General features: G+C 47.8%; 5 protein-coding genes across 9 annotated transcripts; 3 read left to right on the top strand and 2 right to left on the bottom strand.

Moving 5' to 3' along the window:
- Nucleotides 1-2719: 2719 nt before the first annotated feature.
- SOWAHD (sosondowah ankyrin repeat domain family member D) lies at nucleotides 2720-3784 on the bottom strand (the record flags this gene model as incomplete). Its single annotated transcript, XM_082488163.1, has 1 exon — nucleotides 2720-3784. Exon 1 carries the CDS (start codon nucleotides 3734-3736, stop codon nucleotides 2720-2722), a length of 1017 nt encoding a protein of 338 aa, XP_082344289.1. The 5' UTR covers nucleotides 3737-3784.
- A 2425-nt stretch (nucleotides 3785-6209) lies between these two features.
- On the top strand, nucleotides 6210-37892 carry SEPTIN6 (septin 6). 4 transcript variants are annotated; one of them, XM_082488489.1, is made up of 11 exons: nucleotides 6210-6250; nucleotides 12971-13085; nucleotides 20516-20711; nucleotides 21852-22038; nucleotides 22277-22438; nucleotides 28230-28326; nucleotides 28585-28753; nucleotides 29257-29389; nucleotides 30053-30243; nucleotides 32194-32237; nucleotides 34767-34834. In XM_082488489.1, exons 1-10 carry the CDS (start codon nucleotides 6224-6226, stop codon nucleotides 32195-32197), a joined length of 1281 nt encoding a protein of 426 aa, XP_082344615.1. In that variant the 5' UTR covers nucleotides 6210-6223; the 3' UTR covers nucleotides 32198-32237; nucleotides 34767-34834. The 4 variants fall into 4 exon arrangements, with proteins under 4 accessions (XP_082344615.1, XP_082344614.1, XP_082344613.1 ...); XM_082488488.1 differs by lacking the exons at nucleotides 32194-32237; nucleotides 34767-34834 and adding an exon at nucleotides 37383-37892; XM_082488487.1 differs by lacking the exons at nucleotides 32194-32237; nucleotides 34767-34834 and adding an exon at nucleotides 36498-36916.
- A 1149-nt stretch (nucleotides 37893-39041) lies between these two features.
- On the top strand, nucleotides 39042-47565 carry NKRF (NFKB repressing factor). The gene is made up of 3 exons (XM_082488345.1): nucleotides 39042-39294; nucleotides 42760-42881; nucleotides 45017-47565. The coding sequence occupies exons 1-3, from the start codon at nucleotides 39101-39103 to the stop codon at nucleotides 47005-47007; spliced, it is 2307 nt and encodes a 768-aa protein (XP_082344471.1). The 5' UTR covers nucleotides 39042-39100; the 3' UTR covers nucleotides 47008-47565.
- A 2732-nt stretch (nucleotides 47566-50297) lies between these two features.
- On the bottom strand, nucleotides 50298-59683 carry UBE2A (ubiquitin conjugating enzyme E2 A). Of its 2 annotated transcripts, none has more exons than XM_082488052.1 (6): nucleotides 59329-59683; nucleotides 58957-59037; nucleotides 58795-58820; nucleotides 53281-53370; nucleotides 52170-52258; nucleotides 50298-50917 (listed from the first exon to the last, which is right to left on the bottom strand). In XM_082488052.1, the coding sequence occupies exons 1-6, from the start codon at nucleotides 59370-59372 to the stop codon at nucleotides 50843-50845; spliced, it is 405 nt and encodes a 134-aa protein (XP_082344178.1). In that variant the 5' UTR covers nucleotides 59373-59683; the 3' UTR covers nucleotides 50298-50842. The 2 variants fall into 2 exon arrangements, with proteins under 2 accessions (XP_082344178.1, XP_082344177.1); XM_082488051.1 differs by having other exon boundaries at nucleotides 50298-51741.
- A 1653-nt stretch (nucleotides 59684-61336) lies between these two features.
- On the top strand, nucleotides 61337-65263 carry STEEP1 (STING1 ER exit protein 1). The gene is made up of 7 exons (XM_082488377.1): nucleotides 61337-61480; nucleotides 61645-61762; nucleotides 61945-61986; nucleotides 62085-62223; nucleotides 62756-62845; nucleotides 63066-63158; nucleotides 63921-65263. The coding sequence occupies exons 1-7, from the start codon at nucleotides 61357-61359 to the stop codon at nucleotides 63981-63983; spliced, it is 669 nt and encodes a 222-aa protein (XP_082344503.1). The 5' UTR covers nucleotides 61337-61356; the 3' UTR covers nucleotides 63984-65263.
- The last annotated feature ends 1178 nt before the right edge of the window (nucleotides 65264-66441 follow it).

The following is a 66441-nucleotide window of genomic DNA, read 5'->3' on the forward strand; positions in this document are numbered from 1 at the left end:
AATAAACTGCACGAGACAGACGGGTGAGTCACTGGCAGCAGCGTGATGTTTGGGGCAAACACAAAGTACAGCAGCAGAGAGGGGACTGCGATTTGAAGAAGATCCTTTTTTTGCTCTGTGGAGAGGAACCCTTGCAGGGCAGGGAGGGCAGGGGGTGGCGTTGGTGGATATGTTGTAACACCACCCAGAGAAGCAGGGCTCTGGTCTGGCTCCTTCTGAAGTGCATCCCTAATTTGCCTCAGAGCAGAATACAGCTTCAAACCCATGACCAAAAGGCGAGAGGAAAAGCTGCCTAATAGGGTGTTTTGGTTAGCTGCCAAGGGGAGGCAAGTACTAAAAATCATTCAGTTGTATTTAAATGTAGCGTTTGCCAATTAAATTTTACTTTTGAATGGAACATTGAAGTCCAGGTTTCCTGGTGGAGCATGACTAAGCTGCAGGTACAAATGCCAAGGAAACAGCTCCTTCAACGGCATTCTTACTAATTCCACTGTTTACTCTGGGCCTTACTCAGAGGAGGATGTACCAGTGGTCCCGCCCCCTTTTCCCGACAGCACACTGCTGTAAAAAAGGGTGACGGAGGACTAACAGGTCAAAAAATATTTCGTCTGACATGCACCCACCTGTCTTATCAACAGCACTTTGGTTACCAGAACTAAAGATCGCAGGAGTTTGTGCTGGTGAGAGCAGACTCACTAGATGCCAGCCTGCTGTCCTGTGGCATGGATGTGGCCAGAGAAGTTCTGGAAGGAGCTATGTTGCCATAGTCTTTAGTTTATTAGAGTTAAAGCATTACAAAACCGGTGTACGTCAGGCATTAAATCCATTCCCTGTGAGTTTTGTATGTCTCTGCTGCTGACCTCGGTGATTAAAAAGATGTCTAGACACATCTGTGTGTTCACCCAGTCACTGGATCACTATCTGCTCATCTGGAGGCTGTTCTTCCATATATCATCCACTGCAGACTGGGTTATTCCTGTGTCCAAGCAGCATTTCAGAGCACAATCTGAATATATATGGGGTTTGCTCAGGGTCTGTGAAACCCACAGGCTCAGATTCCCCTGAGGGAGTTACACGTGTATCTTTCTGCACCAAGGTGCAAATTCACCTGCGCAGCCAGGCCAGAGATCATCTCCACTCCCTCAGTCACTTCTATAGACCCCCAGAAAGGCAGCTGGAAAGAAACGGTGACTCCCCTTCGAAGCAAGGTGTCTCTGCAAGGGCTGCTGCTCTGCGATGGGGAACAGAAACTCCTCGGTTGCTGTCTGAGTCACTTCTCAAATGGAATTGCTATTTAAGGAGGTAGAAATGGTCTCATGGTGATGAAAAAGAGGAAGGGGCCGTTGTTTTTCTGAAGATATTTTGAAGCAGCCCTGGCCTTCGGGAATGTGAAAAGCAAGTTGAAATCAGCTAGGCAGAACTCCATTTGGTGAACAAAACACAATCAGGCCAGCAGAGGCTTTCCCCTTTTAATGCAGTTACCGGTACATACACACAGGATTATGCCGCTGTAGGGATGTTTCTCAAGAGTTTCATTTTTAAGCATGACCTCAGTAGCAACAAAGATAATCTCACAGCCTTCATATCTTTTGCATGGTTTTGAGCAATGAATCATCTTTCCAGCGCTGCGCCTGGACTCCAGTCCCTGCAGGAGCCACCGCATGCTACCCCACTGGGCGTCCCTCCTGCCTCCTCCGGCCCCCTTCCCCAGTGGGGCTGAGCTGAGAGGCTCTCCTGCACAGGGGTCCCTAGGGAAGGGCTGCCAGGGGGACTTGTTTTGCACTTTGAAAGACTTTTGTGGGCCCAGCCTCCTCTGGCAAACCAGGCATTCCAGCTCTTACTTTACTGAGAGACAGCTTTATCTGTCATAAACAAACAGCAACCCAGAGGAGGCGCGTGTGGCGGAGACCCGGGGATCTCACAGGGGGCTGGAAAGCGTTTGCAGCTCGGTGGCTCAGTCTGCTTGTCTGTACCCGCTCTCCCTGCCGGCAGAGAAGCGTACATAAAAAAGTGTTGGGGGAGTTGTTTCTGAAGCCATAGTTGCTTCTCCACCGTCAGCCCAGTGCCAAGCCTCTGGCATCTCAAGAATATGGTTGTGAAATATTTAATTATATTCTGCCAGTGTCTCTGTCCAGGCACCCGAGGCGCCATGACCAGTCCAACCTCACAGCATTTCTGGGAGCCAGGGCAGTGCCGACGGCCTCGTTTTACAAGTGGGAGAACCAACTCACCAAGTTGCTGCTTAACCAACTACAGTCACATGCAAAGTCTGCTGGCAGCCCAGGGCGGGCAGCCCAAATGTCCTCCCCTGGCCCCCAACATGGGACATGACCTCCTGGGGTGGGCCTGGATCTCCCCACAGGCATGAGGGGTGTTGGAGAAGCAGCTCCCCACAGCAGGGACAGCGTGTGAGCCCCCTCCATGGGGGTCTCCTAGGCTGCAGCAAGTGAGTCCCCATCAGCAGGGGCAGGGGACAAAACCCTGGAAGGGCTGTCCCCAGGCAGTACTCCTGATGGCCATAGTTGCCCACACACACTCACACCAGCACAGCCCCAAAAGACCACGCAAGACCCAGGACGGCCGCGGTGCCCCCATGCAGGGTGTTAATCCCTGCTCAGCCAGGACTTCAAGCGCTGGCCCTTGCCAAGTTCCCAGCTCTCTGCAGGCTCATCCGGCTGCTATTCAGCACGGGTTTGCAGGCGAATGGGCCAGGGGAGCTTCAGCGCTCTTGGAAGAAAGTGAATGCCTGTCTGACAAAGTCCCGCAGGGTCGACAGGCCCCAGGAGCGCTGGGCTTTCCCCTCAGCCCCGGAGTCCACGCAGTCCCGCCCTGCCCTGGCCTCTCTGGATGACTTACAGTTGTTGTTGGTGTTGTGAGAGCACAGCTGGACCAAGTCCTCCTCCAAGGCCCCCGCCAGCTCCTTCAGCTCCCTGGAGGTGTCTGCCCTCAGGTACTGCCAAGCCTTGCGCCCGTTGTGGTCCCTGCAGCTGGTGTCCGCCCCATAGGCTCCCACCAGCACTTTGATGAGCAGCTCATGTCCCTGCAGGGCAGCCAGGTGCAAGGGGGTGAGCCCACCACTGGCCGTGGTGATGTTCACATTGACGGGATAGCCCTTCTTCTGGGCGTGGGAGATGACCTGGATGAAGCGCTCATGGTGGCCGTGCTTGGCAAGCCAGTGGAGAGCAGTGAAGCCAGTCACAAAGTCTTTCCTGGTCAGCAGGCTGGGATCCAGGTCCAGCAGCCTGACGATGTTGTCTGCGTCGCCCTGGGCCACCGTCAGCAGCCACTCATGCTCCAGGGGATCCAGGGCAAGGGACAGCACCTCAGGGCTCTGCTCAGACTTCTGCTCTTGGTGCGGCCCTGCAAGGAGACTGCTGCTGTTGGATGTCTTCTGAGTGGTGGAAAAGCGCTTGGTGCTTCCAGGGCTATTGCTCTGCAGGAGGATTTCCTTCAGCTCCTTCCTCCGGGTACTGCCAGGGCCGACAGAGGGCCTGCCCGCAGTCCTACCCCAGCTCCCCACGCCACGGCTGCCCTGGCTGACGCTCCTGTTGGTGTCCATCTTCTGCAGCGGGTGGAAGCGCTCCCTGCTCCCTGTGGCGGCCGGCCAGAGATGGGACCTGCGGGCTAGGCTACCCGCCTGGGGCTGGGCGGCTTCCAGGAAGGTGAACGTCTGGGCGATGCCAGCTACCCTCTGCTCTGCTGAGCCCTGCTCCCGCTTCTGCTCCCTCCGGGCCATGGCGGTGCCTCCTGGCAGCCAGCTCCTTGTCAGGGCACAGCTCACGCTCCCCAGCTCTCACCCCACGCTTCCTGCCCTGGCGTTCGGCGAAGGAGGAACCGACTCTGCACCGTGGGAGGGCACGCCAGGCATGGCGGCGGATATGCAGCGCTGCTGCACTGCCGGGGCGGTGCAGGTGACCTTTGGTCATGTCGCGGCTGCTGCCAGCGTCAGGCACTGCCGTGGCCGTGAGCCGTCTACCCTCCCAGGTCGTGCTGGCCTGCAGCGTCACAAAGGGAGAGCGGGCAGGCATGCGGGGACATAGGGAGTGTGTCTCTGCTGGAGCAGGTGGAGGGCACGGGGGGTGCCTGGGCAGCCCAATGCTGGCGTTATAGAAGAAATTTGATTAACTGTACTCTTCCCTCTGAATAGTCTCGTTTAGCATTAACAGGTAAAGTAGCTGAAGCCTTAGGTCACAAGAGCTGACCAAGCGTAACCTTTTGATAAAACTAATGCTGCTGACAAAGAACTCGCTGAATTCCATGGCTATGAGCAGAATGAAGAAGATGAGGACCAAGGAGCCAATTCCAAGAGAATGAAGTAACTTCAGAAGGCAGCCAGCCCAGCCACAGTGAAAACCAGTAAGAAACCAAGAGACCACTGACCAGAATTGTATGGTTGGACTTGGGGATGGGGTGATGGGTGGAACGGGTGTGATTGAGAGGCGTGAATTGGGGTAGGGGTCCCCCTCCAAAGGCACCCAATGAGAGCTGTAACCAAAGAACTAATACAAGACTAATTGGAAACCTTCACTTGGACTTGGCATTATCAGTAGGATCCTGGGGTTGGACCCTGTTATGGTGGCCAGTGTGCTTAAATCCGTAACACTGGTCCTGGGGACACCACCTCTGGCCCCAGTGGCACTCCAAAGCCCTGGGTACCTTGCTGGGACACCTGCCTTACAGTCCTCTCTGCCCTGAAAGCCCCCAGTCCTGTTTCTCCCAAGGCCTTTCTTATCCATAACTCCTCAGACACCCATAGCATGGCTGAACTGTCATCAGGTGGTTTTGCAGCTGGTCGGGCAGCTAAGAGACATACCAGTCCCTTCAACCCTTTTTCTTTGCCTTCCCTAAGTTTTAGCCCTGCCCTGGGCTGGTCGTCACCCCTCAAGGGAGCTTTGCCTTTCTCCAACCACTTGGACCAGTTTTTCTGGGATGCCTGGGGAGCTGGCACCATCCTATAAAGCCCAAATGACTGGTGGTGAAAACATAATTGTCCCCTTGCTCCCTTTCAGGCACTGCCTGGTTTTGTCACTGGCTGTTGGTGGCTTCTGCAGGCTCAGGGAGGCAGAGGACTCAACCCTCAGAGCTGTGGGATCCTGAGGCAGTTTAAAACACTTGTTGGGTGGCAGCTGGGGAAAATAAGGAGGGAAACGAGGTGCTGCTTTGGGGGAATAAGGGCATCGATGGTGCAAAGCACAGCACCCTCTTGGGGCCACCCTGGTCGTGCCCGCATTAGGGACTGGTTGCACTGTTGAGCTCTGACTGGGCTAAAACCAGGGTGCCAACCTTGGGGGCTTTCCTCAGGGGTCGGGAAAGTTATTTGCTTTGGGTAAGGACCAAGTTTCCTCTCTCTCAGCCTTTGATGTTTGTGCTGGCATCAAATGAAGGGTGGCACCAGTTACACCCCCAAGGCAGCAGATGGATTTATCCAGCCCCACCAGGCCGGGGCTGAGGCTGTGTCGAAGGGCCGTGTGGAGCCAGGGAAAGGGCTGTACTGCCACTGGAAGAGGAACCGGTGCAGCCGCCATCAATCGGGTTCTGAAGCGAGCGTGAACCCTCCGACGCACCACAGGGAAAGTGTGCAGAGCGCACATTTTATTTCAAACAGCAAGTGACTGACTGAACCTGGGAGACCCTTAGACCCAAACCACAAACCCCGTCCCGTCCACAGGGCTGCACAGCTCTGCCCTCGCCCTGGCCCGGCATGCGGCCCCCGTTACCGGCGGGGCCACAGCCTGCCCCCGGCCTGCCCTGAGGAGTCACTGCCGGGGGACCTATCGCCGCGCTGGCAGCAAGCAAGGGCCGGGGAAGGCCACGGTGGCGGGCAGCCCGCGGGCCTGGCAGGGGGTCTGGGGGCCGCGGAGCCGCCGGTCGGAGACCCGCTCGCCCCGACCCCGTTCGCCGCCACCCGCGCTCCCCTCAGCCCGCCGCGCCGCGCGCCCCGCCACACTGTGGCCGCGGCCCCGCCCGCAGCCCGGGCTGCACCATGGCGGGCGGCCGCGGGGGGAGGAAGGACAGCCCCGCGCCTCCCGGAGTGGGGCGGCGGCAGCGGCAGCGGCGGGACCGAGCTGGTCGAGACGGCGGCGGGGCGGGGCGGGGCCGGCGGCAGGGCGCGGGGCAGGGCCGGGGCCAGGGGCGCCACGGGTCCCCCCTCGCGCGGCGTCGCGGTGGGCGCGCCCGGAGCCGCCCGCCTGGCCGGGGCGGGCGCTGTGGCGGGCTCGCAGCGATGGCGGCGGCCGAGGTGGCGCGGCAGGTGGGAGCGGGCGCCGGGCGGGCCGGGCATGGCCGGGGCGGCGGGCGGGATCGCCTGGCCTGGCCAGGGCGGTGGGCCGGGGTGGGTAAGGCCGATCTGGGGCGGGGGCACCGGTCTGGGGCTTCCCGCGGGCAGCGGGGCTCGGCTCGGCGCGGGGCGGCGGCGGCCTGCCGGGGGATCGGGGGCCGCTCTGAGGGGAGCCGGCGTTACCTGGGGGAAGGAAGGTTTGGGGTTCCCCCCCCGCTGGCTGCGGGACAGCAGCCCGGCCCGGCGACCTTGGGCTGCCCGCACTGGAGTGGAACAGCGGGTCCTGCCCTGCCGGTCTCTCCGTCCCTGGGCCCCGCCGCGGCCGCAGAGGGACCCGCAGCGCAGCCCGGGGCTGGCTGGACAGCCGTGCTGGGGAGGCCTCATCCTGCACCCTTACGTTGGGTCGAGGGCACCTCTCCAGGACAGGGTGTGGTAGTGGGCGAAGCGCTCCTTGGCATCCCCGTCTCTCCGGGGATGCTGTTCTCCTCCCAGAGACACGGGCATCCCGTGCTCCTTAGTGCGTGATGCGGGGAAGGTCGTCAGTCCGGCACCCTGTGCCGTGGAGGAGCCGTGGGAGCCCGTGCCCAACATCGACACCGCATGCGGAAATCGGCACCACATCCTCACTACGCTTAGTCCCTGAGGGTCCCCCGGCCGTGATGTCCCCGGCTAGGGCACAGCGATGCTTGCCTGCCTTCCTAGCGCGGCGCAAAGCTTGCTGTATGCCTGTGGAGAATTATCCAGAAGAGAAGCAGAGGGAGTTGAGCCACCTCTGCGTTTGTTAGAGAAATGCTAAGGAGGCATCTGTAATGTGTTTGCATGTGGAAGCGTTTTGTCTGTGATTTGATGGGCTTCCAACTTTCGTGTCCCTGCCTTACTACAGAAATAATACTTGAGATGAACACTTGTCATTTCATCTTCAAAGCAGTAGGTTTTAGCATGGACCCAGTCTTGTTGAACGGGTAGATGTAGCCATTCCTTGCCAGTTTGTGATGTTATTTCCTCCTGGACATACCCATTGCCTTGTATGTGACTGCCAAGGTATGTAAGGTGACTCACTTGCTCCCCTGTCTTTTAAAGAAATTGAGCGTTAGGCTTTCCTAAGATTATGTACAGGAGTTTCAGACATCTGTTAGTGGCCTGGAATGAATTATGATAGGGCACAGCCTCTCTTCAGAGGCAAAAGGGAAAGCTAGCTGTGAGACAGAAATGAAATTAGTGTGCTGCAAATTGAAAATGTCTTTGTCCAGAGAGATGACTTCTCAGCCCAGGTCTTGGGCATCCGGCCGTGGCTGTGGTTCGTGGAGCAGTCAGCCGTGACGTCCTGGTGATGCAGAGGGCTGCTCTGTGTGTGCCGATGTGCTTAAACACGTGCGAGAGTTGGGGGTGGTTATGCGGGGGAGTTGGGGTCACCATCCTCCCTCTATCCCAGTGAACCCTTAATCCCACATTTATTGTGGACGTGGTCGGTGAAACCCCTTCCTCCATGGATAGGCAAGGTGACCCTGTCACCACTGAGCTGAGGCCCCTCTCCTGTCCTCTGCGGGCAGTGAGTGTGCAGGATTTAAATGGTGAGACCCGCAGGGGATATGTCCACCCTGCTTCCCGTGGAGGATGGGTGCAGGTGATGGGCTTGCCAGGCATTGTCTGTCAATCTCTGTAGGACAGGTCAGAAGAATCATTAAGATTGCTGATATAGATGTATTTTTTAATTGCTGGAGGAGACTTTTCCTGGGAACATATCCAAACAGCGTGGTGTTTCTGCAGCCCTTTGGCAGGGGCATAAAGAAATGTAATCTTAAGAGCTGTCAGAACTTCAGATTTTGGAAGCACTTGACTGTTTGTGAATGCTGAATGGCTGAATGATGCAATGCGCCTGAAGAAGGTGGTCAATGGTCATGAGCTTTGGTGAGATATTTCTTGCTTTCTGTGGTGGCTGATTCAGAAGTATTTCTCTCCCGCTTTTCTGTTGTTTTTTCTTTTATACGCGTCCCGGCAATTTGTTATCAGCCAAGCAACGAAAAGAAATACAGAATCTTTATCTACACTTTACATTCCTGCTTTGCATTTATCTCGTGGACGATGTTTATACTGTCTGCTGGGTAATTCTGTCATTGCATAAGAGAATTACACACTTGTACAAGTGAGAAGTAATTGGTACAAGTGTTGCTCTAATTTGCAGTTTAATCAGAGCCAAATGCAGTCTGGGAAAGTGGATGCTAAAACACCGAGGTCATGAGAAGGGATCTGATATTGTTTTGGCTTAAAGATGATGTGAAAAACTGTGGTGTGGAAACCTGAATTCAGGTTCTGCCTTGCTTTGTGATCTGACGTTTGACTTCCTGGGCAAGAGTTGTTTCAGGTATAGGGGTTAACCCCCAGGGTTTCAGCCTTAGGGGGCGACAGAGGGGCAGGGAAGTGGCTGCTGTGAGCACTGGCATCGGTTGTGGAGTTTTGTGAGCATTGTTTGATTTGTTTTCATTGAGGGATAGTGCTGTTGTATTTGTTGCGGCCCTTTGGAAATCCTCCAAAGGGTCTCCAAGGTCTCGGCATTTGAAGTGATTCTCACCTGGGGAGAGCTGGGAAATTGTGTCGGAAGTTCTAAATGTCAGCTGTCAGTGCCCTAAACAGAAACAATCTTTTCAGTTAGATGCAGAAGAAGTACTCTACTGCAGTCTTTGGGAGCATTTTCTTGTTGTGCACGCCTTGTTTGGACACTGCGTCCCTTAAGTTCAGAGCTGTAGCATTTTTTATTTGCTGTGCTCTGCCTGAATATCGCCAAGTGGAGGCTTTTCCTTTGCCATGGTGTCCTTTTTCATTGTTCCTTTAGTCCAGGCCACCATAAATTTTCCTGAATATGGAGCATTGGCATTTGCAATGAGCAGCACCATTGTGTGTCTTGAAGGAAGATGCTCTGCTTTATCTCCACAAAGTGGTAATAGCCTCTTGGAGCTCTGAGGATGTTGGGATCTGACAGCGCTGTACCTACTTGTTGTGTAAAGCAGATCAAGGCAGAGATGCACATTCAGCAAGATTTTCTTCCAATCGTTTTTTCATCCCAAGGACCCTGGAGTGATTCAAACACCTGCAGTCTAAATCTTGCCCATTTTATGTAAACTAATATTTAATGTGCAGTGCTTTCAGGCTTAGGATCATTTATTATAACATCTTTGTATTTTCCATATATTCCTGATAGTTTTCTGTAAGAATTAGAGTAGATGGCAGTGGTTTCTGTGGCATGGAGAAGCCCTAATAAAAGGTGTGTAAATCCTTCAAAGGTGAGGGGGTGGAGAACCCTCTCCCAGTGGTTATTGTTTACTTTCACTGTGCAGTAGCCCTGCCTGGTAATGCAGCAAGAGACTGTGTTGCTCTTTTTGTTCTTTTCATCTTGTTTATGGCAAACACGCTTTGCTTCCTCCCAAGGAACAACAGCCAATTGTATCCCAGGGGAGGTCACTCTGCATATATGGGGGAAAAAAAAGGCATCTGGTATCTTGATGTGGTGCCAGTGTTCACACTGGCTACTCAGAGATCCCGTCTTTGTCTTTGTTCCAAGAGGATGCTAACTTTAAAATAGAGAGTATGGAAGGACTCTCAGCTATCCAGCGCTCAGTGTTGCTTGTGGAAAGAGCCTTCACACAGACAACAGTTAAACATTGCTTACCTTGTTGATACCTCTTTATACGTTTTAAATTTGACCTGAAAGATTGTTTTTGAAGAAAAATAATGGAAGATAGCTTTTGGACACCTTTTCAACAAACAGCTTATAAGCTTAATGTACTCTCCTTTGGTTTTGAACAAGGTAATCCAAATCTACATTTAATGTACAGGCAGGATGACTAATTGCTGTGTTCATATGTTGTTTATGATCATGCTGTTTATATATAGCAGTGTTCTGGATACAGAGGCACCACTTGGTGTGTGAAGACTGGTGACTTGCACTGTTTCTTGTTGGATCAGATAGAAAACGTTTCTTTTCTCTCTGCAGGTTTGGTAATTGCTGGCAACCTTCTGATGTGTGTCAAACCTAGTCTGACCTTAAAACATTATTTCTTATTTTTCTTTTTTTCACCGCATCTGATCTCTCGCTGCCTTGGCCAAGCAGGCTTTGGATTTTTAGCCAGAGTAGCACAATATAGCTTAACATGAAGGCTCAGCTGCTGTGACTGGAAATCAAATTTTGCAGTACTTGTTTCCTGGCCTGTAGCAGATGTGAAGTGTGGTTTAACTGCATTATAAAACCACAGGTGATTAGAAAAAAGAGGCTACAGGAAATAACTTGCAGGCTGAATTCTGTGCAATGGTAAATGCCTTCTCTCAGCCAAGAGTGGCTTAACTTCTACCGTTTATTTTGTTCCATCTGGATCACACTTATATTTAGGGATGAGGAGAAGATTTGTTCTTAATGAGAGCCTACACTCCTGCCCACGCTTCCTGGGGAGAGTAGTGTTCAAACAGTCTTCCAACGGTGCAGTTTTAAGGCTGAGTATTAAAAATACACTTGATATTTCCCCTTCCCCAGGAGGAGTCTGCCTGTGGTTCTCTCTCACGCCTTTGTGGACTCTATCCACCCATCTGTACTTCACCGGGGTCATCGTGCTCTTGCTGCAGATCAAACACTGCCATGAGATACCCCGGTGCAGGGTTTTTGTTTTGCTGAAAGCAGTTTAGGAGAGCTTAGGTGTGTTGTCACAAAATCTGCATGCCCAACGGTCTCCCTTTCTTCTGCTTTAGCTGCTTGTGAATTATTTGACCTCAGAGCTGCATCCTCAGAAGACAAAACCAGAATCAGCTGGAGAACTTGAGTGCCTTCCTGATGAACATGTTGTTTAGAGGCAAGGTGCTCAGAAATTAATAAAGCACCATATTTGGTGAACATCTTGGCAGGAAGAGTCAGACTAATACACAAAATATGGCTAAGGGGAAACATATTTACACATCACAGGATGGTAAATATGGTTAATGGCTGAAGTGTATTTGGAGCCTCATATTTGGCAAAAAAAAACCCACACCAGCAAAACAGTAACAAGGCAAGTACGCATACTCTGACAGGCTACTGTGGTAAATGCAGTCCTCGGGGATGTTTTCCTAGCCTAAAATACCAGTGCCATTAACAGAAGAAGGAAAACCAGTATGCCTGTCCCTGTAAACAGGCTTTCAGGATATGTGAAAACATGATTCTGAAAGAATAAGTTAAAAACTACACCCTATTGTATTATTATATTATAATAATATATTGCCTTTTGGCTGTAATATTTCTTGCAAACTGATGATATCCCTGAAAGGCCGGGGGGGAATTTTCTGTATTTGACACTAAAATACATTGTTAAGAAAGGCCTTTGTACCAGAGGGGAAAATACCTTTTTGAGGGGCTGCAGGAGGGGAACTTTCCAGTACACACAAATATGCGGGGTTAGCACCAGCTCTCCATTTTGCATGATGCCAATTCTGAGGTTGAGCCTCTGCATGCAGTTTATTAGTCTGCTGTGCAGGTTTGGAACCCAGCGTGCCTTGGCCTGCATAGGCCATTGTGCAATGGCCAGGTGAAGATTTCTGAGCCCCCTCCAGAAGCAAGCGGCCGTGCTGGGTGTGGAGCACAGCGTGAGCTGGAGCTCGGCCCTTCTGCGTCCCGGGGCAGAAAGGGGACGCCTGGCCAAGGAGACTGGGTTAGTGGTGTCAGGCACAGGAGAGAGCAGGGTGTGGGAGCAGCTTCTCATGAAGCCATTTGGGCGGCTGGGCAGGAGCGGCCCATGCCCTCCAGCAGGCAAGTTTGGGTACCTCTGCTCCAAAACCCCAGTGCAGGCTCCCTTCTGATGGGGCTGCGTGGTTATGAGCAGCTCAGTTCTAGACACTATTTCTCAGCTTTTTTTCCTGTTCAGTTCCTAGCTTTGAAAGTTAAGTTCTGAATCTTGGATAGCAATGCTCAGAGCTGGAGAAAACCTGCTACCATGCATGGTCTTGCTGCTTGCACATGCGAGCTTCTTCCTTTCAGCGTCCTTCAATGATCCCTGATTTTCTGGTGCTAACAGCCGTTTTATAGATTTGGACAGACTCCTGCTGGCAGTCTGACATTTTCACCTTCTCAACAATATGGAAGTTATTGCTGCGTTTGATAGCTTGAAGACTGTATTCTCTGCTGTTTCTGTGCTACTGCACTTCAACTTTGCAGAGGCAGTGTGTTTGGGTTGTTCAGTTACTAGATGTAGGTACAGTTTTCTTAACTGTTTCTAGCTAGTTTCAGTAATTGCAGCTGTGAATGTGAGTTACATGTGAGTTACAATTCACAGTAAGTGAATTGTAATAGGCTTATAAGAGGAGGCATCATTAATACATTCCTTTGCACAGAGGATTCTTTTTGTTTTCGGTATAAGGTGAGACTTGAGGATCTACGTAATTTCTCAAGAAACAAATGTTTTGCTGCCCCTTTATTTCAGCAGCTGTGTTTGGGTATGTGTTTTGCACAGTTAAATATTTTTCTGACAGGGCTACCTTCTAATGTGCAGCAAGTGAAACATTCTATTTGTGCCGTCTGGATTTGTTTTGGAGAAGAGGGAAGCACGCTGAAATAATTTACAGTATACGTGCAAATCTCTGCTTGGACTGTGCAGTTGATTCTACTTGGGAGGTCTTAAGGTTTTATACAGATAAGTGTATTTTGCTTGGAAATAACACAACTATTTAATTGTATTTCAGGGTGAAGGCTGTCGTACTGTCCCACTTTCCGGACACGTAGGATTTGACAGTTTGCCTGACCAGCTGGTTAATAAGTCAGTTAATCATGGGTTTTGTTTCAACATCCTGTGTGTGGGTGAGTATTTCCATTTTGGGAAGTTCTCTTGCTGAAAAGGGCTTCTCTGCAGCTGGATGTAGCTTGGAGGTGACAGCGTTAACAAGGTAGCTTTGATTTAAATTTCCCCAACTGTTCTGTCTATTTTCAGTAACAAGATTTACTGGTGCCCTGGGAAATCCCTGCTGGGGTTATGCAGTATGGCTTTCTACCAAGCAGTGAACCATAGAAATGAAATGCCTAAAATCCCAGGGGTTTATTAAGATCTTTATTTTCCTAGTATGTTTGAATTTCATGTGTTTCATGTTTTTAAAAGAAAATAGGTACTCATGCCAGAGAACTTTGTCTTGTTTGGTTAGGTATTGAAGTATTATTATAATTATTTTAACAAAATACTGGTCGTGCTCCTCTTAAATCACTAAAAGCTATTTTTTCTCCTCCCTTCTGTGCATACTTGAATTAAAATAGTGTCTGGCCAAGCCTTAGCTAGTCAGACGATTACCCAAGCTGCCATGTGGTGTGGATCTCAGCTGGGGCCTGGCGCTGTAGTAGAACTTGCTGTCTGTCCCTGCAGCGTCTGCTCGTCTCACAGTTCTTCCCCAGGGTTAGGATTCTATATGGTCCCTCCTAGGTAACAGAAGTAAAATCTTGTATGGCTTTGGTACAGTAGTTTGGTAAGGTGGATAAGGAGAGTAATAATAGGGGATTAATAATTGTCTGATAGGACAGTTAGTTTGGTTTACTGATACTGGTGCCCTGCCTCTGGGAGCAGGAGGTTATTGTGTGGCTGTGGCTGCTTGGAGTAAGCGCTGTCTGCAGATGCTCCCAGCAGTGCCTGGCATAACAGAGGGGAGAGCTGCAGCTGTGGATGCCACCGGAGGACTCAGCTGGTAGTCAGCTCTGCATGCGCACAAAGGTTGTCTGTCCACTCCTATGAGAGATCCAGCTCATGGTATGGACCGGGTGTTTTCCCAGGACAGGGTTAAGTCTGAGACAAGAGGAGTAGAGCGAGGAGAGGGGAGCTGAGCCCTATTAAATGGAGCTGAGAAGAAAACTTTCCCTGACAGTGGCATTCCTGCGAGATGATAAACTTTGCTGACAAGTGGAGGTCGCTGTCAGGCTGAGTCGCTAGGTGATTTCCACAGTGAGTGAATGCGATATGACCTAGTGAAACTCTTGTCCCAAAGACCGAAGTCTTAAAGTATTTCCTTTTGCACTTATTGAGCTGCTGTGTTGTGTTTTTTTTTTTCTACTAGTTGTAGGTGTAGCAGTGGATGCCTCCTGTGGTTATATGTTCACTTTGATGTGTGGAGAAGAGGTGAATGCCTCTGCTTTCCTCTTTGCAGGACAGAAATGGAATGCATTAATCGCTTGTTGATCTGAAGGAACAAGGACTTGCCAAGATCAATGTGCATTAGTTATTAATGTCAGTCTTTTATGAATAGTAATAACACAGACATGGCCAATCTTGAAATAAAGAAAGTTTATAGAAAAATTTAATAAGCTTCATGAGAAGAAGATGTGCAAATCTTGAGTTGAGGAGGTCAGGCTTTAAAATGTTTTTTAAGAATTGTCTGGTGCCTCTGTTGACTTGTGGTAACAAAGTTAAACTCTTAAACATCTTAGAGAAAGAAAACAAAAAGTCCCAGAATCCATCTGTCATTTATTCTGTTGGCTCGTACTTGTACAGCGGGAGTTTGGGGTGAAAAATAGAAATAACAGGGAGTAAATGAGGATTTGAGACAACAAAACAACAAATAGAGGAACTAATCCCATAGTCAGGCCACTAAGTATGATAGAAAGGCACTTCATTGCTCCCCATTTTTCATCTGTGTGTGGCATCTGTTGGAGGAAAAATCCAATGAAAATTTTACCCTGCGCCATACTGGATCTGAGCCACCGATTCCTCCAGCTCACGGTGGAGGAGCCAAGGAAAGCTTCAGAAATGACTCTCAGCAGCACGTCCAGAGTGGAGCAATTTTTAGCTCTTCTCATGCTGAAAGCTGTCTCCCCTCTGAGACTAGAGCCAAAGATAGAATAAATGAGCAAACCTCTCATAAGAAGTTAGGGGTTGCGGATGGTTTCTCTGATATTTTATTCCTCAGCACAACCATTTTCTTCCTAAAGCTTTAGTGGTAAAATGTTAGTTGCCTCTCAGTTCAGTGTGAAGACTGAGGAAGTATTTAATGCTTGAGACCTGTGCTGACTATTTCTCAGTGAGATGGGGAAAGAAAGAGGAAGAATAGGTTGACATTTTTTAATGTAAACTTTCTCAGTTTTGGCCAGGTTAGATTATAGTTGCGTTAGACTAGTATCCTATTGTAAGCAAGAGTTTCCCCCTTCCCGTTGCCTGGGATTTGCAGGGGATTTGTTCTGAACAGCCAATTCAGCGCAATGAGGAATGGCAATTTTGTGACAGAAATATCTTCTCTTTTCTCAGGGGCTGTACCATAACTGCTTGAGGTCTCTTGCTCCAAATGAGTGAGCCCCTTGGTGTGCTGGAGCTCTCACTGGCTGGGGAAGGGAGGGATGTACGCAGGTTTCCTCATACAGAGCTGCTGTCTGCTCTCCAGCAGGCAGCTTTCTGTGGGGTGATGAGCTGTACAGCCTGGAAGTTGCCCAGTGGTTGTTTTTGTGGTCACTGATGCAACCAGCTGAGGAGAGATCAGGGTTTCTCCAACCAAAAAGCCATCGATCTCCTGCCCCCTCTCTGCTGGTCTCCTGGAGCAGATGGGACCCTGGTAGTCCTCTGAGGTGCTTCAGCATCTTTTGTGAGCCTGTGTTGCTCCTCTTGCCCCCGCTGCCCAGCCTTTGCCTTGCAATGGGTAAATCATGCGGTGTCTTCATACACCTGTCAGATGAAAAGAACTATTTTTTCCTCTCTCCGTGAAAGATGGCCTTATCAGGCTGAGCTGCCTCAGGGCTTGTCTCTACAAACCTGCTACATTGGATTAACTCCCATTTCTTTACATGAAAAGGATGTACACGTATATACATTTTCTTCAAGATTGAATTATTTGGTATGTGGAGCCACAGTTGTTAATCTTGTGAAGGACAAGTGTTGCTCTTTTGGGAAGGGGCGCTCCCATGAAAGCTACTCCATGCCTTTGAACAGGGGAGTACTCCAAGGACTCCTCTGTCCTTCCACAGAGTCGATTGAGGATGATATGACTGGGGCCTCTTAAATCCTGAGTGATGTGGAAAAGGGGGCTAGCAAGTAGTTGTTTGTTGTTTCGCTTAACATGTATTAGGGAAAAGCAAAGAAAATTGACAGGCACAAAAAAGGAAGTGCAGTTTTTATGGTGTATAATTGAGCTTACTGCTGTGGGGTGCCTAGGATGTCAAAGTTTCTGTGGAAGGAAGAAGCCATAAAGGTGCATTCAGCACAAACATACCCATTTTGGTTTGGGAAGCTGGGAGCTTCCCAAAGGAAGGAACATTTGCTGTGGACGCAGCTTGTTCTGTTCCTCCACCTTAGCTGCTGGCCAGTGTCAGAGACAGGTGTGGTAGCACTTCACCTCCACCTCTCACCTCACCTCATCTCCATCTTACTGTTCTAGCTGGTGTTGGGTAGCCCTCGTGTTGCTTGCCTGCCCAACGTAACTTGTTGCTTTGCCATATCGATGGCAGCAGGATCACTCACGCCTTGCAGCACTGGTGCTTGCTGTCTTTTGGCACAGGCTCTGCCTGGTCATCAGCTGGAGAGCCCCAGAGAGTGTGAGCGACATCCCACCCAGGCAACAGAGGGAGGGCAGTCTGGTCTCAGAGCAGAGGACCTCTCTGTGGAAGAGCTGAAGAGAGGAGAGTGGTGCTTGACCCAGCTGTGTTTTTGCAAGTGGTGCCACTGCTCTGTCAATGAAGGGTTTGATGAACTGTTGCCATTGAGCGCTGAAGACGCTACGTGCATGTGCAGTTGGAGCAGGGAACGTGTCTCAGGATGAGGAAGACTGGCATGGTGTCTCGAGCCTGGTAGGCTGTCAGGTGTTAAGAGTGGATGGTGCCTTCCAGGCACTGGTGTAGGGTTGCTGCACGTCCAGAGCCTGACTGGTGTGGTGTCTCTTACCATTTTTTTTTTTCACGTCTCTGAAAATCATCGGACTTAACAGCAAAAATCCATCCCATGATGAAAGGCACAATGCTACAGCTTTTCAGTAGCTGCCAGAGCTTCCCGGTGCACAACTCTTTAACAGTAAAGGTCACCCTCCCTGCCCTGTCTTCCCTGCAGCGCTTTGTCAGCCCTGTTTCAGGAGAGCAGACCACTGCCGAGTTGCATAATCCTTAAGTACGGTTTTGGAGATCAAATCACATGTATGCCTATAAGCCTGACATCAGGAAATAATCTCCCTGCCAAGGACGCCTCTCACTCAGTTTGCATCCACTGTTGCTTTTTCCACAGTAATTCTGTCTCCCTTAATCCCCATTCATCGTTTCTGCTTTTTGGAGAAGATTCCAGCGCTGTTGGCTGGAATGAGCACAGACTACTTGTCCTTTTCATCAGACCATCTGTTCCATCTGGACTCCTGTCCTTACAAGAAGCAGTTGGCACCACTTACATCTTCCAGCCAGCAGAAAGTTGCCTCTGTGTCAGGCAGAAACTCCCAGGAGATTCAGAAATCCTCCCTTCTGTCATTTCACCCTTCAGGGTAGCACTGCTCCCTAGCTCTTTAGTGCTGTGCCATGTCAGTGGGGTTACACAGTGTGGGAACGGGTGTATCTGTTGGCCGAATGTCATTTCTGGTGTGCCAACTTCATGTTTGAGATGCCGTGTTAGTGGCTGGGTGTTTTGTGTGTTAAACACGAAGTTGTAGCTGTGTGGATGGGCAAGTCCCACCTATGGAAAAATGTCTTACCCTTCCAAAAAGAAGGGTAAGACCTTCCCCTTCCAAAAGGAAAACCTCAGTGTGTGAATTCAAAGTTGCCTTTGCTGGCCCTGTGTAGCTGGCATGAGACGGAGTATAAAAGCATGTTCTGTCTTAAAAATTTGCCTGCGCCTCTGATGCCCTTCTCCTGGCCCCTCTGATAGTTCAAGTCACTCCTGTTAGAGACAACACATAAGATTGATTTAAAGTAGGCAATGATTAGCAGGTTCAGGATGCGTTTAAACAATAGTCTTGGCCTTGCGTGAACACCTTATTATCCAAAGAAGGAGGGAAGCAGAAATGAGAGGTAGCTCACAGGGCGTTTTGTCTGCCCGGAAGCCTGCGTGCTTTACACATGACCTTGTGTATCCGCTGCAGAGTGCAGCTCCCTGCCCTGGTCACCCCTGCTGCTCTGCTGTCACCCTGTCCTGCAGCCCTGGAGGCTTGGGGCATGGATTTTTGGATCCAAACCTGCTCTGGGGCCTGCCCAGACTGTGGAATGGAGAGTGCAGGACGGTGGCACAGGACGGGGTTTGCAGGCTGGTGTGTGGACGGTGCTCCCACATCCCAGGGCTGATGAGCTCCCCTGTCCTGAGATGCCCTGGCATTCGCAGGCACGCAGCCCACTCCTTGCTCTGTCCCACCCATCCCTTGGCAGGGGCTCTGGAAATGCTGCAGCCTTCTCAGGCTGTTTAGATTTTTGTCTTTTTTTATGTTGCTGTTTTCCTGGAATCCCTGAGAAAGGCCTGGCAGGTCATGCAGGCTGTCTGCTGTTAACTCAAATTCCCCATCCAGCCTGTGGCTATGCTCTGGTTTGCTGTGCCTTGTGCACCTGCTCCCCATTTGGGGTAAATGGGACCCCCAAAGCCCAGACTATGAGATTCTAAGTCAGTGAAAGTCTTGCTGTGATCAGCCATGAGTCTTCTGGATGGTCCAACTTGTTCCTCCAGCAACAGAAATAACCTTGTGCTTTGCTGGGTCGCCCTCCCTTCCTACTGCCAGTGCACTCTGGTCAGCGGTGTTGTAGATACATCTGATGCATTAATGTAGCACAAGGGATTGCAGCAACAGCAGCTCCTAGTGCTGACTCCCTCTTCTCCCCTTTGGATTGCAAACAAGATTGGTGAGAAGAGCAACTGGATTTGTGGTTGTTCTGGCCGTAGCTGGCATCAATTGGTGATGAAGCACAAACTCTTAGCTGGCTCCTGAGGCAGTTCTGCAGCTGAAGGTGAACATTGACTTTCAAATGTTAATGAATCTTGCTGCCTTCTGAAAAGGTACTTGATATATGATCCTGGCAATCAAAGACCGCTCAGTTCCCAGAGCAGTGGATGTTTGCCCTGCCCTGCCTTGAGTGAGAGAAGTCGCTTCTGGGGCCAAGGGAGAGGGATTTGCCAGCTCACAGGGGTGAGGTTTGGAGATTTGGATGGGGGAGGACGGGGAGGAGTTTCCCCTTGTTGAATTGGGCATTTCATGCAAGTTTGGATCTGTTGCAGAGCTCTAAGCCTACAAAAATAAGAAGCTCTTTTCTTCTGAGCAAAGTTGGAAAATGATGAAGTTGTCTTGGTTGAGAGATGAGGGCTGGGGGAGGGAGGGGAAGGCTGCTTCAGCCAGACACATTCACCCTGTGGTCCCACAGTGGGCTGAAGGAGCAACCTTCACAGCAGGTGGGGTTCCTCCAGCTCCTGAAGTTTCAGCAAAAGCCATCTTGGCAGCTCAGAAATCGCTGTTTCCCCAAAACATGACAGCCATCACAGGGCAGCAAACCAGACTGCTTACGGGTTTAGCACGAAGTCAGATTCTTTGAGCTTGGAAAGCTGGCTCCGTTGTCATAGCATGGTAAGGGAGGCTGCCCTGTGGAATGAGTGCATGGAGGGATTTGTTTTGTTCTTCCTGGGATGTATCTAAAACAAATTTAAGACCTGTCTCTGGGATATGTCTCTTCCTTTTGGATGAGGAAATAGTTCCCCTTTGATAGATGGAATCCAAATAGCAGTTTGATGCTGCAGAACTTTTGGAAGCACATTTTGGAGTATTGTATAGCTTGTGTAGTCCCTAAGGTATGAAAAAAAGATACCCTCCCAGTCTAGAAGGCTGATCCCCCAACTCAATCTGTTGTGAGTACAGGAAACCAACTGCACGACTTGCTGTAGGACTGGAAACAACTCTCGGTGTTTCTGCACGGAAAGAGGCTATTTCACTGGCTGCTTATTAGAGGCACATTGATCTGGGGCATCTTTTTTTGGAAATGGCAATGAGCCCCATTTCTCTTCCCACCTTTTAATGAAAATAACATTTTATGTAGTGTAGTTTTGGGTTTATGCAGGACCTGAACCATGCTTTCCCCTTTGTCTTTTCACCTCTTTCTTTTCATCTCTATTTTCTAACCATATTAATGGCCAGTAGACTGTGAAATGTAATTTGCCCAGAATACAGAGCTCCCATTGTACATGGCTTTCTGCTTGCCAGATGGTCCCTTTGGAGCATGAGACCTGCTTTCATGTGCTACAATTTCACCCCTGTTAATGTTTGGAAACTGAAAGGCCAAGCCATATTAATATTCAACATCTCAACTTTTTTTTTCCCCAATAGGGGAAACTGGCCTTGGTAAGTCTACCCTCATGGATACACTTTTCAACACCAAATTTGAAGGTGACCCAGCATCTCACTCACAGCCCGGGGTCCAGCTGAAGTCTAATACCTACGACCTGCAGGAGAGCAACGTCAACCTCAAACTGACTATTGTGAGCACAGTGGGCTTTGGGGATCAGATCAACAAAGAGGACAGGTGAGTGAAGGGGGAGAGAGGCTGTATCGTGACCTGGTTTTCTCATACAGAATCTCTCCATGTGCACTAGTTGGGCCAGACTGCACTGTAAAGTCTTCCTCCTTCCTTCTTATGGGTCGTCCTTGTCATCTCTTTGGGATGGGACAGGTTGAAGAGAGGACAGAGGCTGTGGTTTGTCAGCACTGCTCCAGCTATCAAAGCAGCTTTTCTTATGTTGTCAGAGCAATATCTGCCCTGCTGGCAGCCTTCTGCCCAAATTAATCTAGTGGGGAGAGTGGAGAGCTCGAGGGCATCTGTGCTTGTTTCCTTGTGCCATGCTGACCACAAGCTGCTGACCAAACCACTAGCGTGGTCTAGTGACCGCGTGGCTTAACAGCCACTTCTGGCAGGGCTCTTCCGTGTTGCCAAAGGAAGCACAATAAATGTGCAGTGAGATACCCTGGGGAAGTATCTCTGGCAGCTTATGTCCCAGCGTGGCTGGAGCATGGTGGTTAAGGGATGTGTAGTTTCACCAGACCATCTCCAAGGTCTTCACAGAGGCATAGCAGATGGGATTTGCTTTGTTGTGGGTCTGTTAGATTTTCTTTTTGGTTTTATTTAAGATGCATTGATGTCTTTTACATTGTGAGTCTGACAGGCTCTGTATTTCAAGTGGCCTTGCAAGGGAATTGCAGGAATTTCCTGCCCCAGAGCACCGGCCAAAGGCAGTACTGAATGGAGATGTGTCTTCCACCTGCAGGACTCAGGGCTGTGAGAGCAGCGAGCTATTTGCTCCTTGTGTGCGAGCACGGGTTACACACTGCTGTGAATGAGTCTACATTATCTTGCATTTTAACAGTGTCTCACCTTCACATTTCAAAATATCAGAGTCCACTCTCTGGAGAGGATGGTGTGTCTCCTGTCCTCTGTTGAATCTCCAGTACTGTGTTTTGTCAAACAGGCTGCTAGAGCCTGATGTAGCACCACATCTCCTTGTCAGTAGTGCAACTTTTAAATTTCTTATGGGTGCGGAGGAAGGGAGATAGAGAGAATTGATCTTGGGAAGTGAAATCAGCTTGTTTCTTAAAAGCAAGCAAAGGAGCACTGTCTGTTTACCTCTCTGACTGCGAGATGTATATCTTCTTTTTCTATTTACCAAAGCTATAAGCCCATCGTTGAGTTCATTGATGCTCAGTTTGAAGCCTACTTGCAAGAAGAACTGAAGATAAAAAGGGTCTTGCACAACTACCATGACACTCGGATCCACGCTTGCTTGTACTTCATTGCTCCGACAGGCCACTCACTGAAGTCCCTGGACTTGGTAACAATGAAGAAGCTTGACAGCAAGGTAGGTTTGTTTAACTTTTACTGGGCCAGTTTGCCATGCATGTGGTGGAAAAGCTGCTGCTTTTCCAGGGCACATCTCCCCACCTTGAATAGCCATTATGCTAGTGGAGATGTCTGGGTTGGCAGATAAATCCCATAGATTTATTGGATACTATTAAGTTTTTGTAAGTTGTATTGCAGACTTGGAAAAACTCCCTGGAGCAAAACCGAGGATTTCTTACCACTCTGTTCCTTTCTAGGTGAACATCATTCCCATCATTGCCAAATCTGATGCCATTTCCAAGAGTGAGCTGACCAAATTTAAAATTAAAATCACAAGTGAACTGGTCAGTAACGGGGTTCAGATCTACCAGTTCCCAACAGACGATGAATCAGTGGCAGAGATAAATGGAACAATGAATGTAAGTGACTCGGTGCTTCCTCCTCTACCAGAACAGCACTGTGACTTTAAGGGTTGGTGACCCATATTGAGGTGCTTCTTAAATCTATTTTCCCTTTTATTTTGTGTCTTAAAACTGGAGGGTTTCACAGGGATCCCATCCTTGTAGTGTCATCCTAGGCTAGCAGAGCCTTGTGGTAGGCTACTGCCTGTCTGGTGGGCTTTTCTAGTCAGAAAACAGACTGCCTTTTAACCCCTTCCTTGTCCTAATGCTTATCTGTTCAGGGACATGTAGGAAATTCGACAGTTGGTGAGGCCTGGCTGTGCAGGGCAAGGACTCCCAGGTTATGAATTGATCAGACGGGTATTACCTGTCTGGTGTGAGGGGCAGGCTGTACACAGACATGCACCTCTGTTCCTCCCCCTGTGTTTTTTGCATCAAACAGTTTTGCTCACCTTGGCTGGTGTTTCTTGCAAAGCCCTGCCTCAATGGGTGTCTCCTCTTGCCTGTGGCTGTCCTTGCAGCAGAGCCCCTTCACCTGGCCTGCTCTGGGACTCCAGTCGGCACCAAGTTGCTGTTTTATTTTTGATCGAGTTACTTAGCTAGGTCCTTGGTCTGATTTGGCCTTTTGGCTCTGGTGCCATTGGACAGAACAGACGGACAGGGGGATGCAACAAGGCTCCTTAGAGCAGCGGCTTTCCTTGAGCAACATCCAAGTGCTGATGTGAGAAATAAAACACAAGGGTGGGAGCAGAGGCCCATCCAGCCCAGTGGCCTTTGTCTTCCCTAAACATCTGCTTTTGGTCGCTTTTGGAGTATGTAAGAAGAGAGGGAATGTGTACGATGCTTTACTTCTCCCAAATACTTCCCCAGCATCTAACCCCATTCAGCTAAAGGATTTATCTAGATTTCTGTCGTATGCATCACCTGATGCCCCCCCTTCCCCAGTGAACTTCCAGGATACTGTGGCAAGGAGTTATACAGCTTAATCAGCAACATGTGAAAAACAGTACACAACTCAGGCCAAATGTGTCTCAAGGTGCCTGCAGGTGCTCGTTCTGGCTCTGGCATTCCCAGCATCATGGGTGCCTCTCTGTGGCTCCCTGAAGACAGAGCAAGCTGTCCCTTGGCTCCTCTGGCAGCGCATCCTTACCATGCTCCCATTTTCCAGAAGGCTTTTTACAGGAAAGAAAGTAGGGGAAGTTGCTTAACTGCTGTTGATGAAGTAGAGGTCTAGCCAACATGCTTTTGTGTCATCTCTTGATCTAATATTAATAGTTGTAGACTGCTGTGGAGAGGCCTGAAAGAAACATGAAAATTTGTCCTAACGTAAGAGCTGTCAGTGGTGGTTTCCGGGTCAGAGTAGTTTTGTGATGGCACCTTTCTCAGTGCCTAGTGCTCTCACTGTGTAGTAATACACTTACTCCTGGAAACAAAGGTGCAACATCACTCCATCATCAAGGAACTGGAGATGTGATGACAAAGGGAGAAGTCCTCTCCCCTTGGCCCTTCTGAGGGTGGAGGTAAACCTCTGCTTGTCTTTCCTTTCAGCTGTTTACATGTTTCCTGGGAGGGAATTGCTGTCTTGGGTTGTAGACGTTCTGGGTTGTGTCAGCTGCTGCACAGAGAGATCAACTCTTTAAATCCTCTGTTAAACTGGTATAATTACCAGGTTTATGGGGACTAAGCAGGCCAGAATCTGAATCTGATCAAGGCAGTTTTGCAGACCTGGAAAACTTTTATCCAAATACTGATTTTATTAGCAACATAAGACAAATCTGTTTATGGTTTAGGTCAGGAGATGAGTTTGTAGAGGGAGTAAAAGAGCCAAGATGGGTTCATTTACGTTTGTGACTTAAATTGCCAATTTTAGTCATGTTTAAAATTGAGGAATGGGAAACTTTGATTTAAATCAGTTGCCTTAACCTTTGTGTTTGTACTTCTCTACAGAAAGCTTCATTGTCTTTGCCTCTTACAGATCAACATCTTTGAAAGGTTATAAATGCAGTCTTCGTGCTTACTTAGTACTTCTTGCTGACCAACAACTTCTCTGGATCTGTTACTTTTTTTTTCTTTTTTTTAATCACAGAAAATCAAGACTGGTCTTTTGATTACTTAATGTTTTGCTTATAACTTGCATTAGTTGTCTTTTGTATGAAAAGTAAAATTAGGCTTTAAAATATGCAAACTCACTCTTTCATATGCATTTTACGTTATTATATCCACTTGTGCTGGATGCATTAGGAATTTTTTTCCAGAGTATTTTGCATTCTAAATTGGCTTACTAAACAGAGAAAATATTGCCTGGTCTGGCAGAAACTGATTAACTGAAGGATTTAAAATATGTGCCATCATGAGCAGAAACAGAAGTATTTAACTATGAACAAAGTTGTCAAGTGAAGTATTTAGAAAATAATCAGATTAAACAAATCTTCAGAACAAGATGCCTGATTTTCCTTGAAACTGTTTTGGCCTTTTTGAGAATCCCACCAAGGATATATTTACAAGTTCAGAGAAAACACTGTCCAAAATTCTTTAGGTCTCTTCCCACCTGGATTTTATTCTTAAATAAGAAAAACAAGCTCTCCTATTCTTTCAGCTCCCTATTGGCTTTTCCATTTTGAATGAATTAGTCTAATTACTGAAGAAAATATTCTCTCTGCACCTGCCAGTTAAATGAAACCACATGCAGCTACATGAGCTGTCCTGCGTGGTGGGAGCTGGAACTTCCTTGCTGATGGAAGAAGGAAATCACCAGCACTTTCTCACTGGCAAAGACAGCAGACGAACAGTTGGTACCAGTGGAGGAAGCGACTCTGCTGTTGAGGGTAACGGGGCCCATGGATGGCCGAGGTTCAGGCTGTGCCTGTGTGGCCATAGCATGGTGTTTCTGCCACTGTCTCGGGTTGCTCCTCTTGCTCCCACCACTCTCTTGGAAGTACCCTTACTTCACTCTCCCGGAGACCTGGATATGAAGCAAACAAAAAGCATTACCAGCTGTGGGAGAAGCTGACCATGGGGTGCTCCTCATGGACAGTCTGAAGACAGGGAGGTCTGGAAGCTGTCACCCAGAAGTGGCAGGATGGGAAGAAGAGTGGGCAGCTCTGGTGGGCTGTGGAGGAGCTGGTCATCAGTGGGGAGCACATTGCCACTAGCAAACATTTGCCTGATCCTGTGTCCTGGAGGGGGAGCAGCTGGCTTGAAACCTCAGGCGCCACAGAACCACAATGTCTTTTCCTCTGGAAATAGCACTGTGTAGACCTGCAGAGGAGGCTGTAGCCTTTGTGGGGTTTAGTACCTGGAGCATTTCAGAGTTTCCAGCAGTTGGACACAGGTACAGACCAGTTCCAGTGCATCCTGTAGTGAGGAGCCCGACGTGCAGTAGGTGAAGAGCACACCCAGTGCCTGGCAGTAGCCACCGTATCCCCACGGTGTGATGTCTCTGGTTCCTCCAAGAGCAGCTGAAGGTGGGATGTGGCCCTTGCTCAGCCCTGGGGTCTCTACCCTGTCAGGCTGCCTGACAGCGGCTGCACAGCGGGACACTGTGGGACATGCAAGGCCTGTTTGCAGCCAGTGGAGAGGCAGTGACCTGCTCCACAGGGATTGCTGACTATTCTTGACCCCATGTGCAGAAGTGCTTGTGGATAGTGCTGCCACTTTTGTGTGGCCTGTCTTGAAGGCAGGAAAAACTCCAGCTTGCAGCAATGAGGCAGCAAATTATTCTTTTGGAAGCTGGCTAGGGGAGTTTCCCTCATGTTGTGTTATGGGGGCTGTTCAGTTGAGACAGCTTTGTTTCCTTCCCCTCCAGTATTTTGTATTCCCTGCCCTTTGTGATTAGACAGCTTTCTGCTGAAAGTCATATTCCTTCAACCTGGAAGGCGACTTTGCTTTTTCTGCTGCTTGGCCCCTCCTGCAGGGAACTTACCCTGCGCAAACCAGGCACAGTTCCATACTGGCCTGCATCCCTCCAGGCGCTGGTGCATCAGCGTGATTGCGATGGTAACTCAGCATGGAGAGTGACCCGGGAGGCCCTGCTACACTGAGCCTCTGCGTAGCTCGGCATGGCCTCATCAGACTGACCGCCAGCCCCGCTTACTCTGCATGTGTCCCATGCAAGAGCTGGGAGGCCAAGGAATAAAAGCTGAGAAGCCCATCTTTGTGAGTGCTTGCAGGCAGTTTTCTTGTATTTGCAGTTTGACTGTATGAGCAACACCCTGGAAGCAGAAAATGTAATCTCTGAAATCTTTCACATGTACCAGCTGTCATGAACTTGTCCAAGTTGTTAGATAACCTGTGGAATTATGGAATTAAAACTTCACTACCTGCTCTTGAGACCAGTCCAGGGTCACTGATCTTAATTGGCTTCCTGGGGCCCTTTTAATTGCCCAGAACTCGGCGCACTTTAAAAGCTCTAGCTAACAAATGTCACTGCACAAAATTCAGCAGAAGGGGTGGGTGCAGGGACCTGGCAACTTTAAGTGCTGAAACCTTGCACTTGACTTCTTTGCAGCTTGGCAGAATGCAATATACTTCCCACGAGCAAGCGGGAGGTGGGGGGAAACTCACTTATTGCACAACAGATAAATGCAGCAAAGTACAATAGCAGTGTCTGGGGGATTTGCTTGGCTGCCTGAGTTTGGGGAATGAGGGGAGTGTAAGATGAGGTCTCGTGAGCCTAGAGAGGTGTCGGGAGTGTTTCTGTTCCAACTCTGCTGAGCTTGCACTGGGCGATACTCTTAGTCTCTCTGCAGAGGCAAAAAGTATCTTTACTAAGAAGTGACTATTTTTTATTTCTGAGGTTTTGAAAAGCAAATCCCTCTTGTTCTTAGTCAGCCTTCAGGTACTTGTAACAACTGTGTTCTGTGGAGTGCGTCTCGCCTTGAAGAGTGTAACAAGGCACAGTTAAGCTAGTGGTACAGCTCTGCTCTGCTGTCCCCCAGATCCCTCCTCATGGATGTGATCCCTGGATTTGGCCTCCTTTGTCCTCTAGTTATGCAGCCATCTAGCAGTGGCTGTGCATAGCATCAACATCGTGAAGATTTTACAAAGCCATCGGCATTCCTATGGGTTTCTCAGACCAGTTTTGATAAAGGATTTGGGAGAGGAGGTGCTAAGGGTGAGCCCCAACACAGCCACAGGAAGCATGAAGTGCTATGGAGTGTTAGCACAGGGCAGGCTCAGCACAGCCCCGGGGAACACAGAGTCCCCAGCTCAGCCTGAGGCAGACCACAGGGCACACGTGGATGCAGAGGCTGAGCCAGAGCAGGGACGTGTTCAACCCTTCCTCACTAGGGCTGAAGCAAGTGGGGAGGAAAGCTGTTGCTCTGGGGAGGAAGGAGCAACTTTGATCTCATGATCTGATAGAGCGAGTTGTCTTGTGCTCCAGTGTGATCTGAGGGAGTGGTGGGGGGATAAAATCAAGAAGACTCCAAGACCTCTTATTGCTTCTGTGCTTGTGCAGATGTTCTCCTCAGCCATGGCAAGCCCCCGGGACAGCACCACAGTCAGAGCCACGCAGCGCATTGTTCAAGCTGTCATTCTGATGCTAGTCTTGCACTGGCTCTTCTCACCTGAGACCCTGTGGCTGGGAGGATCAGCCAGGTAGAGGATATAGAGTGGTAGCACTAACAAGGTTTCCAAAAAGGACCCTCCCTTCTCCCCGTTGTCTTGGGCTAGTGGCCAGTGACTAGACTCCCTGAGATTAGCGTGTGTATAATGACTGTCTTGCTCAGTGGCTGTGCTAATCTCTGTGTGCTGGCAAGTCAGCCAGAGTTGAGAGGGACTAACGTGGGTATCATTAAATGTGTTCCAGGCCCACTTGCCGTTTGCAGTGATCGGGAGCACGGAGGAGCTGAAAATAGGAAACAAAATGATGAAAGCTCGTCAGTACCCCTGGGGCACAGTGCAGGGTGAGTTGAGCCCTGGAATTTTCATGGCACGAATGGTGACATTTCTGCCAGGAGGCAGTGGGCTCTCATAAGAGGAGCGAGGGCCTTTAATATCTCACTGGGAATTATCCTTTGTTAAATCCTTGTGTCAGGCCTATAGAGACAGTTTTCTGTGCTCAGAAGGGCTGTTAAACCTGTTAAAGGAGTAGTCAGGTGGGGAATGTGGGAAGAGACCTTTGTTTCTGCCCCCATCTTATTCCTTATCATGTCTTCTTACAGTGGAGAATGAAGCTCACTGCGACTTTGTGAAGCTGCGGGAGATGCTGATCCGCGTGAACATGGAGGACCTTCGCGAACAGACCCACACACGCCACTATGAGCTGTACCGGCGATGCAAACTGGAAGAGATGGGTTTCAAGGACACCGATCCAGACAGCAAACCCTTCAGGTGGGAACCCTGGAGGAGACAGGAGAGCTTGAGAGAGGCATTGTTGGATGTGCTGCATGCGTGTGTGTATGTGTGTGTCCTTGAGAGAACGTATAAAGAATCAATGCAGCAAGAAAACCTGCCAGGTCAGATAAATCCAGACTTCAGCAAAGGTGCTGGCTCGGTGGGAGAAGGTGAAAACACAGACAGCGTGTGCAGAATTGACTGTGGAACTGCAAGTATAGGACTAGAAATATCTGTGCTGCAGAGATACAGCAGTGTCCCTCTGAGCTGGTGTTTGTTGCCAGCTGGTCTGTTTGAGTTGTCCAGCATTCAACATACAGAAAAGTGCAATAGTATACAGAGCCAAGAAGTAGTTGGGTAAATACATCCTTGGGCACACATGGGTGGGTGAGTGGCGAATGTGGTGTGGGCAGCAATATTCATGGTGAAGGCCTGATTTCAGAGACCCAGGGGAAGCAGTTTTTCCCAGCTCACATCACTGGACTTTCCTTTCTTTTTAGCTTACAAGAAACTTATGAAGCCAAAAGAAATGAGTTTCTGGGGGAACTGCAGAAAAAGGAAGAGGCAATGAGGCAAATGTTTGTCCAGAGGGTGAAGGAGAAAGAAGCGGAGCTCAAGGAGGCAGAAAAAGAGGTGAAGACTGCAGTACTTGTCTCTTCATGGTTGTGAGTGATAGATCCACTCCCAAATATGTAGCTGCTGCCAAAGCACTTTGGTTTAGGACTTTCTTATCAAGAAGTCTAAAGTTTAACCTGGGGTCATGGAGACATTAAGGTGTTCATCCTGTAGTACAAAACTAGATCGCTGTGCTTGTAGCATACAACTTAACTGTGCCATGAAAGTGCCATAGTCTTGATTCTGATGGAGAGTTGCAGTGTGGCAAAATTCAAGGAGAGAAACAGCCCCTGATATAAGCTTGTTACATAAAAAATATACCCATAGAACTTCCTTAGCCTTGTGAAAAATTGATTAATTTACTGACCTTTAAAGAAGCGTAAGGTGGAGACCCCTGGAAATGGATTAAAATTTTTTCACAGTTATACTCTTCCAATCCTCTGTTCTTAGTTTGTGCCATGGTGCATCACTAGAACACTGCCTGGTTTGTAAGCTGTTGTGGAAGGAGACTGTTCCCTGCCCTTTGCCTACACAATGTCAGCTCAGGGGGCTAGAAGTGATGTAGAGACCAACAAAGACTTGCAGGCTCAGATCTCATGTGATCCTTCCATCTTCCTCTTTTCCTGTGAACAGAATATCTGGTAGTGCTGGCTCCTGCTCACCTCTTTCCTTCCCCTCTAGCTGCACGAAAAGTTTGATCGCTTGAAGAAGTTACATCAGGATGAAAAAAAGAAGCTAGAGGATAAGAAGAAGTCTCTAGATGATGAAGTAAATGCATTTAAACAAAGGAAGACAGCAGCTGAGTTGCTCCAATCTCAGGCTCAGCAGGCTGGAGGATCGCAAACTCTTAAAAGAGATAAGGAAAGGAAAAAGTAAGTTGCTAACCCAGTGGTATTTGCTTTTTGGTAATGGTTCTCCTTTACTATTTTTCTGGGTATTCATATTTCTCTCCCAACCTAGCCAGTCCTTATCAGGGGAAGGTTTGCAGACAGATTTAATCCCTAGTAAGGCTGAGCAGTAGCTGGAAGCATTTTACCTTTAGCTGTCATCCTGAAGAGCAGGGAGCAGTGCGAACCTACCTCATTGCTTGCTGATGGCATGGGAGAGGATGATCTTGGTTTTATTCCCTGAGATTCCCTGCTCATCCCTTGGTCCATCAGTGCTTGTAATGAAGTGGAACAATATTGGCTGCCAAGGCTAAGGTGTGGGTAGCAGGGATGTCCCGCTACCCCCAGAGAGGAGTGTGTCCTGTCTCAGGGTCTTAGTTGTTTAGGTTGGGAAAAAGCTTATACTGTGGAAATTATTCAGGGAGACTAGTAGTCTTGGAGCCTGGAATCTGCAAAATGCAAGGCTGCAAAATGAGAGGACAGGTCATAGCTCCTTGTTAGTGCTAGTACTCTTCTCCATCCCTAAATCAGCTTTTTGCCCTCCACAAAGACAGTGAGATATCCCACATGGCTTTAGCAGGAGCTCCCCATGCCAGGGACTGGTGTGACAGGATACAGCTCCTCGTCAGGGTCCTGTGATCTGGGCTGTCTGCAGTGCCCATGCTAGGCTCCTAATGCTCTGCAGTTGCTCAAGAGCAACCAGCTGTACAGCTGAAACAGTCCTCCTGATTCACCTAGCAATGAGCAGTTCCTTTTCTTCTCACTGTGGAACATTTCCTGAAACGGAGTGCTGTGCCACCTTAGCATGTGTACAAAGAGCGGTGCACAGATAAACAAGGGTCTGGTTTCTATGCCACCACCATAATCCCCTCTCTGCACATCCCTGGGGCAAAACCAGAGCAAATCTTGCCTGCGCTATGCAGTCTTAAGTACATGGAGAAGTGCTGTTAATACGAACAATATGGCACGTGCCCAGAGAGCTGACAGGACTGTTTGTCAGGGAAAATAGCCGTTGACTGTTAAGCTTGGCATCAAATGAGACAGGAGAGGAAAAAACCAATAACCAGAATGAGACCCTGGTTTAGTCTTTTTAGTTTTGAGCTGGAGCTGCTTCAATGTCAACATTCTTTTGCGATGAGCAATTAGTGCTCCTGCCCTTTTCTCACTTGTCCGTTCCTTTTTCCACTGCGTATTTTGATTTGCTCCTTTGAATTAACTTCAGGGGTTTTTAATTTCTTTTCATGCTGAGGAACCTGAGACTGACTGGGGACAGATTCCTCTCCCCAGCCTGGCCTCAGTGAGGAATACGCAGCTGAGATCTTTCATGTTTAGAGACCTCAGACATCTGCACACTGATTTTACTGTAGACAACAGATCAGTCAGGGCCAGGATTGCAGAAAAGGGAGATGATATGCCCTATAGTATGAGTAATTAGTCACTGTGGCCCAAGTCACGCTCTTGTTCCTAGAAGCAGCTCTGATTTCAGAAGAGCTCCTTGCCACCAAGCATGTTCATATGGAAAACCATTGATGCTGTCCTTGTCAGTTAAGGGCACAGAAAACTTTGTGGAAGAGAGAGGTCAGTGTTTGAGTAAGGCTTGGGAAGATAGTAGGAGGCCTCTCTCTCCTCCAGGAAAATAGCTGTGTTAGAAATGGTACTGCTTTCTTTGCTCTGTAACTTCTACAGTTTTCCTTAATAATTCATTTCACTATTTAGATTATAAATACCTCTAACAATCCATGAATTTCACAAGCTGTAGCTTAATTGTATCTTGTTTGCTAGTGGCTGGCAGTACACTAGCCTTTTTCTTTCACAGGTGACTTTTAAACCCAAGCTCTGTAATTTGCACTAATCATGACTTGATTTCTTTTTTTTTTTTTTTTTTGTTACATCATTATCATCATTATTAGCTCTTAAATGTATGCTGTTTTACAGTTAGCTGCTGTTTTGCTGCATGGTGCATGAGGCACATTGTCCTGGTAAGCGTCATTAACTAATATAGACCTCACAGTGGGATCAGTTACAGTTCCTAAAAAAACAGACCCCGTGCAAGTCCAGAAACCTATGAGTATTATCTTTGTCTTCCTCTGCTTTCATCCTTACTATACATGCTCTACCAGGCTCTATATATGCAGTTGTAGAAAAAGGATTGCAATGAAGTTTGTCTTTAAAGATTCTGCAAAGTAAAATGCAGAGAGAGTCGGTATGAGGACATGAAACGTAGGAAAATAAGGATTAGGTCCTCTTCCTTTTAAACCTTCCCAGCACTTTGTTGGCTCTGTGTACTTTATTCCATCTCCCTTAGAAATAAATTATATTCTTTAATCGCATAGGCCATGTTGATACTATGGCAACAATTGCTATGGAGATGTGCTGATGATCAAGCCCAGCTAGCCATGAAAATGTCTTTTCCTTTTCTCCTCCTTCCCTCCCGCCCCTCCAAGTTGTAGTGTTAACTCGTGGTTACAGTGCAAGTGAAGGTGGATGCAAGACTAGTTTTTATCCCCCCCCCTTTCACATACTAACAGATAGCAAAACCTGCCAAACCTAGAGCTTTCCTTTGTCCCACACCACCAGAGAATCACCAAACTGTGTGTGTGTATGCATGTGTGTGTGTGTGTGTATGTATGTATGTATGAAGGGTGTTAAAGAAGCTACTGCCGAGTAACCAAACCAATATTCACCTGCTGACCTATTATAGTTGATTGTCCAAAACCACAAGAGATGACGAATGGAGCGTTTAGCAGATAATGAAGGCTCTGAAGATAGACTGAAAAACTGTGACATTTTCAACAGTCAAATGGGTCGTCTGTGGATAGGATATTCAGTTGTAGCAGACAGACGCAGACCCACGCTCCTGGGAGCCATGCCAGGTGTGCTCACGGTTAGGGTAATGCTAGTGGTAGAAGAGGGCTGTATTCCAGATGTGTCCAGAAAGCCTGCCAGGGCACTTCGCCCCTGAATAAGGCCAGCATCTGAGTTTCTGATGAGTTTTGCCAAGGCGTGGAGTTCCTACTGGAGCAGAGCCCCGTTAGTGGCGTTAGGCTGTGAGTCTGTCCAGAGTGTCTCTGTCTTCATGTGAGCAGGGATGTAAGGTGGCCATGTAGTCATGGGCAGGCTTGTGGAACGGATAAGGTTGCCTGAAAGGGTTAACAAACCTCACCATAAGCAAGTGTCTGCAGTGCTAAATGCCAGCATCTATTGTAAAATGAAGACGCGTTTAAACAAAGATGCAGATGCGTAAGAAATGCACCTGCCTGGCAGGAGAGCAGCATCCTCATTAGGGTTATTAGTTAAACTGCTAATGACACTGGTCTACTTATAGTTAGGTTGAGTGTGTTTAATTGAGCCTTTTTAATTTGCTGTTGATTCTCTGGTGAGAGGAAAAAGAAAGCTCTCACAGGAATGTCTCGCTTCTTGACAGGGCAGCAATACTTACTATCCAAAGCAAAGGTGACAGCACCCCAGGCTGAGGCGTGCAGGTCTCTCGGAGAAGGGAACTGTTGGAACAGCAGCACTTAACTATAAAACACCCTAAAAACTCAGCCTCAAGGCCATCCTTCCCTGCAGACAAAGCTAGGATTTACATTCTGTCCAGGATACAAGCCAAACTAATTTACAGCCTGCCCTTATATAGGGAAAAGCTGATTCCAGGATTCCTTCCCTCTTAGCTCCGTCAAGGGACATGGAAAAGCAAGTAAACATTACACTGTCAGTGAGAGGCATTTGAATTTAATTTCAATGGGACATTCCACTTAACAGAAGAGCTTCAGAAGGGTCTTGCACTGACTCGAACTGGAGTTTGCAGTTGTCTTGAGCAGTCCGGTTGAATGAATGTCTCTGCTGCCAGCGGTAACATTAAAACAATGAAAAGAACAATTCTCTGCTTATCCGGCTCCGAATGTGGAAAAATAAGCTCAAAGAATAACAGTGTTCATTCTGGTGCTGAGTACGAAGGCACGGCTAAAGTGCAGTTAGAGCGAACATTACTGATTTTTGTTGGTTTTGGATTGCTTTTGGCAGTCCTCATAACTGTACGCTGTTGTGTGCCGGGCTTTGAATCAAATGAAGTTCTTTGTTCCCACTATACAAATGCAGACAGTTCCTTTTTCAATGGGCATTTGTCCTTGCTAAATTAAATATGTATATATGTTACTCTTCCAGAATTCAGAAAAATACTCTCCATATTGATCCATAAAATATTGCAGGGCTCCACTGTTTTGCAAGGATACAAACAAGTCACAGTTCACGAGTCGTGTAGCTTGCAAAACTGTGAAAGGTTTGTTTTAGAAAATAAATTTGGTTCATCCCACTGCTGAGTGTGTGTGGGTGTATGCATGTGTGTGTCTAAATAAAGCATGTTTTGTAATAAAATTAAACCTTATTAACACTTAGCAACATTTCTTTGTGTGTGTGTGTGTGTTAGGAAACATTTATATTCTTGTTTTGGTTTTTTTTTTGTCATTAATCCATAAAACCATTAATCTGCCTTTTTCTTTCATTTTCAGTTCGGGTTTCCTGTAGAACCTTTCCCTTCGCACCAGAAGCGAATGCCCCCACATTCGGTTAACATGCAGCTATGCCATTGTGCCTGTTTGCTCACCTTTACTCATTGCTCCCTTCCTGCACTCACCATTTTGTTTTAAGCAAGAGTCCGCACCTTTGGCTGTTCTGGGTTATGGTTGTTCTTGTGAAGAACTCAGCAATAGCCTACATGGAACTGGCAAGAGATGCTCATTGCTGATACCTCTTCCCCTTCGGGCAGTAGCAGGCTGCCAAGCGCTCATAGGGCTAGTGTCCCCGCTTCTCAGTTGTTTGGCTTTTTGTCTCTCCCTCCATTTTGCGCCAAGGCTGCACGGTAAGAGAGCGCGGCTGCTTGGTGGTGTGCATTTAGCCCCTATCGTTGGGACCGCTGTGAATGCAACCCGATGCTGCCGTGGGGTGGGACGTGCTGTCTCGAGAGACTGGCTGCCCTCTCCCCTTTTTAATTTGCTGTATCTAACCCCTCATTACCCCCCTGTGCTGCCATGTGTGACTCAAATAATTTTAAAGGACTTTTTGCAAAACTTGACATCCTCACAGGCGTGGGCCTGAGTCCAAACCTCTAGTCCCCAGGCTTGGGGGAGTCTCAAACTTGGATCCACGGTTTGCAACTAAGTGTTCTCTGAATGCTGCAGGGGTCACGAAGGATCTCTTGCCTTGTCTCCCTCTCAGTGTGCTGGCCTGGATGCACATCCTGGATCCAATCTCAGGGAAAGCTGGTCACCTTGCTGTACATATCAGTGTTTATGAAGAAAGACGATGATGTTTCTTTGACTTTCTTCTCAGTGATTCCAACAATTTCTGGTTTTAATGCAAAAAGTATTACCTTTTTTTATTATTTGGCATCTGTTTAGAACCGTACAGATGCTGGCAGGTTGCTTCTCCTATTTTCTATTCAACAAAAGCCTTGTTTTACTGCAAGATTTGCACTAAAAAGGAGGGTGTTTTGCTCACTGGGGCCAGGAGTTCACTCTGGCTAAGTGCAACTGTGGTTTTGCCTGCAAGTGTCTTCTCTGTGTATTTCTGGATGAGTTTTGTTTTTAAATAAAGACTTCATCAGACAGTGAATTCTGGTTAACATTTACTACTTTTGTTTTTTTGTTTTCTTTGCCCTTCTTTTACAGTAACCCATGGCTCTGTACTGAGTAATTACCCCTGAATACAATGGGCTGGAATGGACCTTCATTTACTTGTTAAATCGGAGGGTCTAATAAAACGTGACAGCATTTCAGCTGTGACCTTTCCATGGTGTTACCCTTGCTCTCTCCTATATCCTCATTGTGATTCTGTCTTTACTATGTACTGGTGGTTATGGCTTTTGTTAAACAATGTAAAATTAATTCTAACAAGGTTTTGGATGCTGCCACTTTAAATGCTACATTTTTTTTTCTCTGCAATTAATGGATTTCCCTTCCTCCTGATCCCTCTCCACCCAGATAAATAAGGGATGTGGAAACAAGTTCTGTGAGTTATTTTTGCTGGCGAAATAACAACGCAGTTTAAATGTATTTATTGGTGATGTTAAAATGTCAACACAACCTTAGTTTAATTATCGCATAGCTGAGAGATAAAAAAACTTTTCTCTTTATACTTGGTGTCATTTTCATGACATCATCTTTTTTTATTTGCTTTTATTTTTTCTTTTGCTTAATTCATGCTACCTGAAGACTAGCATGTAGTCCTCATTTCTCTTTCAGACTTGCTTGTTATGACTCTGATCCTTCAGTCGCACTGTGTGCAGGCTAAGTTCTCTGCGTGTGGGTGAATCCACACATCCCAGCCCCGCTGAAAGATCAGGATGCATGCTGCCAAAGAGTATCAACAAAAATCCTTCAAATCCTGGGGTTTTGGACGATAAGCATGCCTCAGACCTAGCCATGATAGGTGATGCTGTTTTTAGTGCAAGCCGCTGCTGAGAATTGTACTAGAAAGGTAGAGGCTGGATGATGCTAAAGCCTCACGGACAGTTTCTGCACACAGCGCGTTGGTCTGGCCAGCCGCGCACGGCAGCGCCCAACCGCATGCAGTAACCCAGATCAAACAACGGTCTGGCCTCCGGTTCCAGCAATCGAGGCAGTTAAAACACTTGGCTGCAATGTATTTTCTCAGGTATTCTGTTTCACCATAAATACAATTTTTATTTCCCATAAAAGTCTTTGACTGTTTTGTGGGTTGTTTTTTTTTTAAGCAAGTTAAAATAATTTGAATATTTACTTCTTCCTCTACTGTCAAATGTCGGCCTGCTCCCAAAACCAGTCAATGTCAGTCTGTCAGTGATTTCTAGATTAGCTGCTAAAAGAACCATTAATGTGGCTTACTGCAGGTTACTGGCAGTTCTTCCTGACCATTTGCCCTACTAGAATGTTACTTAAAGTTATGTAAAGTCTTTTTAAAGACTTTAAAGTAAAAATGTTTTTACTTGTGTGATTTCCTTGAAGTACTTGAGGTGCTCCAAGAAGGTTCCATCTCTCTTCTGTCAGCTGTTTTCATGTTGCATCTCTTTTTCCTGCTTTTTGAATGTCTTTCTCTTTTTTGCTAATCTTCTGTTTTTTTCTCTTTTTTTCCCTTTTCTCTCTCTGTAGCTTTTTTTAATCTGTCTTCGCCAGCTGCACGGGGTCTGAGGGAGAAGACTGCCACTTCTAGAAGAGTTTAAGGGTCTTATGTCTGGGGCGGGGGGGAACAAATCTTCAGTGTTAGTGTCTCAGAAAGAAGCTCTTTTACTGACTTGCATGGTATCTAAAATTGAAGTGTCTTGTAATTTGTGTGACAAGACAGGGTAATACGGGAGAACCGATTGTTTACCTGGAACTTTGAAGAGCAACAGAAATGTGATGTTTGGACTAATGACGTAGCGAATACATTTTCCAACATTGTTATGGGCATATTTTTTTTCTAATTTTCTCTTTAATAATATAAATGTCACGGGCTTCCACGAGGTGTGAAGCTGAAGGAATATTTTCAATATGCTGTTGTTTGATTGGTTTGGGAAACTGTGCATTCAGAGTCAAAGCAACTATAAACATGGTGCAATTTGCTCTGTTGGCAGCCACCAAATATTTAATTTTAACAAAGAAATAAAGTAAGAAGAACTATGTGTTTTCATTGGTGTCCTCCTGTGTCTCACCACCTTATTAAACAAGCTCCATCGGCTGGTGCATGTGGGTCAAGTAGTACCTTTTTTTTTTTCCCTAACTAAACCTCCTCTTGTTCTTTAAATTTAGAAGAAAGTTGGCAGTCTGAGGAGGGAGAGGTGATGCTGACAACTGGTATAATAATAATAGTTGTCTGTCCCATTCCCCGGTGAGTAGGGTGCAGAGTGCCCCGGTGCGGCAGCCAGCCCTGCGTGCTCTTCCCAGCTGCCGTCCTCTCCCCGCTCCGGGTTTCCGTTCCTCTTTACAATTGGGATTGCACCACAGCTGCACTGTTATGTATTTACACGACAAACACCGCAGAACCAGCACTGTTTAGCCCGACACCTTTCTAACCCTAATGTAGACTTTAAATAAAAACCATGAAGGCCTGCGTGCGTGCTGTCCTGTTTACTGCTGGCGCTGGAGGAGCTCGGAGCTCTCGGGCCGAGGCCCGGGCCCGGGGAGCCGCAGAGCTTCGGGTGGTCACTGAATGGGGAAAGCCCGGCGCCTTCGGGCCCGGGGTGCGGTTCTGGCGGCGCTTTCCCTCCCCCCTCGGGTGGATACATCCCCGCGGCCCCATCCCCCCTCCTCCTCCGGTAGCGGCGGCTCTGCCCCGAGCCCGTCCTCACCAAGCGTCCGGGGAAGGCCTCGGACCCCTCCAGCCCGCTGCCCGGCGGGGAGGAGCTGCTGGGGCACCACCCCGACCGTCCGCGCCGGCGCGCTGCCCGCGGGCCCGCCTTCCCCCCCCCCCCCTTACCGGAGGCCTCGGCTGCGGCTCGGCCCCGCCCCGCTGCGCTGCGCCCGCCGCCGCCGCCGCCGGGGGGCGCCGTAGCGGCCGGCCGGCGGTGGCGCCGGTTTCTCGCGGCCTCTCGCGCGCGGGTGACGCGCGGCCACGTGACGCGGCGCCGGCCGGGCGGCTCCGCGCGAGCGAGGGGAGAGATCGGCGTGGGGGGGGAGGGGAGGCGCGAGCTCCCGCCGCACCGGCACCGGCACCGGCACCTGCGGGGCCGCGGCCGAGGCCCGGGGCCGGCGGGGCCCAGGCCGGGCCGGGCCGGCGCTCCCCGGCGGCCCGCAGCGAGCCGCGGCCTGGTCCGCACGTGGGGCCTGGCGGCCACCGGCGGGGACGGCCCCTCGGCGAGGCAGGATCGCCCGCCGGGCCGCTGCCCGCCATGCCGCCGCCGGAGCCAGAGGCGGTGCCCGAGTCGGTGCTGGAGCAGTGGCGGCAATACAACGAGACCGAGCGGCAGTGGGGGCTGCGCCGTCGCTTCATCCTCCGCCACCTCCACGGCTACCCCGGCGCCGCCATCGACCAGCTCCTCTCGCTCTCCGTCCTCTGGACCAACCACGTCTTCATGGGCTGCAGGTGAGGCCCGGCGGGACAGCCCGGTGGCGGGGGGGAGACCCTGAGAGGGTCCCGGCTGTGAGAGGGGACCCTGAGGCGGGCCCGGGGGTGCAGGGAGGCCCTGAGGCGGGCCCGGGCCGCCACGGCCCCTCTGCCTGCCGGGGCCTGGCGCTCGCTGTCAGACCTGGGTGCCCCGGCGCGTCGGTCGGGCTCGGGAGCGTTCCCCCCTCCCGTGGAGGCGGCGCGGCCCTGGCCGTCCCGCTGGCAGGAGTCGAGGCAGAAGTTGGAAGCCGCCCCCGGAGCGGGGCCGGGCTGCCCCCGCCGTTCCTGGGCGGTTTTCGTTGATCGAATGTTCATGGGTTTGTGCGCGGAGAGGAGCAAGCTGCTGAAAAAGTCTGTGTGTGTTTTGAAAGTAGTTCTTGATGTCCCACCCCCGAGGACTCGTTAAGCATGTGGTATTGTGCTTTGTAATTGAAGTGTGAAGAAAGTATCCCCCTAAGCATAAGTAAGCTTACACCATCCCCTTAAAGTTCAGTTTTCCAGAGAGGAGTCGGCCCGGCGAGCAGAAGAGGTTTCCCTTCATCGGGTTTCCTCTTAACGTGCAGAAGCCACCGTACCGTAACTAGCAGGGTTGTGGAGATCTGTAGAAACATCATCCACGTCCCGACTGACACTTCTGATGTTGTGATTATTTTTAACTGGACATAAGGCTTTAAAGACAGAAGCAACTGCTTAACGACTAACTTCAGCAAACTGTGCAGTGACAGAAGAGCTTGTAAACACTGAAGGGCATATAGTTTGGCTTTTATTCTGTTACTATCCCACAGCCTTCTGTGGGAGTATTTTTTGTCATTTGTACAGAGCCAAGTCAACATCTTTAAATGTAAATCTACATGTTTTCTTTCTTTCTGGTCCACATACTAAACTGTTCTGCTCTGCAAGCATTAGAATTGAAGGTAGCTTTAAAACACCTTCAAATTCTAAAGCTTGAGCAGTATGTTACAATTGAGCGTGTCTTCTTAAGATGTAGTCTCTTTGGTCCATTAACTCATCTTAATGTGTTTATGTGCTGAGTGGAGAGCCTTTGTGATAGCGCTTTTGGGAATCAATGCAATAATATGGTTATAGGGTGCTGATAACAGAAATGAAGAGCTATACGGCAATATCTCAAATCCTAAAAAGTGATGCAATTTAAGCCTGTAAGTGCATGTATCTCTCCTGATGAACCTGCAACTCTCAGGGGAGACGTGAGCAATAGATTTAGGCATGATGCGTCGCAGAGGCATTGTTGGTGAGGATGTTTCCCCAAAGCTTGTGTGGTGCGTGAACGTGAACTTGCTGCACGGGCACGGTGAACACACTGCGCTCTGAAAGAGCAATTGGCAGCTTTACTTAGAGTTGTCTGGGGAAGGGAGGGGACCCACAGCTTTCTCTGGAACTGCCTTTTGCTGCTTGGGAAGAGCTCTTGTTGCTGTATCAAGTGAGCAACTTTAAAGTTTGGGGGATTTTTGTTGTGTTGTTAAGTTTATTAGTTGTTTTGGGGTGGTTTGATTTTTTGTTTTTGTTTTTTTTTTTAACTTTGATCACTTGCTAGCTGAAGATAACCAGTTTGTCAGAGCGAATACAAATCAGAGTCTTTGCTGATGAAATCTGAGGGAGTGTTCTGCTGGGGAATGATCTGGAGAATGGCCAGAAGGCTTAGAAAACATGGTCTGTGAGGAAGGAGTTAAGTAACAGGACTCATTTAGTTTAGGGGTGGATGAGAGAAGGTGCATGTGTTCTCAGGTGTGTTAAAGGTGGCTGCAGAATGGGGGGGCTTGGGAAAGGCATTGTGCTCCAGAGCTACAAGTGTCAGGATAAGAGGTAATGTATTTCAGTCACACCAGGGAGATTTTAGTTAGGCATTGGAGGCATGGGATTCCTCTGGCCCCATGTGCAGTCTCCACAACTTGAGATTTCTAAGGCCGGGGTAGACAAACTTGGGACTGCCTGATCTTCCCCAGGGCAGAAATCTGAGCCCCAAACATCTCCATCCTTTGTGAAGGGGAGTGACACAGTCATGTCAAATCTAATACTGTTCTTGCGCCCTGATGGAAAAGGGCATCATCCTTCATGTTCCCATCACAGATCATGTACTCTTCTCCCTGTGAACCAGAGAGAGAAATAGAGATTCCCACCCCTCTCCCTTCTGGCTGCGGGAGGATGAGGGTATCACCACTGTCTGCCTCCCCTCCGTCTCTCATGGCATTTTCTTCCCATGCACAGTTCCGCTGCCTCTCTGCTGCAGGCTGAGCTGCACTGGGTACCTGCAGGTGAAATGGGGACCGCAGCAGTGTGTGGTCGGAGTTCTTGCCCTTTTAAATGGATCTAACTTCTGCCTGGCCCTCTAAATCAGGAACAGGAAGGGCATTTCTTGAGTGGAGAGTGAGTAGACTTCCAAAGCCTTTGGAACAGTAGTATTTAAAAACTGGTACAAGTTATTGCAGCACTGCCTGTTGGGGCAGTCACGGACTCCCATCCATGGGCAGTGACTTGATGCTTTTTGCCTTTTGAAGGTGAGCACACCATAGAACAGGTGCAAGGTTGCTTTTTCTCCCTTCTGAACCACAGTGTGAAACCATCAGAGAGTAGTCTCAGGCCATGTTTGTAGGTTCTCCTTAGCTAGAAAGGTTCGTGTTGGTTTTTTGTTCAGCTTCAGCATGCAGATAGCTTGAAAACATGGGACAGATCCCTGGAGGAATGGAAAATTTAGATGGTCGGGGATATAAGGCCAAGAGGGATGGGGTTGTACAATGCACATCCTGCCTGTGTGGAACTGCGGGCGTGCTGCAGCAGGGCCAGGGTTTGCTCAGAGCTGGTTACAGCCACCTCACCTCTCTGGTGTCTCAGGGATTTAAAATGTTTCAGTTACAGACACCAAGCGAGATATTAGTACGGCTTTTTAAAAAGTGGTCGATAAAAGCTGAGCAGTGCCTTTGTCATCTGACATCTGCGATTTCAGTATTGGTGACGTGCCGTCTGTGGCTGCTGACCCAGACAGGGCTTCAGTGCCAGTCCATCGCTTCTGTGCTTCGTTCACTGAAGCTGCGATGCCCATCGAGACTCCTTCTCCACACCCCTGTGGTCCTTAGTGCTCCTAGTTGCTCTGCAAATGTTACATTTTGACAGATAATGTATTTAAACGCATCAGTTTGGTGGCTGCACGGTTTTTTACTCACAAATGAGTCTACCCTTAGAGCCAGGTGGCTTGTTAGCTGGTGTGCAGGCTGTCTGCCGGCACTGAACTAGCTACGGCATGAAGCCGGTGGTCAGGTCCTGTGTTCATACTCCAGCAAAATCAGGGGGAGACATGGACTCCCTTGCACCAGGTACTATGTCTCAGGCAGCTTGAGTTCTTGTTTTGCATAATAAAAGCCTGTGTGTGCATGTGTGAGTGTTGCCTCCATGGGACTAGTTCTAAAGTGGTTTGCTGTTGAATCCACACAGATACGGCTTGCAGGTCATGGAGAAAGTTCTCAAGATGGCTGAAGGCATCGATATTGGAGAAATGAGGACGTACGAGTTGGTCCCTAGCAGGAAGATAAAAAGATGTCGCTCTCCATCTGACAGTGAGTATATCTGCCTGTGTGTCAAAGGAGACACCCTCCCCTGTCGCTGTTTGGTGGGCATTACTGGGAGCATGGGGAGAGCAGCATGCCACAGGGCCACCTCCGAGAGTGTTATGGCAAACTGAAGAGAAGTGACCACCATGTACTCTGCTAGACTGCAGCCGTTTCCCCTCCTCTGCCATGTTGTGGGGTGCATCATTCATGCAGAGTTCTCTTTTTGCTTAAGAAAATACAATTTTTCATTGAAATTACCAGGTAATTGATTTTCCCTAAGTGATAGATTGAATTTCCTAACACTATGTAATGAAATACCTGTCTGCCCTTCGCTGTGCTGAGGGGTGACGTTCCAACCTGAGAAGGGATTGTACATGTGCATGGAGATGTGCAGTTCAGCTTATTGATGTTGAAGTTAGGACCTGCCTGGAGCACTCCGGGGTGGTGGTGTGTTTAATTTTTTTATTTTTTTTGTCCCCCTCCCTGTTGGGCCTGGAAGAGTCCTGCGTATGTCAGCCCAGTCCCGTGGTCTCGGGGATTGATGTTCCAGCTGTAGCTTTTCCAGTGGAGGAAATGCAGCAGGCAGAGAGGGCTGGCAGTTCAACAGCTCCATCCGCTGGCTCCTCTCCAGCACCTTCAGAGCTTTGTGCCCTCTCTCCAGAGGGAGCTGCAGGGAAATTGTTCATGCGTGCAGGTGCAGGTTGTGGATGTGAGCAGGCAGGCGCTTGCTTTGTGAGGCAGCCTCAGTCAGTAGCTTGGCTGTTGAAAGCACAAGTGGTCAGACAGCACAGGACTCCTCCAGGCTTGGATATAATCCCTAGCTCTGCCAAAGTTTCTTCCCTTCCTTTGACACTCAGCAATATTTCTGTGCTTCCATGAGCTGGCTGCAAAACTGCCAAAAATACTGCTTTTTGTCCCATGTTTTGCCTGTCTCTCTGGCAGCAGCTCTGAGGGGAAGAGTTCTCTATTGCGTGTTACACAGACAGCATAAAGAGCTGTTGTGCTGGTGAGAGCCTTTAGATGCTGCTGCAGTGCAATCATCAAAATACCAAACTGAGCAAGAAATGCAGACCTTGCCATAATTCATCAAAACTGAGAAATTAAGTATTTAACACGTGTAAGAGCTTTGTCACCTAATTTAAATAGGAAGGCCTGTTTATGCTGTATGCGAAGTGGTTTTTTTCATCTGCAGTGAACTAGGCTATGATAAATACGCTATGGTAGTGTGATGTCTAGACAGATGTGTTGCCTGACCTCTATTACGGTTGCACACATTGGCGTAGGATTAGGCAGCGCATTCCAAGGCACTGAGGTGGCCTTTTGCTCCCCTGATGAAATTACACACATGTACCGCTTCAGCGTGCGGGGGCTAAATCTTTCACAGGAGGAGTCTTGTGTAACCATCTTTTAGATGTAACATATTTGCTTATCAGTTATTTGATTCTCATTTTCTGCAGTAGCTGCGCATATCAGGATATTCTGCCTCATTTGCATTTCTTCTGGTTAAAAAACAAGAGGTCTCCCAGTAATGTGTGATGGGCCCCCCCAGCCACTGCAGCAGTCGCCTGGGGCTCGGGCAGATTTCTCCATGTTTGGTATCCTTTAGCCAAGGGTAGTTATATTTACAGAAAATATGCTTCTATTAACACTGTCATTAACAGCCCTGTGTGTTTTGGAAGGGAGGGGTCAGTATCACTGTATTCTTCCACCAAATGAGAAGACCTGAAGATAAAGTAGTTTATCTGGGATCATCCCACAGCCTTGCGGCAGAGTCAGAGCTGAGGCTGTAGTCCCGCTCTTGTGTTACTTGTTTTAGTAGCTTTGAATGGATTAACTTCAGAAGCGACTGGATGGGTTCAGTGGGCAATGTTGGGCAGAGCAAGTGACTCAGACCTAAAATTCATTGTAACTAAGCATGTAGAGATTTTTGTATGGTAGTTGTGGAGCTGGAGATATCACTGTAGTGACCTGTGCAAGAATCAATGGTCTTACTTGATTGTGAATGTCTTTGGAAGGAAGCCTCTTGGTTTGTCGCTAAAATGTAGGAATCCTGTGTTCAGAGCCTGGAAATCACTCTGTGAAAACATTGTCCCCCTGTCATAGCACGTATTGGTAATCTTGTCTTTTTTTTCCACCCCTAGGTCCAGAGCCGGAAGAGATTCCTGAGCCGCCCAAAAAGATGGTCCCCAGGTTCCGGGTGCGACCACGTTTTGAACCCATACACTTTGTCACCAGTGCCGAGAAGGATGATAAGAAGGAAGATTCTCTGGATAACCAAATGCAGGAGGTGAACCAGGAGGCACACGCAAACAGCATAGTGCAGCCAGCTGAAAACTGTACGAATTCTTTTGTGAGTGCCCAGGAGGCGGATCCCCAGCTCTCCAACTCAGCTGGGTTTGGCTTTGCCAGCCAGGCGGCAGCAGCAGCCAAGAAGGCTGTGAATAGTATGGACTCCACCACAAGCAGCATGTTGCAGGTTTCCGTTTCTCCTTCAACTATCCAGTCTTCATCAGAGACTTTCCCTCCATCAGCTATAATGCTGAAGCAGAGTTTTGTCGAGAAACTGTCAGCAGCTGTCTGGAAAAATCTTACTAACCCAGAAGCAAACACTGGGACTGATAAAATTAACTTTACGTATCTTTTGACACGTTCAATTCAGGCATGCAAGACAAATCCTGAATATATTTATGTTCCTTTGAAAGAAATCGCCCCTGCTGACCTCCCCAAGAGCAAGAAGCTACTAACAGATGGCTTCGCTTGTGAAGTGCGATGTCAGAATGTCTACCTGGCCACCGGTTACGCCGGCAGCAAAAACGGATCCAGAGATCGTGCGGCTGAGCTGGCAGTCAAGCTGCTGAAGAAGTCTGTGGAAGTTAGAGTTGTTCAGCGGAAGTTCAAGCACACCTATCATGAAGATTTGGTGGTGTGCGAGGCAGGCGTGAGTCGCCCAGATTTCCCTCCTGCTCTCAAACCTCATGAGGAGTTTGTAGTTGCCAACAGGGACTGTGTCCCGATGCAGGCTGGTACTGAATCCGTGAAAGGTTCCACTAACACCAACAAACACTGGACTAGTTTTGTTCTGACAGAGAATGCCAGCGACGCAATAGGAATACTTAACAATTCTGCCTCGTATAACAAAATGTCTGTTGAATACAAATATGAATTAATGCCCAACCGCTCATGGCGTTGTCAGGTGTATCTACAAGACCACTGCCTAGCCGAGGGATTTGGCACAAAAAAGACCAGCAAGCATGCAGCAGCTGAGGAGGCACTGAAAATTCTGCAGAAGATGCAGTCAAATATAGCAGCCATCAAGGTGACACAGGTTCAGAAAGTGGGCTGCTCATCGCGAGGCTCCGGAAGGAAGAAGGACCTGAAGGACCTCGTGGTTTATGAGAACTCCAGTAATCCAGTGTGTACACTGAATGACACCGCCCAGTTCAACAAGATGACGGTGGAATATGTCTTTGAAAGGATGACTGGCATGCGATGGAAATGCAAGGTGCTGCTTGAAGACGAATTCATCGCAGAAGCAGTTGGAGTGAAGAAATCTGTCAAGCATGAGGCAGCAGAGGAAGCTGTGAAAATCCTCAAAAAGACTCAGCCAACTGTTGTTAATAACCTGAAGAAAGGCACCGTCGAAGACGTCATCTCCAGAAATGAGATTCGGGGTCGATCAGCGGAAGAGGCTTTCAAACAGAAGATCAAAGAAGACAACATTGGGAATCAAATTTTGAGAAAGATGGGCTGGACAGGCGGTGGCCTAGGGAAAGATGGTGAAGGAATTAGAGAGCCGATTTCAGTGAAGGAGCAATTTAAAAGGGAAGGACTTGGGCTCGATGTAGAAAGGGTGAACAAAATCGCTAAAAGAGATATTGAAGAGATAATTCGGAACTATGCACGCTCAGACAGTCACATTGACTTGACTTTCTCTAGAGAACTGACCATGGACGAGCGGAAGCAGATACATCAGATCGCCCAAAAATATGGTCTTAAAAGTAAATCTCACGGGCAGGGCCACAACAGATACTTGGTGGTAAGCCGGAAGCGGCGCAAGGAAGATCTGTTAGACCAGCTGAAGCAAGAAGGCCAGGTTGGGCATTACGAGCTTATTATGCCTCAAGCAAACTGAGGTTAGGTATCCCATTTTACCGGAGACTGAGCTTCCTAGATACTGGATTGAAGAAAGAGATGCTGCATTTTTCTTTTTGTGGGTTATATTAACGCTAAAGTCTTTTACTTCGTTAATATAATTTCTAAAATGTTGTTAGACATTTAGAACTTGACCAAGTTCTGTCCAAGTATATTAGCACACCCAAAAGCAGTAGTGCTGTTACTGTATGTGTCTTTGATATTACTTGTTCCTTCACATTTTAATAGTTTTATAATAGGAAAAAAACACATGTCCAATGAGAATGAATTTGACATAATTTAAAATTATAGTTCCCTTATTCTTCTTGACCAAGGAAGGAAAAAAAATGCCTTTTTTTTTTTTAAAAAAAAGTAAAATAATAAAAAGCAAAGAAAATGCAGTCTGGGGGAGTAAACCTGTATGTAAAGTTGGTATTAATGACAATAAAAATAAAGATTTATTTCTCGAAAAAAACAGGATTTGTCACACTTTGTATAAAAAAAAAAAAAAGGTGTGAAAACTGTGTTTATTCTTGAGAAATATATATAGCACTCTTGTCTCTGCCATGTATGTACATAGATGTCCTTAACCAGTTTCACAGTACGCTTTTATTCATAGGTTTCTACCTTGAGTCTCCCATACTGAGAATTCCTGAATGCACCTTAATCCTCAGTGTATCGGACTAAGATAATTCCAGTACATTTTTTGCCTTGACATGTGCAAATACCACAGTGAAGTGTGAAATATAAAAACTGGAGGTAAAGGCCGGGCCCACGCAGCAAAGATGCTCCTGGAGCTTGTGGGGACTGTTATATAACTTATTTTTTTACTTCAAATATAAGCTCTTTAATCCCGAGCAAAATCAAATATGTGCCTAATTATTTCTCTGCTCCGTCTCTGTACCTGTGCTTGTGTATGTCAAGGGCAATTCACAAGTAAATGTTCTGGTGTTGCTCTGCCACGTGGTGTGAGTGTGGCCTCTCCGGGAGGCCGGAGCACTTGCTCCTTGCCCAGGAAGCAGCCTCACCTCGCCTGTGCCGATCTGCTGGCAGTGTTTTGTGAGCCTTGGAGGAGCACTGGCTTCACACTTGGAAAACCTGGAGGCTGGGAATTCACCTTGGAAGAGGCAAGAGTGAGACGTGCCGAGAGATGCTGAGTTAGTCACCAGCAGGGCCCGCTGATGATTCCTTAGTGCAAAGCCAGTCCTAATTATTTTTTGTCTATTCTCCTGTTGTGTCTCAGCAACTGCTTTTGTTTTTCTGCTGCTTGTATTTGCCTCTCCATCTTTTTACATCCTCCTCTACCTTTTTTCCCCACCTCCTGTTGTTTTCCTTTTAAATACTTTCAGGGCTGAGGAGGGGGTGACTGACCTCGACTGATGAAGCAGAATATCCCGGTGAGATGCAGTTAACGGCATTTTCATCCCCACAGCGTGAAAAGGAAGAGGCTGCCCAGGCAGGTAAGACTCGCTCAGGAAGAAGAGCGCAAGCATGCCCTCCTCCCTGCCTGGATGGCTGCAGCACAGCTTCTACTGGCTTGGACTTCTGGAGTACAGACACGCTGCTGCTGTCTATGTAGGAAAAATAATCTGGCAGTTAATTCTGCAAGTGTTTTCGTTGGTTTTATTGTTTGGGTTTTTTTTTTTTGTGTGCATTATTCCCTCTCTCTCCTGAATTCTGCTCTCCAGAATGCTGGGCTGTAGCAGATGGTGACGTAGGAGTGGAAACAGCCTGGTATTTTCTAGGCAGATATTCCTGCACTCCAGCGTGCAGCTCCCCCTCCCTAACTTGGCCATGCAGCAGGTCTTCAACGCACTGTGGTGCTGAGAGCACCACTGCAGTGTTTGGGATGAAAAATGCCTCTTTCAGGGTCGGGGGGGGGACAGCACAGGCTAAATGTGAGGGTACCTCAGCAGGGGTAGCTGTCCCGTGTGAATCTCTGCAGGGCGGTGCTTTCCCTGTCCTGGGTAGCAGCCATGACTTTTGGCCCCCATCTTTGCCAAGTGCAGTGCTGCTGTGAAGGACCTGCCTGTTGCGGTCCTGCCTAGTCAGTGGCTGTAGGCGTGGGTGACTGGGTGGTACTTGTTTGAGCTAAGGCATTGCCAGCCTCACCATCGCCAGGGTGTTTATGCAGCCGTAAGCTCGCTGGAGAGGCAGTACCTGGTTTAAAATGAAGTTATGGATGAAGACCCAAGTGAAGAGCGGTGTAAAGCTGAGATTCTCCCCCAGCTCTGTGCTGCTCTTGTTTCTTGCTGCCTTAGCTTTTTTAAATTTTAAATTTTAATTTTTTTTAGTGACTAGCAAGACAACTAGAAAAATAGAGGGACTGATGCAAGGGCTTCTGTGACATTAGAATGACTGGGACCATTCAGAAAGGGTCCTGCTTGCAACAGCTTGCAGAAATCGCTACAGCTGGTGCAGGGGCAGCGGTTAAAGTACTCCTGGCTGGCTTCGGTCCTCCCTGTCAGTGCAGGTGGTGGGGTTGGGTGATTTGTTGGGGGTTTTTTGCACTTCTAACAGTGGGTGCAACTACGGTGCTCATTGCTTGACTGGCTCTGACTTGAGACGCTTTTGCAGAGGGAATGCTTAAGAAACAAACAGGATTACTGGCAGCAGACTCACCCTGTCCTGCCTGCTACATGCACACCAAAGGGACTGCCACAGGTAGCCATGAAGATGGCCCAGTTAAGACACTGTCCTTTGAGAAAACAAGCAATTGTAACTTAGGTAGGACTTCACTGGTAAAAAAGGCTGTTCCACGTAAGACAAAAGACCTGTTCAGGGTATTGAGTTGTTGCCACAGCAGGTATAAATCCTGATGTAGTTTTTTGAAAGAGCCTGGCAGCTTCTATCTTAATTGTAGAACTAAGCAGCAGTACCGGCTTTTGTTATGTGTCAGTCACTTTAAATCCTGTTCTCTCCCTCAGAAGACAGGAGGAAAATAAATACAATTCCTGTATCGATTCATTACTGAGGCCATTAAGTTGCTGTAACTAACTCATTAGCATAGGCTCCTTTTTTGTCAACAGTTCACTCGTAGGCATGACACAGTACTGAGCTTCCTGAAAGCATCTGCTTCTCCATTTCTCAGTCTGTGTTTCCTCCTTTGCCCCTCACACCTCCTCCTGCCTGCAGGGCTGTGTACTGTTTTTGCACTACAGCGGGCACAGCCTTGGCCCAGCCACGGGGGTCAGGAAGCGCTTCTCAGTCCTGCCACGAGAGTCTACCTGGAGCTTGATCCCACAACAGATTCCTACCATCCCAGTTAAAAGAACCACAGTTATACACCTCTTGCCTATTTATACAATAAGCACTAAGGTTACACTTTATTTACAACTTTTGAAAAATGTACAGTTTCTTACATGGGTTACTTGTGCAAAGTTAAACTTCTCAACAGACCAATGTGCACACAAAAGACACTGGAACAGTGGACAACACAATTGTAGGTTTCATCCCACACTGCTGCTTAAGGTACTGTATCCAAATGTAGAAACTTAGCCTTACAAAAAAAGTGAGTCTGGACTTACAAATGTTTTTTCAAAGTTGAAAAAATACTTTCATAAAACTGAAGGGAAACTAACTCAAGCATGCAGCAGTAGCTCACACAAACCACACAGTAATCTACGAAGAGCAGAAACTGCAGAGACTCAAGTGCCTACCCCATACTTTATTCACACTTTCCACAAGGTGAAGTTGGATCCCAAAGAACTTATCTTTCTCAGCTAAAGATAAGGGGGTGGGAGAAAGACACCAAATGAGAATAATTCCACCGCTGGAACACTTCAGGTTTTACCTCTTTCTGATGTGGAAGGTCTTTCGCTCAGAGTACCACAGCTCTACCTGGTTTTGTCCAGTAATGCCTCAGTGACAGGACTATAGAAACTTATTGAAGCAGTCTCTGTAGGCATGTCCTTTAAAATAAAATAAAAAAAAAGGGGGTTGTTTCTCACCCTAAGCAAAGATCAAAGTACCACAACTGTAGTGATTTATGTATATCTGTACATAAATCTTGCATGTGAAGTGCAGAAGTAACTAGCATTCCACAGTCTTACTAAATATTTGAAATGGAATCAATTTAAGAGTTGGGTTTTTATCCATGAATGAGGAGTTGATAAACCAATACAAAAGGGAAACAAGAGGTTATTTCTTCACTTAGTACTTACAAATGCAGTGGGGTCTAAACCAATAGTAGAGGTAAATGACCAGCCTGGACAGATCAGCACTTTAGTTAATATCAGTTAAAAAATGTGTATGTATATAAACATCCCTTTTATCAAGCTACACATAAGCATCACTGTGTATAACACAATTACAATTAAAAGCTTAGTGTACACTACAGAAATGCACAATACTGCCCTAAGACTGGAGAGGGACCACAGAAAATGAATTCAGCATCAGTAACTCTTTTGCAAGTAACCCAAGTACAGAACATTTGACTTCAAAGTGGGTGCTTTCTGATGTCCAAGGAGAAGAAGCTTCAGCAAGGGAGGGTGGCAACAGCACAACAGCTATTCTGCTTTCAAAGTAAATGCTAGGAGGAAAAAGATGACTCAGACACTTTGTTTATTTTCCTCATCAACAGAGTGTTCATTTGCATCATCCTGGGTCAACAGTCACGCCAGCTCTGTTCTACTATTGCAGAAACCCGTTTTTCATATTCCCGCTTATTCTCTTGGTATAGCTGAGCTGCCTGGCTGTTTGCTGGACTGTTAGGATTTGGCTCATCCAATAGAGACTGTGCAGAGAGAAAAACATTCTTAGGCACTTGAAAGTATGCATAGTTTTCCAACATAATTCCTTAAACTATCCATACTAATAAGCGTGCAGAAGTTCATCTAGATACAGGTAAGGTACATCATTGCATTATTCCAGTTGCAAGTTACTGGAAGCTTTCGCTATCATCTTACTCTGAGCAGTGCAGGTGTTTAACTGGCAACCAAGCAGCAATACCCACAGAGCGCAATGGCTGGATGGGTCTCTTTAGTGACCACCTGCTGTCACTGTATAATCAATTTACATCAGGGAAGTATTCATACTTTAGCAAATATCAAGGTATAGGTGCTATACTGGCTATCGGGGGGGGGGGGGGGGAGGTGTTTCCTGAGCTGTTTTTGTCAAAGCATGCTAATTTCATTTTGCCTTTTCATGCAAAGTTCTTTTTACCTGTATGGATGTTAAGATGGAGGAGACATCATAAGTAGGACTCCAACGATTCTGAAGAATATCCAGACATATACTACCGTCTGCATAGACTAGAAAAGGTTCAAGAAGAATGGCTTAGACCAGAAGTTGTACAACTACTCAGTTTTTTTCCTAGTATTGCCTGATCCTGAAAACCTACGTACTGACAAACACTACAACAGTCAGTAGCATCCGGCAGACTTAAATCCAGCAAGCAAGCCTGTAGGTAGGCAGAGGTGAAGTTTGGCACCAACAGCTGCCTCAGCTATTTAAACCCAACCCATGCTTATTCTTCCACATCAAGCTTCTTTGTGACATTACAACTTCCACTATGGAAAACCAGCAATAGATTTTAAGGAAAAAAAAAAAAAAAAAAAAGCTACCCACAAGTGAACCAAATAAAGAACAAAGTAAAAAGCTGTTTACACATAAGGTTTCCCCAGAAAGTATCTACAACAGTCAGTGTCTAGTCACCTTTCTCATGGCAGCTTTAGAAGAACCTTCCCTCAGTGCACTTAACCCACGCATGCCTACTTGCTGCATTGGAAAGCTTCTGGAATTTCCTCACAAAGCTAGGATTTGTTTGGAGGCAAGGAATACATCTGAAAGGGATTAACTAAACAATCTTACTATCACTAGCTATAGTTGGAAACTAGTGCTACATTTCAAGGCATATCATCCTTATAGGCATTTTGGGGAAGAAAAGTAATAAAAGACAACTGCATTCAGCAGTGTCATTATGCTATATATGAATTATGCTATGTATGCAATACACATAGCCAAAAGTCCAAGGCACTGCTATTTAAGTACAAAATATTCTTCTGTAAGGTTTAACAACAGGCAGTTGAGAGAGAAGAATATCTCATCAATAATCTGCTGTAACAAATGAAAGGTAAGAGGCTTCTTTTATTGCCCCTTTCATTTCAAGCCTGAGCACTGCTCATGTATTCATCCTTACCAGAACTACAAGAACCACTCTGGAATTTTGCTAGCTTAATAGACAGTGGAAACTTATAATAAATACACCTTTTCCTACAGTGCTATAACTGAAAAAAAAAAAAAAAAATCAAAGCAGCATTGTGTAAGTACTTACCATTTGGATGAAACATTTTAGACACAAATCTAACAGTAGGTGGCTTATTCGGATATTCTTCTGTGAATTCTATTGTAAGTTTGAAAGTTCCTGGAGTTGAAAGAGAAATAAGTAACCTTTATTCAGAATGAATTTACATAAGGGATGAATAAGTAGCATCCCTCCACAAGCACTGATACATTGTGCTCATAAGTGCGTGTTGGATATGTAATACAGATTGCTCAGTCCTACAATGATTCTTCTACTCTCCTTGGAGTTAATCATTAACTCTGAAGTCCTACACAGTACTGGTACAACAGTATCTCCTGTGACTTACTTTTATTGCCAAAACCACCACCCCAGTCAAAAGGTTTGTATAAGGAAATACATCTGCCCTTCCGCAAAGCCTAATCCCAGTGCACTGTAAAAACAACACAAGTGGGTGTATAACCATCTGTGTAACAGGCCATGATTTAGTAAGTCCTAGAGACTGGAATGTGCTATCATGACAAGGACCTTCTTACTTATTTCCTGTTGAAATTTCAAGAAAATACATTTTTAGTAACAACTGTAAGGTAATCAGATCTTATTGTAGAAAAGTAGTCTTGAAAGCAGCATCCAAATCAGACACTTCAAAATAAAAATCGGACAATTTACTTCACAGTAACTAGTCTTCCTTTGAGAAAGACTGATTAAGCAGAAACAGAAAACTCTCGAGTTCAGTCCCAGTCCCATCGGTTTAACAGCCTGCACCAACAGAAGTTATTTTAGCCCTTCCCCTCAAGCTATGACAATCTGAGAATAAGAAGTCTGTCAACTAAGCTGCATAAATATGGGTCCAAGGGACTAAGCACTGTGAGCGGTTCAGATCAGTAACTAAGGAACTCTACAGACTCCAAAACATGCAAGCTTCTCTTTACCATGCTATCACCTCAGACCAACCAATCCAGGAGGCCACTTGTGAAGTTCCTGGGTATGCCAAGAGAGAAATATCTGAAGCACCTTCATATAAATATATAGCTCTCCTGTAAAACGAATGCACCTTACAGTAATAGCCATAACAAGCTGCCGGGGCAGCCATATTACCTTTTTTGAAACGCCATTCTTACATATCAGTGTCAGGTTTTTGTTCCCCCTAACACTCAGCGCCGAAACTCTGGGGCTCATATAAAGCTCATCCTTGCTTCCTACTGCGAGGGAGTTTTCCAGTGCTAATATACGTAAGGTATTGCTTCGTTTGGCTGGCAAACCCGTACCAGCAACTGGCACCCAGAGAACAGATTTTTCAACCCCTTTTCCTTTTTTTTTTTTTTTCAGATCAACAAGGACCTACAGTATTTCCCAGGGACTCCTTCCTTTATAAGGAGATAAACTATAACACTGAGTGGCAAGAAATGAAGGTCATTGCTTTGACGTTCCAGTTTGCATATGAAGACAGAATACAGATGCTTCAGAGCTTTCCGTACAGCAGTGGGAAGTCTCAACATCCTAAAAATAATTTTTTGCATGTTTGTTTTTTATTAGCAGCCTAACAACATAAGAGCAGAGAGCCAACAGTATGCCATCTTACTGTAAAATGAAAGGAACAAGAGTAGTATAGTTAAGATTGTTCAAATCAGCAGAAGTCTGCAGTGGGGCTTTCAAGCTTTACTCCAGCTAATCCAGAGGCACAGAGCCAGATCTGAGATCAGTTTGAAAGCCAGCACTGGAAGCTAGTAACAACTTCTACCAGCTGCAAACATCAGCTCAGGACTACCTGTCCCTCCTACACGGTGACAATACCAAACAATACTGGCCCTTAGAATCAAATACTCAGAGATTTGATTCGAAATCTTAAGAGATTCCAAGCTCTCCCTGCCCCAGTTCTGGTTCTCAGTAGCCTCCTTATGAGGTAGGAAAGCAGGCACATTCTTCTGTGGAAGCGTGACTAAGCAAGCAGTAGGCTGAAAACTGAGCACAAACCATCAAATAGTAGACTTCAACAAGCATGCTTGAGAAAATGAATGCTATTCTAGAACACTGACTGAAGTGGAAGCCGAGGGGACAGATAAGATGGCCAAAAAGCAGTAACAAGGTCAATTTGGTCTTAGAATCCATTTAAAACTACTGAAAGGGTAGCTGTCTGTCCCACCAGGGACAGGGCAACATTACTTTTAACACAAATCTGAGCAAGAGGTTAGACAACTTCCAGCTGGAGTATCTACCTACTCAAATTTCCAAGTCAAGACCCAGAGTAGCAATGGCTCTTGGAAAGAGCTCCACAGTACGCAACACCTCATTGTCAAGATCTATTAAAGGACAAATCCAGAGATTTGGTGAACCAAAGTCCAAGGGTCACTCACACTGAAAGCCCACAAGTGAAACAGTTATCACAACACACACTGCTGGGGACAAGGCCTTCAGTGTCCAGCTTCTTCTGTCACTAATTTTAAAACTTTCAACTGGTATTCCTTGCTGTAGACAACCAATATTAAAACATAATTTATCATATTCACTGTCATTATTGATATTAGGATCATCACTGATCTTAGGAGAACATTCTCTTTTCTCTCTTGTACTTACCTTGTTGACCTGTTTCTCCTACCTCTGGATGTGAGACACTCACATGGCTAACAATGAGGCTGCTCCACGACCTGTGCGCTGGCCTGAGCAACCTCTGCCAGAGCAGCACCCATGTCCCTGCCAGGCACTTCTCACTGCAAGGAGCAAAAGCAGCTCTCTCTATTCCACTGTCCAGGAACCATCTCTTCTCCTGCTTTAGCAGGAACCATCTCTTCCTCTCCCGCACGAGGATACAGGATCCATATTCCATAAGCTAGAAACAAACCATGCAAATGCCTTGCTTCCTCTGTTCAAGCCTCCTGCATGATGACAGCAAGGCAGGATACTATAACAGCTGTGTTACTTAAACTCTCTCCAAGCCAGGAATCCTGCACTAACCACAATATCATCATCCGGTTTCAGAGAAACAGGTCTGAAGGACTGGGAGAGCCTGCGTTTCCATCACTGTGACAGCACTACCATTTTAGATGCCACACACATATAGATTCTTAGAAATACAGCGAAGGGCAGGATAAATATCCCCGGGGTCCTACTGCAGACACCTGCAATGGAATCCTCTTAAACCAGAAGATGGGAGTTAGGCTGCTGATCTAAATTAGTAGTTGCTCCTAGGCCTAGTCAGCCTGCGCGCCAAGTTGTGAAAACACCCTCTAAAGTCTGGGGGCGGAGGGGAGGGAGGGTTGTTAGCTGCATTATGCTGCACAGCAAGTAAACAAATGTGTTTGAACTTAAGGTTTTCAGTTTAGACAAAGCCAAGAGACCTCAGAAACTGAGACTGAAGAAAGGCCTCACCAGAATGAGGATAAAGAACACTAATTCTCACAATGTTGAAATTATTACTCCTCTAGTTCAACAACAACAACAAAAATTCACAGGCTACTTTCACAAGAACTAAGGTATCTGCAGTCTTACAGTATCACCAGGAAGTGACAGAGTCTAAAAATGAAAATACAAAGTGACTTCTGAAGAACACTGCCCTGCAAAGGCTTCATGAGAGGAATTACAGAGCTCCAGCGTACCTTTGACTCACAAGGGCCTGCACAGTTACAAACCAAGCCCAAACTTAACAGCTCAATACTGTGAAATAAAAATTCCCTTAATTTTACCTACATTAAGCTAAACTGCATCTGAACTGCGCTACCATTATCTGAACCGTGCTACTCTACTCACTTAATGGAAAAGCACAGCTGAGGCACCAATACACCCATATCTCTAGGCACCACTTAGTATTTTGTTATCTAGCACAATGTAAGATAGGTCCCAGAGAAAAGGAGATAAGCATATCCCGCAACACAAGACATATCTGTTTTCCTGAGCGTGTACTGTGAAAACACACACTTTGCTATGAAAAGAGCAATCCATCACACACCAAGATTATATTATTAGATCAACCAAAGCAGTAGGACAGCAGTAGCAGACTCAAGCATCTGTTTGAACTTCAAACTGCTGTGAGTGCAACATGTCCTAAGTATTTGAGATAAAGACACAATGCTGCCACAGTGGAAAGCACAGACGAAATCAATATGTCAGGGCTCTCAAAGCAGTCTCCAACCTTCTGCAACTAAATGGAAATATATGGGGAAAAAGCCCTTATAGCATCTGTTAACCCCACACTGAGCTGCAAGAGCCTGAACATGGAAACAACCTGCATTTTACCACACTGCAAGGAAACAGCTTTCTGCCCCAAACAGTGAATCACTCCATTAGTGGCAGTGCACCAAGAACCTAAGCAGCTCTAGCAACCGTCGCAGAAGTTTAAGGAAGCTCTTCTTTAAGGTTTACAAGATGAAATACTAGAATACATTTAGTCTACTTGTTCTATAATGACATGTTATGGAATACACAAGTTCTAAACATTAGACTTCTGAAGCAGCTACTATAACAAGTTTCTTAACTAATCAAATACATTGGAAAAGGTAACTGGAGTCTTCTTAGGCCTGAAATATTTAAAGTCTTCAAAATCTTCACAGAAAAAAAATAACCTGTGATTTACAAGCATGCCCACAGGTGCTACCTCCAAGGATAAACAGACACAAAGGAGTTAGCCAAGAACAACATAAGAGTTAAAGAATTTTTCCTATACTTTTGGCATGAGTCATGGAGATCTAGGATTAATTATAGCCTGCACTGAAAGTATCTTTAAAAAAAAAAAAAAAAAAAGATCAGTGATTTCAGTTAGACAGTATTTCGTGTCTAACGAGTTTTCACAAAGATGCTGAAGTATTCATACAGCATCAGTAAAGCTACAAAAAGACAATAAGGCCAGATAGAAACTACAAGGACACAGGTATGTAACAAGGACCTATTTAGTCGGCTTTTAAAGTTAAAAAAACCTTCTAATCTTTAACCCTGAATGATACCAATTGTAGCAGAGTGAAGTAGATGCCAAGAAAAAAACAAACAAAAAAACCTGTTCTGAACTTCCTCAAACATTCAGCCCATCTCCTACTTCAGCTGACTCACGTTGGGACTTACTCGCAAAACACTTCCAGCATCAGAAAAAACAGAACTCAGAACAAATGACAAGAACTCAAAACAAATGACAATAGTTCTATATCAGGTTTTTGACAGTTCTCCAAATATGAGTGTCCCTAAAAACATGATCCGAAGTTCAACAGAAAAGCCTAGAAATCCTTAAAATTCTATGTTAAATTAGGCTTAGACTAGTCAGATTTAGCGATTACAAGCAAGCCCCTACAAGCTAATTTGCAAGTTTCTGTAAATCAACATAGCAATCTAAATCTACACCACTTTCTTAGAGTAGGATTAATAAAAAAATACCAAAAAAATGTACGTAAGTCCTGGATGGAGCATACGGGTGCGCAGTCAGGTGAATGTGCCCCCAGACCCTCCTTCACCCCCCGGCCCACACTTGTTGCAACGTTCGCGGCAGCGACACACCGAGCCCGTGTCAAACTGCAGCGGCGTACCCCAAGAAAGCCAAACACCGGGCCCGCACGTAGCCGCACTTACCGTCCTCGAAAGGGGTCCCCTCGGGCCTAGAGGAGGGAAGAAGCAGAGCACAGCGTTACCCCGCCAGCAGCCGACCTCTCACCGCGCACCCCCCCACCCCCGCCCCGGGCGGCAGAGCGGCGGCGGCCCCCGCCGCCGGCCGCCCCCGACCCTCCGACTCACCCGAAGATGACGGCGTTCCACACCATGATGTTGTTCTCTGAGGGGGCCCCACTCACCCCGGCCGGGGGATCCTCCTGCAGCCTGCGGGGCACAGAGAGGGCTAAGGCGCTGGCCCCGCCGCCCCCCCCCCCCGCCCCGGCGCGGCCAGCGGCCGCTCCTGCGCACTTCGCGTAACCCAGGCAGGTAGCTACACGCCTCTGCGCAAATAGCGTAACCCGCCGGCAGGCAGCAAGCACCGGCCCTACGCAATCAGCGGAGCGCGCCCTACCCCGCCGCCATGTTGTGCTGCCCCCCTCCTCCCCCGGTCGAGCCGGGCCCTCCGTCCTCCTCCCGCCCGTCCCCCCCTTTCCCCTCAGCCGGCGGCCTCGGTACCTCTTGAAGTCCCGCATGAGGCGCCTACGGGCCGGAGTGGACATGGCGGGCTCAGGGTTATAGATCACTCATACACTATCAGAGGGAGCACGGGGGGCCCAGAGGCGGCGGCGGCGGCGAGCTCCGACTGAGGCAACGGCAGCGCTGACGAGCAGGACCGATCGCGGCCTCTACCACTGCAGCGGGCGCGGGGGGAGGCCCTGGGCTGCACCGACTCCTGCGCCGGCTGCCGGGCGATCCCGGGACGTACCAACGGCCGAGGGGGAAGGGGGGGGAAGGGGGGCGGAGCCGGATGCTGCTGAACCCCCCGCCCAGCCGCCACCACCACGGCGCGGGGGCGCGGGGCGGTACAACGGCTGTGGTGGGCGGGGGTGGAATGCGGCCTGTGACGTCACGGAGCGGTGGCGGGCCCGCCTGCTCGCTGAGGGATGGTGGGCGGGACGAACCGGCTAGTCCCGCCCCCTGTGGGCGGGAGAGCGTCTTGCCCCGCCCCCCGGGCGGGGGGGAAAATGGCGGCGGCGGCTTGGCGGTCGGTAGCGGTGGGGCCTGTCGGTCCCTTCGGCTCTGCTGTGGTGTAACCCCGGCCAGCAGTCCTGCGCCGCGCAGCCGCTCCCTCCCCGCGGTGGGGTGGGGAAGAGGATCGGAAGGGTAAAAGTGAGAGGACTCGTGGGTGGAGATAAAGGCAATTTAATAGGTAACGTGAAAGTCGCGTGTGCAAGTAAAGCAAAATAAGGAATTCGTTCACCACTTCCCATCGGCAGGCGGGTGCTCAGCCATCCCTGGGTGCCAGCATGCGTAACGGTGGCTTGGGAAGACAAACACCATCGCTCTGAACATCCCCAGCTTTATATTGCTGAGCATGGCATCATATGGTATAGAAAGTCCGTTTGGCCAGTTGGGGTCAACTGTCCCAGCTGTGTCCCCTCACAGCTCCTTGTGCACCCCTGGCCCTCGCTGGTGTCCTCATGTGAGGAGCAGAAAAGGTGTGAGCGCTGCTCAGCAATAATGAAAACACATCTTGTAATCAACACTGTTTCCAGCACAAGTCCAAACCATAGCCCTGGACTAGCTACAGCAAAGAAAATTAACTCTACCTCAGCCCAAACCAGCACGTGCTATACTGCACTTTATGCTTCCACGGAGAGCTGCTTCCAAGGGAAAATAATCTGTTTTCTACCTTTTTTTAATAGCCTTTGAGAATAAAGACTCTCTCTGCTGTTGTCTAGAGCAGACTGGACAGGTCCCCTTCTTCTGGCTAATCCTCACCTGTCACTTCATGTAATACAGGCACGTGGGGAGGGGGCTTCAGTAAAAAGACACGTGAGGAACACCCACTGCCTTTCACAGAAGTTGAAAGAAAATAATAAAAACACTGCTTTCATGGCTGCACTGAAAATCTGTTCTTGACCTTTTCTGCTCTTGCCCAGCCTGTGCAATTAGAGATGGAGGAGGTCTTGGTGCCTGTCAGGGAGAGGCTTTGTTCAGTGCCTTGCCTTTAGGTACTGCTCACTAAAAAATGCCTATTCGCAAGAAATCCCCATTGGCAAGAAATCCCTGCTAGCTGGCCAGGGGAGCTGCCAGACACCGGGCCTGAGGGTGACAGTGTGACTGTCTCCCTGTGGTTCAGAGCCCCTCTGTGCCCAGCTCAGCCTGGCTCGTTTGTTATGAGAAATGACATAAGGCCTATATTTTGCCATTGTAATTTGCATTTAATGCGCTACCATACAGTGCTGTACCAGGCTTGGAAGCAGGGTGCCCTTAGCATCCCCCGTCCACACCACAGCCCCCACTAACCCCCGCAGGAGAAACGACTCCGTATTGAGAATGTGGAAAAAAAAAAACACAACAACAACAACAACAACAAACACAAAAAAAAAACCAAACAAACAAACAAAAAAAAAAACCAAAAAACAAACGGCGAAGCGAGCACCAATAGCCGTTGTTTCTTAAGCTCGGGATCGGCGGGCGGAGCCGCGCTGCCGCGGGGGCCGGGCCGGGCCGGCGGGGAGGCCGCGCCCCGCCGCCGCCATGCCGAAGGTGGTGTCCCGCTCCGTCGTCTGCTCCGACACCCGCGACCGCGAGGAGTACGACGATGGGGAGAAGCCGCTTCACGTCTACTACTGCCTGTGCGGGCAGATGGTGCTGGTGCTGGGTGAGCCGCGGGGCCGGGGCAGGCCGCGGGGCGGGGGGTAGGCCGCGGGTAACGCTGCGGGCCCGGGGGACAGGCCGCGGGGTAGGCCTCGGGCCCGGCGGCACTGAGGGCCCGGGTGCCCGTGCCGGTCCCGCCGCCAGCCCGTCCCCGTCCCCGCCCCGCAGACTGCCAGCTGGAGAAGCTGCCGATGCGGCCGCGGGACCGCGCCCGGGTGATGGACGCCGCCAAGCACGCCCACAAGTTCTGCAACGCGGAGGAGGAGGAGAGCGTCTTCCTGCGCAGGTGGGACAGGCCGGGCCACGGCCTTTGCCCCCCCCGACGCCGTTCCTCTGAGAGCCCCTCCACGGCCCGGGGAAGGGGCTGGCCGGGTCCGGCCGTGTCTCCTCGGCCGGCTGGGGCCCGTCGGCCAGGCACCAGCCCCCACTGTCTGCACGCTCCTTTCAAGCTCTTCCTCTCTCCCCCAGACCAGAAGGCATAGAGCGGCAGTTCAGGAAGAAGTGTGGCAAGTGAGTGGCCTTCAGTGATTTTTACAGTCTGTTTGAGAGGTAACCGTAGGAATCCCGAATCTGGGTTGCCTCACAGCAGCATGTGTTTCTGTTTCCAGGTGTGGACTGCTGCTCTTTTATCAACACCAACAGAAAAATGCTCCTGTGACCTTCATTGTTGATGGTGCTGTGGTCAAATTTGGCCAGTGTTTTGGGAAAACAAACATATATACTCAGAAACAAGAACCTCCCAAAAAGGTAATCAGTTTTAGAGAAGTAAGAAGGCTATCTCTGTTTTTCAAAAGGGTGTGGTGAGTAAAATCACTCAATGGTGAGGGCAGAGAGGAGGAAAAAGAAAGAAAAGGACCTCTAAAGAGTAACTCGGTTTGGTGTCTTCTCCCTCTATGCCTTAAGTTTTCCTTTACAGAGGTCACTGCAGCTTGGAGTCCTAGCACTAAAAGAAAGCAAAATAAACTTGGAAATCTAGACTGTGCCTGATGTTTAGGCTTAGTTACCAGAAAGTTTCCATTTATAAGTAGGTCAGATTGGTAGTGTGCACAGTGATTCTCAAAATCTGGCTCATCTATTAGTGAGTTTGTGAGTAAGTTTGCTTCTGATCATGGCAGCTTTAAGCCCAGAAATCCCTGGGGATAATTCTCCTTTGCCACCCACAGAGTTTAGGTAATCTTAATGACTTGCACGAGAAGCATTAAAAGGTCTGGAAGGGGAAGTGTTCCCTAATGGCACAACAGTTGCCAAGGTTTAACAAAATACTCTGCTTGTCACCCAGGTGATGATGACCAAACGGACCAAAGACATGGGCAAGTTCAGTTCTGTCACAGTCTCCACAATTGATGAAGAGGAGGAGGAGATTGAAGCGGTGAGTTTTGTCTGTCCTTAGGGACAGTGACATCTGAACAAGACAGCTTTCTCAGACACTGATCAGAGACAGTGTTTTTGCAAATTTTTTGCAAATTTTTGCAATTCTTTTTTTATTGCAAAAAAAAAAAAATTTGCAAAATTTTGCAAATCTCACCATTTGGATGAGGTGTTGTTACTGTGGGGTTTGCTGTTGCAAAGTGACGCTGCATGTGTTTCAGAGGGAGATTGCAGACTCCTATGCACAGAATGCAAAAGTGATTGAGAAACAGCTGGAACGCAAAGGCATGAGCAAAAGAAGGTTACAGGAATTGGTGAGTGTTTCCTTCAATGTTGAACACGTATCCCTGAGATCTGTTCGCTTTGTAAACCAAAGCTATCTTGCAGATAGACTACAAATATAGAGAGGTCCTGGTAAAGTCATAGGTAACTTGTAGCTTTGTGAGGATGACTTTTCCTTTACAGGTTTTATAGAGATGTTCTTCTAGTCCTCCTGAGCTTAAAGTTGTTTGCAATTACCGATAGAGCTAACTGAAGAGCAGCCAGCAGAGCTTTTGCAGGGAGACTTTCCATGACCTGTTGGATGAGGAACAAGGGGAGGGGAAACCAGGCCATGGCTCTGCCAACCAAAGCACCCCTAATGCTGTGCCCTCAAGCCTGCTTGGCAGAGCAGGTCTTTGCCATAAGGCGTCAGGGCAAGCTAAGGCTCTTGTGGAGGACCTGCCAGCTCAGCTGCTACTGGAAGGATCACTTGAAAAATTAATGGCAAGAACATCACAGCTGATTTTGCCTGCTGTGACAGGAGAGTAGTAGATGGGGGGGGGATGCTCAGCTTCCACCTGAGGACAGAATCTATGAAGTTGTCTCCTGTGAAGTGTGTCTTGGGCTTTTTATGATTGTAAAAGTGGTCCTCATTTTGAACCTCAGGGCTGGGAGGGAGTCAGCAAAGGACTTGAGCTACTATTGCTCCTGGTGTGAAAAGCTTGCAATGGTCAGTTAAAAAGACCAAACCTCATTGGTGCTGAAGGGAAATGTATCCAGACGTTATTTCATTCTGTCTTAATTTTCTTAATCAGGCTGAGTTGGAAGCCAAGAAAGCCAAGATGAAAGGAACCCTGATTGATAACCAGTTCAAGTGAAACGCTGCACATCTGCTGGGTATTTGGAGACAGGAGAAAGCTACCAGGAGCTATCGCAGATCTGTCAACAAGGCAGAAGTAGCAGACAGCATTGAAGGGCAATGTGCTGCAACCAGCTTGGAGGATGAGTACCCCTCTGTCATAGGTGATACTTTGGTACCAGTTTTAGTAACTCCAGTGGCACTGGACACTTTGCTCAAACTACCATTCTCTACAGACCCAGTGTTCTGTCATAGGTGATACTCTGGTACCAGTTTTAGTAACTCCAGTGGCACCGGACACTTTGCTCGAACTACTGTTCTCTACAGACCCAGTGTTATGACCAAGCTGTTCCAGCCAGAATATTTACTTTTGGGAAAATCTTCACTGGGTGCCTTCCTGAGTTCAGCGCACCTTTAGATACCTGTCTTTTTATTTTGGTAGTTTTCAAATGTGTAAGGTTTCCATAAATGTATTGGAACAATAGGTCGACTGTACAACAAAGAAATCGTTACAAAAGTAAGCTCTGTGCCTGTTCATTTTGTTATTTTAAATGTGTCCAAAACGTGCAGCAGCCTGAGACATGCTGTTCCAAGACAGTCTGGAACAACTCCGATGCAAGGCTTGGGGATTGTGCTGCTGCGCATCCGGACAGGCTGCAGACAGGCTGACAAAGGTAGCCAGCACAGGCTTGGCTGTAGCTTTGTCTTAGCTCCTGTTGAACATCGGAAAGCTGCAGTTGTACAGAATTACACTGTCCTAACAGATACTGCCTGATAACAAGAACATCAAATCTGACCCTTCTTTAAACTACTGAAAACAAAAACTGCCTGCGTATTATACCACTAATGAGTACAAATATCTAGTTGAAAGCTACCATTACAATTGGTGATCATTTGAAGTGGATACAACTGCACATCTGAACTAACCCGTTCTGCAAAACAGTATCAGTGTTTGGAGTTGTAAAATGTGAATAAGGACAAATTGTTTTGAATGCACTGACCACTAAGGACTTGGATAAAGATAACATTAAGAATTGTTGTGTAAAGTACCTTGTTTGGGAAATAATATTATGTCTCTTGTGTGATATAATAACAGTGCTCTATAGCCCACATCTTTGTTGCTTTACTTGGTATTAAATACCATGTTATTGATTTGAACTAAAATACTTCTCCTAGGATGTTCTTACTCTACCAAGTATTGTAAAATAACATGAGCAATGAACAAGATACTTTGATGCTTCATCTCCCACAGTTATTATGGAAGACTTCCTATAATCAATAAAGATTTTCCATCTGGCTTTATAACCCTGACTGGGAAAACTCAGGTCTGCTTAGCCTAAGGATGTATCCTTCCTTTCTTTGGGAAAATAAGGTGTAAGGGAGGGAGTGAGCTCTGCTCCAGACCTGGCAGGCTGGGATGCACCAGTCATGTGCCGATTTAATACCAGGCTGGGTCAGCACGTGTTCAGGTTAACTCAAGCAGCGCTGGTCTTGTTCACTGCTGATCACCTGCTGATCTGAAGCCTGTTTGCAGAAGCCTATGCCCAGAGGCAGTTAAGCAGTTATAAGGTGGCATATAATACTTGAGGAGGGCAGGAGGAATGAGTGGACACAACTCCATTATGCAAATCCCTTTTCCAAGTGTGGTAGCGCAGTCCAGCCAGGCAAGGGCCTCAGGGTTCCTCTGGGAGCATCCCAAGCCCTGAATAACCCCAGGTTGTCTCCATAAAAATTAGGAAGTTTTTTCCAAGCAGGAGTCAAAGACTTTGAAATTTGAAAATAGGCTTTGAACGATGTGAGGTCTCCTAGGATGGAGACTTCTTAGTCTCCAGTCAGCACAAAGGATGAAGTACGGTCCTGCTTCAAGTGACACCCAGAACAAAAGCTGACTCGGGATGGTGTGTTCTACAGTTAGGGTTAAGGTTGGGAGTGACAAAACTCGGGGCTTCGGCTGACGTGGGGCTGTGAAGGGGCTGCCGAGTGGGGCCTAGGAGCATCTTTGCAGTTTGATGAGGAGGCACAAAGAGAATTTGGTGAGTGCACAGCTCAGCACAAGTTGAAGTAGCAGTTGCCAACTGCCACCAACTTCCTCAGTGGTGCACCTTGAGCCTTGAGGCAGTGTTCACAGCACCACACAATCACTCCTTCTTTCTGGCTTTTAGAATACTGGCCCATGTTCAGTCAGTGTTTTTCCATTCTTGTCATTAGAGATCTGCCTAGTTTGGCTCAGGACTCGCTCACAGGCCCAGTCAGAAAGGGGAGTATGTAGTTTGTCACGCTAGCAGTCCCCGAGATACTTTTAATACGCTCTATTTATGCAGTCTATGGCTGAAACAACTCCAACACAGAAAATCTGATCCAATACATTATTAAGTATATATTTCTTACCCTAATTAGATCTAGTTCACAACAATTTAAATCAAGTTGGATTTTTCATTTCTAGATCTAAATTAATTAAAAGATGTTAGTAGACTATA

This window comes from Vanellus vanellus (genome assembly GCF_965231255.1).
Source record: "Vanellus vanellus genome assembly, chromosome: 10".
In the NCBI taxonomy this organism is placed as follows: Eukaryota; Metazoa; Chordata; class Aves; order Charadriiformes; family Charadriidae; genus Vanellus; species Vanellus vanellus.

What these genes read in the sequence shown, in the direction of transcription:
- UBE2A (XM_082488051.1), bottom strand. Translation starts at nt 59,372, where the DNA reads ATGTCCACTCCGGCCCGTAGGCGCCTCATGCGGGACTTCAAGAG. An exon ending in CTCATGCGGGACTTCAAGAG is followed by an intron (nt 59,038 to 59,328) that starts GTACCGAGGCCG and finishes TGTGCCCCGCAG; the next exon opens with GCTGCAGGAGGATCCCCCGG. An exon ending in TGGAACGCCGTCATCTTCGG is followed by an intron (nt 58,821 to 58,956) that starts GTGAGTCGGAGG and finishes TCCCTCCTCTAG; the next exon opens with GCCCGAGGGGACCCCTTTCG.
- SEPTIN6 (XM_082488486.1), top strand. Translation starts at nt 6,224, where the DNA reads ATGGCGGCGGCCGAGGTGGCGCGGCAG. An exon ending in CCCCTGGGGCACAGTGCAGG is followed by an intron (nt 28,327 to 28,584) that starts GTGAGTTGAGCC and finishes GTCTTCTTACAG; the next exon opens with TGGAGAATGAAGCTCACTGC. An exon ending in AGAGATAAGGAAAGGAAAAA is followed by an intron (nt 30,244 to 35,435) that starts GTAAGTTGCTAA and finishes TGAATGCTGCAG; the next exon opens with GGGTCACGAAGGATCTCTTG.
- STEEP1 (XM_082488377.1), top strand. Translation starts at nt 61,357, where the DNA reads ATGCCGAAGGTGGTGTCCCGCTCCGTCGTCTGCTCCGACACCCGCGAC. An exon ending in GAGAGCGTCTTCCTGCGCAG is followed by an intron (nt 61,763 to 61,944) that starts GTGGGACAGGCC and finishes TCTCTCCCCCAG; the next exon opens with ACCAGAAGGCATAGAGCGGC. An exon ending in AAAGAAGGTTACAGGAATTG is followed by an intron (nt 63,159 to 63,920) that starts GTGAGTGTTTCC and finishes TTTCTTAATCAG; the next exon opens with GCTGAGTTGGAAGCCAAGAA.
- NKRF (XM_082488345.1), top strand. Translation starts at nt 39,101, where the DNA reads ATGCCGCCGCCGGAGCCAGAGGCGGTGCCCGAGTCGGTGCTGGAGCAG. An exon ending in CACGTCTTCATGGGCTGCAG is followed by an intron (nt 39,295 to 42,759) that starts GTGAGGCCCGGC and finishes GAATCCACACAG; the next exon opens with ATACGGCTTGCAGGTCATGG. An exon ending in ATGTCGCTCTCCATCTGACA is followed by an intron (nt 42,882 to 45,016) that starts GTGAGTATATCT and finishes TTCCACCCCTAG; the next exon opens with GTCCAGAGCCGGAAGAGATT.